The sequence below is a fragment of the Cervus canadensis genome, chromosome 16, assembly GCF_019320065.1.
Source record: "Cervus canadensis isolate Bull #8, Minnesota chromosome 16, ASM1932006v1, whole genome shotgun sequence".
NCBI lineage: Eukaryota > Metazoa > Chordata > Mammalia > Artiodactyla > Cervidae > Cervus > Cervus canadensis.
In genome coordinates this window covers 21536934-21609022 of record NC_057401.1, presented here as the reverse complement: position 1 = coordinate 21609022, position 72089 = coordinate 21536934, and the positions used below count along the sequence as shown (strand labels likewise).

At 40.8% G+C, this 72089-nt stretch overlaps 2 non-coding genes across 2 annotated transcripts; one reads left to right on the top strand and one right to left on the bottom strand.

Annotated features, from left to right (window-relative positions):
- The first annotated feature begins 19343 nt into the window (after window positions 1-19343).
- Window positions 19344-19416, top strand: TRNAG-UCC. The gene has a single exon. It is a non-coding gene; the product is annotated as a tRNA-Gly (tRNA).
- Window positions 19417-35736: 16320 nt separating this feature from the next.
- On the bottom strand, window positions 35737-35808 carry TRNAW-CCA. Its single transcript has one exon. It is a non-coding gene; the product is annotated as a tRNA-Trp (tRNA).
- Window positions 35809-72089: the final 36281 nt, after the last annotated feature.

Below are 72089 nucleotides of genomic sequence, written 5' to 3'. Positions count from 1 at the left end.
CAGTATAAGATGTTCTACACTTGCAATTTAGAATGTTGCCCTTACTTTTTTTTTTTTTTTTTTGCCCTTACTTTTAAAGCTAAATCAATCGTGGTTTTTTCCCCAGTTTTTTTTACTTCACCTATAAATTTGGTTTCTTTTACTCTTTTTATGGGCTTCCGTGGTGGCTCAGAGGACTTCCCTGGTGGCTGAGACAGTGAAGCATCTGCCTAAAAGGCGGAAGACCCGGATTCAATCCCTGGGTCGGGAAGATCCCCTGGAGAAGGAAATGGCAACCCACTCCAGTATTCTTGCCTGGAAAATCCCATGGACGGAGGAGCCTGATAGGCTACAGTCCATGGGGTCAAAAGAGGTGGACATGACTGAGCGACTGGTGGTTCAGATGGTAAGGAACCTGGTTATGAAACAGTTCAATCCATGGGTTGGGAAGATCCCCCGGAGAAGGGAATGGAAACACTCTCCAGTATTCTTGCCTGTAGAATCCCATGGACGCAGGAGCCTGGGGGGCTATGGTTCATGTGGCCCCAAAGAGTTGGACACGACTAAGTGACTAACACCCTCGTCTCTTTTTACACTATTGTTATTATTTTTATTCTGATTGGCTGAGTTATGTTTTCAGGAAATTTTCCAGGAAGAGTTCATTAATAACTCCACTCCTGAGAATATTTTGGTACTGGCCTCACATGAGAATGATGCCTCGGCTGGGTGACACTCTTTCCCCCATAACATTTTGCTGCTGTTGCTGCTGCTAAGTCACTTCAGTCATGTCTGACTCTGTGTGACCCCCACAGATGGCAGCACACCAGGCTTCCCTGTCCCTGGGATTCTCCAGGCAAGAATACTGGAGTGGGTTGCCATGTCCTTCTCCAATGCATGAAAATGAAAAGTGAAAGTGAAGTCGCTCAATCGTGTCCAACTCCTAGCAACCCCATGGACTGCAGCCCACCAGGTTCCTCTGTCCATGGGATTTTCCAGGCAAGAGTACTGGAGTAGGGTGCCATTGCCTCCTCCGCATAATCTTCTATAGATGTTATTTCATTGTCTTTCATTAGAAAATGCTCCTGAAGAATCAGAAATTAGTCTGAACTCTTTGGCTGCTTTTGTTTTTGTAGTCACAAAGTTTATGGAAATAGGGAGAGAATAGGAATAACAGTGACCCGTTTCTGTTTGTAGACATTGCAGAGTTTTTTTTTTTTTTTCCTTTAGTTAACTTCACCAGAATGTATTTTGAAATGTGGTTGCTGCTGCTGCTGCTGCTAAGTTGCTTCAGTTGTGTCCAACTCTGTGCTACCCCTTAGACGGCAGCCCACCAGGCTCTGCCGTCCCTGGGATTCTCCAGGCAAGAATACTGGAGTGGGCTGCCATTTCCTTCTCCAATGCATGAAAGTGAAAAGTGAAAGTGAAGTCACTCAGTCGTGTCCAACTCTTCACGACCCCATGGACTGCAGCCCACCAGGCTCCTCTGCCCATGGGATTTTCCAGGCAAGGGTACTGGAGTGGCTTGCCATTGCCTTCTCTGTGAAATGTGGTTATAATTTATTAATTCTTCCTGGACCACCATAAATTCTTTAAATCTGAGGACTCAGATCTTCTTTAATTTTAGGAAAGTTTTCTTCTAGTATATCTTTGAATCTTTTACTTTTTTTTTTTCTCTTTTCTTGTCCACGAATAGTTTTTTCCTGTGTCTTGGATCCCCACTGGCTATTCTTCATATCCATAATTTAATTTCTACTCTCTTGCAACTCAGGCCTTTTCCTTAGCCACTTCTGTGATTTTTCCCAATCCTATCCTTTATCTCACTGATTTTGGTGCTTCACAGTATTAATATTGTTCTTTTATTGCCTCTAATGTAATTTAAATTTCTATAACAAGACAGCAGTGCTAAATGGAAGTCATGAACGCTCTACAGCAGCAGTCCCCAATCTTTTTGGCACCAGGGACCAGACTTATTCCATGGAAGACAACTTTTCCATGGACAAGGGTCGGGGGATGGTGTTGGGGTGATTCAAGTGCATTGCATTTATTGTGCACTTTATTTCAATCATTATTACATCAGCTTCACCTCAGATCATCAGGCATTAGATCCTAGAAGTTGGGGACCTCTGCTCTATGGTATTTCAGATTTAGGATGGCCTTAATATCACAATTTCTACCAGGAGTAAAAAGAAAAAGCATAATTGACTTTATTATGAAGGAGGGAAAAGTGTACATACAAAGGGATAAATTGGCATTTGTAATGTCTTTACATGCTCTTATTTTGTCTCTTTTCTTCAAATGTACATTCCATATTGAGAAATAATTTAGGAAAACAGCCAAATATGAGTAAGTTTGGCCACACCCAGAGTGAGCTGACAAATTCCTTTTCTATTCTGCAATTCTATAACATAAACTGTACAGATAGTTTCAAAATCCCACTAATTCCTCTGACGTATTGAGGAAATATTTGTACATCCCTTTTTATTTTTTTAATGAAATAACCACTGTTTGCTATGAAAATTAAGAGTCCTTAGAATCCTGCACAAAGAATCAAAAGAAAGATGAAATAGTCATAGTGCTTTCCATCCTTAGGGTCTAAATGAAACACAAAGGAACCGAGAAAATCAGAACCTTCTGCATATGCTGAAATACCCAGACCAGATCACTTCTATCTTCCCTTTGGAATATAACAATATTTACTTTGGATATGAAATAATTTCACAGATTCTAACTTCAATTATTATGGTCTTCTTATGACTGGGAAACCTAAGATGCTATGGAAGGAGCTCTCTAAAAATAGTTCATGAACTTAAGAGTTGAATAAAGACCAGACCCATTATTTATCTCATTTTTATTTTTTAAAATGCATATAAGAATGTCTATCCAAGGAACTCCTGCCCCTTAAGAGTAGGTGGAACTACTACTGCGAAATTGTCACTTTCAAGGGAAAATTCTGTGGGCAACTTCCTTTATGTCTGGACAAATTAGAGCTGTACGGGAATTTTCTAATTAGTATGTGATGAGGGCTCCATTCAGTATCCTTGGCACAGGGCTCTGACATGGATAACACAAAAATTTTTTTAAGTCACTTCTCCAAGTATAAGAAAAGATACATGGAATTAGAATTATTTAACTTAATAAGAAGGAATTATATAACTTAAGAAGTGAATGCCAAGGGCTAAACTTACTATTTTCTAATACCTCATGAGTACAATTCTCTGTGGCCCACAAAGAAGAAAATTAGACCACAGTGGGCAAAAGAGTTGGATTATAGGGAACTTCCCAATTATAAAGATCGGAGGAGAAATAACCAAAGAAATTACAAAATATAATTACAACAACAGTAGTTATCACTTATTGAGTATATTATATATCACTTTTTGGACTTTGCTTGTTGTCCAGAGGTCAAGACTCTAAGCTCCCAATGTAGGGGGCACAGGTTTGATCCTTGGTCAGGGAACTAAAATCCTACATATCACATGGCATGGCTGAAACAAATAAGCAAAAAAAATCCTGCTGAGTATATTATATATCACTTTCCTACTTTAAGCACTTTATAGACATTATCTTATTTAATCCTCATAATGATATTCTATGACCTTACTGTTACCTCCATTGAACATCATTTATTCCACATTTTTAGAGGGCCTTAGGGTCACAAAGAGTCAGATACAACAGAAGCAATTTAGCACTTCTATGTGCCTGGCACTGTACTAGGCAGTAGGATTAGAGATTCATAAGACTAGACAAAGTACCTATACTCATGAGGCTTTTATTCCAGGCAGGAAGGGGAAGTTAACAATAAATAAACAAACAAGAGAAGTAGCTTAGAGTGAAAAGTATTATGCAGAGATTAAAAACAGGGATAGGGACTTCCATGAGGGTCCAGTGGCTGACTCCACTCTCTCAATGTAAGGGTCCTAGGTTCAACCCCTGGTTAGGGAACTAGACTCCACATACAACTAAGAGTTCACATGCTGCCACTAAAAGAACACCCCACATGCTTCAATGAAGATCGAAGATCCCATTTGCTGAGACTAAGACTCGGCACAGCTAAATAAATAAGCAAATAAATAATTTTTTAAAAAATAGAAGTATAAGGTGGCTAACAGTTCATCTTGTAAAATAGACAATCAGAGGAGGTATCTCTGAGGAAGCGAAATCTGATTGAAAGAAGGAAGCAGCTAAGAAAAGAGAGGTAGCAAGAACATTGCTGACAGAAAGAGTAGGTAGAGACAAGAACCTAAGGCAGGAACAACTTCAATCACTGGAAGGCCAGTGAGACTACAGCACAGCAGATGAGAGTAAAAAGCAGAAGAAGATGACCAAGGGGAGGTCAAACAATGGGTTATGGGGCTTTCTGGGGGTTAGGGTAAAGACTCTGGATTTTATTCTATGCCTTGTGGGTAACCCTGGGACAACTTTAAACAGGAGAGTGAAATAATCCAATATTTTATTTTTCTAAAGCCTTACTTTATCTTCTGTGGAGAGAACAGGCCATAGGAAGGTAAGAATGGAAGCAGGGAGATTTCTGCAGAGAGATCATCCAGCCTTTCCTTAGAAGTAGGAAGAAGCTTCCCCGAGGAAAAATGGATGCAGGGCACTTGGTCACTTATCTGTTCCATAATTCAGTCACAACTACAGTGTATTAAATTCCCCCACTGCACAGAAGCATGAATGGGCTTGTAAACTCCCCACATGATAGATACTGTCTTTTTCCTTTTTAAATTTTTAAGTCTTGGCAGCAATTAACTTACTTGCCAACATACCAGAATTCCTACCAAAAAGCAAATAAAGTGGAGGGGGGAGAGCATTTTTGCACTGTCTTTAGTCATGCAGAAATGCCTTCAATTAGAACTTGACTTGGACCAACTGTTATCTGTGATACAAGGCTGACTTTATCCAGAAAATGTTTTTCTTTTGTTTCTAATAGTATGCCCCACAAAAATCAATGCACAGGAATTCTTAAGAAACACTTTCTGACACTGGGGAAACTCAGCCTACCAAGTTATTAAAAAAAATTTAAAGAAAAACAAAAACACACAGGTTTTAAGGAGGTTATTCCTCAAATTTTGTTGCATAAGGGGAAATTAACAATGTGGCATATAGGATTCAATCCCTTGACTAAGGGGGAAAAAAAAATAAAAGGAATCATGAACGTCATTTCCATGCATCTCTCATTTTCTTCCTTCTTTCTTTCTTATATTCTCAAATCAAATGAATGATGTCTTAAAGTCTATGTCTTTTCAGTATATGAAATAGGTATTAGAAACACAGGTTTCCGTTCAAGATGGCAACTGAGGAGGACCTGGGCTCACATCCACTCACAGACATAATGAATTTGCAGCTAAGTATAGAACAAGTGCCTGGGGGGCGGTGGTTGGGGAGACATTAAAAACTGACTGATTCTATGCACCAGGCAAGCAATCAGAGAGAACACCCATGTGGAAGCGTTAGAAAAGTCTGGGACATAATCTCACCAAAATCCCACCAGCTGTGAGGCAACCCACAGTCAGGAGGGAACTCAAAACTCAGAGCTTCTCCCTGAGGGAAGGGTTTGAACCCCACAGCAGTCACCCCAGCTTTTAAGACAAGTACCTGAGAGACAAGCCCCCAAAACATTTAGCTTTGAAAACCAAAGGTGCCCCAAGGCCCACCAGGTAACAGAAATCTGAGAAATGACCCTGAAGGGGCTGGCTGTGGGCTCACTCACCCCAGGGCTGCGCAGCTGATCCGGAGGCGTTCACATTATTGTGAATGAGGCTCCTTTGCTGAACTTGCCTGAAGGGCAAGCATGGAATTCAGTCCACCTCAGGGACCTGCTGGCTGTGAGGCGCCATCTTCAATCCTAGTGCTAGTCAGGGAACACCAACTTTTGTTTGTTTTGTTTTGTTTTTTAATACAAGGCTTTTTTCCTTTTTGTCCTCTTTTTTTCCTGTGGGCGTTTATACACTCCCCCTCTGACTCATTCCAGTTCCAGCGGGTGGGCGCCACGTCCATGCTCCAGGTCGTGAATAGCTCTAGGAGGGGAACATTTACAATGTCTGGAGCCGAGGTTTTGCATCTGCTGGGCAGGGGACACTCCAGCTACCTGGTTTTGGTGGCCACGGTGGGCTTGCTTTTCTGGGTCAGAGGCTTGCAACAAACGGAAAGACAGTTCTTGGCAGGCTACCACCTCAGGGCACAGTTCAGGCTGCTAACTGAAACAGCAGCTCAGACTTTCTGTGAAGGAGGCCCATTTCCTCGGCCTGGAGCGTTGACCTGAGGCGCAAGCTTCCGTTTCGCCACACAACAAGAGGCCGGTAGAGCGCCTCTCAGGTGTCGCAGAGGAGAGGCTTGTGAGCGCCATCTTTGTTCTCCCTCTGCCTTCCCACAGCTTGCTGACATCTCTTTGAAGGGGGCTTATACACTCCACTGTCTGGAGCCCCCTGAAGGCACCTTCCAGATCGCCTGACTCAGATGGCCAGGGGGGCTTATGCCTGGGGGCCCACAGGACTGTATATATATTTGCATATTTTAAAAGCTGCTACCCAAGGGTCTGGATTTCAATCAGCCTGAGTCTAGGTGCGTGAATCTAGATGCTCCTGTTTTTTACACTGACAGGTTTTGGCACAACCTCAACTACTGGAAGCCATTAAAAATGAAATAACTGGCTTGGACCATCACAAAGATTTGAGAGACAACCAAGAGCTAGGGCGGTGTTGAATGATGAGGTTCATTTCCTACTCCTTCCAGACTGGGAGAGCTGCTATTTTGTCTACTACAGAGAAACCAACACAGAGAGTCAAGCAAAATGAGGAAACAGGAATATGTTCAAAATGAAAAACAAGATAAAATCTCAGGAGGAAAAAAAGCCCTAATGAAACAAAGATAATTAACTTACCAGAATTTGGAAAAACAAAGGTAAATAAAACTTTGAATTTTAGTAATTAAATAATTTATTTAATAATTTAATTTTTAAAAGTAATGCAGAAACCCTTGATCTATTTCTTGCAACAAGTAGACTGCCCAAATCACATCTACTATAGGACATCATTGTGTCCTATGTACACATCTGTGTCCACAGACACAATAATTTAGTAGTGATTTTTAAAAATCAATGTCATTAATAGTAACACTATTTGTTAAGAACCTCCTACAAGTCAGGTACTGTGTTAGTTGTTTCTAGAGCTTTCCCTATAAAAGAAAAATGCTTCTAAAGCTACTGATGACTTGTGTCTCCAAAATCTATGGAAAATTTCTATAATACTCTGTGGGGCTCACTAGAAACATTTCCCATTAGGAAATGGCATTTGGCTGTTCTGGTTTTCCACCCAAGAAAGAGTTGAACGGATTTAGTCTGGATGGAAAGAAGAGCTTCCTAATGCCTAAATTATTAAAAACAAAAATACATGTATCATTTAAATCACACAGAGTTGGCCTCTAACCAAAGACGAGAAAGGTAAGACATAAACAGAGAAAGCATTTAATTCCTTCTTTGTATATGTAAAAGGTATAAATGGTGTACTTTGAAGGTAGCAACAGGATCCAGAATTGATGAATCATGTGGTTAATGTCATTATGTAAAACAGCTATGAAAACATTTGAAGCAAAAATAGTATGCTTTATCTCATACCTGTACAAACATCAAAGGTTTTCCCATGAAGATAATCACTAAATAACAAATAATGCCATTTGTTCTAGTCCTTAGTAATGCTAAATGTCACATTTACATTATTACTTTTTTCTTTTTCTGTTTTTAAAAGTAGTATTTGCTCATTAAAAGAAAATCTGGGACATTAAGAAGATTAAGATGATAAGCAGGGAAATCACCCATAATCTCATTACTCAGAATTAATGACTTTAATTTTTTCTGGTAGATTCATTCTAGCCTTTTCCTTAAACAAACTTTTATCTTTTTTCACAGTTAAGAAACAACTGCATGTACACATTTTTTGAACTTTTTGTTTCAATTAACCTTATGCAATGAGTACTTTCCCAGGTCATTAATAATTCTTCTTACATGTTAGTAAGTACAGAATATTACATTTCTAACTAAACCTCTATTTTCAAGCATTTAGGCTGCTTCCAATAATTTCCTATTATGACAAAGCACCAAAAATATAATATTAATGACATCACAACACGGCTCTATAAAACAGTAAAAGAGCTCCTATTCCATGAATAGGCAAACAGACTTGGTACTTTCCTCCATTAAGCTGGATCATGAAATAATTAAAAGAAAGACATACTAGAGAGTTCTCTCTGATTGCAACATATTGATTAATAGGGTATTACTAACATTTTTTATTTAATCTATTATTAACATATTGATTAATAGGAAACATGAAAGATGATCAGTACCTCTTTTTGCCCATCTTTGCTATCTACTACCAATCCCTCCTCTCCAAGAAAACTAGCAGTCTGTTGACCAAAAGGTCTGTTGGCCACAGAAATGGCCCTGTGCACTTTAACCTCAAACCAAATTCCCCAAAGTACCAACATTGATCTAGAATATTTCCTCACCCAGTACCACTGGGTCCCACAACTGCATCAGTACCGTTTGTATTTTTTTATATGTAATGGTCTTCCTTGGACTTTTGTATCATTGCCCCTGACTGTTGCTTCACATTTATACAAGAGCAAAATGAACAAAACGACAGAGACTGCCTATTGAAGAAGTCTTTTTATTGGTCTCACCACAGTGCTAATGCTGGAAACTCCTTTGGCTTCAGTGTCGAAGATTTCACTTGTTAAATCAGTTTTAACATATTTTCCACATGGAAAGGTTTTTTGGTTGTTTTTTTACACCCCCCCCCCATCCCACCCCCGCCAAGGTACAGGGCTACAGGACTTCTCCAAGACAAAAACTGAACCAGGACAACAAAGAAATCGCCTGCTCCTACAACCAGGCTAACAGGCACCAAATAACAAGAAGCAGAGTCTACTCCTGGTTGAAGATCAGGAGCAGAGAGAAAAGCCTCTGAGATGTAGGAAGGCTTAAAGCTGCAGATGGAGCAAGAACATTGAAAAACTCTTCCAGTAGTTCATCCTCCACCACAAAGTAGTAGAGGAATTTGAAACTAGTGATACATTGAAGGTAACTATGTTGTTGTCCAGTCACTCAGTCATGTCCAACTCTTTGTGACCCCATGGACTGTAGCACTCCAGGCTTCCCTGTCCTTCACCATCTCCCAGAGCTTGTTGTTCAAACTCAAGTCCATTGAGTTGGTGATGCCATCCAACCATCTCATCTTCTTTTATCCCCTTGTCCTCCTGCCTTCAATCTTTCCCAGCATCAGGGTCTTTTCAAATGAGTCATTTCTTCTATCAGGAGGCCAAAGTATTAGAGGCTCAGCTTCAACATCAGTCCTTCCAATGAATACTCAGGACTGATTTCCTTTAGTATTGAGTGGTTTGATCTCCTTGCAGTCCAAAGGACTCTCAAGAGCCTTCTCCATCACCACAGTTCAAAAGCATCAGTTCTTCAGTGTTCAGCCTTCAGGACTGATTTCCTTTAGTATTGAGTGGTTTGATCTCCTTGCAGTCCAAAGGACTCTCAAGAGCCTTCTCCATCACCACAGTTCAAAAGCATCAGTTCTTCAGTGTTCAGCCTTCTTTATGGTCCAACTCGCACATCCATACATGACTACTGGGAAAAACCATAGCTTTCACTAGACGCACCTTTGTTGGCAAAGTAATGTCTTTGCTTTTTAATATGCTGTCTAGGTTTGTCATAGCTTTTCTTCCAAGGAGCAAGTGTCTTTTAATTTCATGGCTGCTGTCACCATCTACAGTGATTTTGGAGCCCAAGAAAATAAAGTCTGTCACTGTTTCCATTGTTTCCCCATGGTAACTATAGCAAAACAAAAAAACAAACACAAAATTAACTCCTGATTAGCTTGAATAGACTATCACCCTCTTCCCCCACTGATGGCCTAACAAAGGAAGTATCATGTCCATTTCTAGTCATACAAATATTTACCTCAGATCTGTTAGATCAGGCAATCAATCAATCAAAATTAGAAAATACACCAAAATATTAAGGAAAACAATTCATTTTCAAAACACAAAGCAGCCAACAGAAGAGACTTAGAGGTGAACCATATGTTGCAACTATCAGAGAAGTAATTTAAAATCACTAATTAATATCTTTAAAGGTTCTACTAGAAAAGGTGAACAGCATGAAAAACCAGATGGAAATTTTAAGCAGAGCAGTCAATGCTATAGGGGAAAAAATTGAAAATGTTAAAATAAAAAATAATAATAACAGAAAAAAGAATGCCTTTAACTGGATGATCAATAAACTCAACAAACCAAAGGAACTAAGTGAAAAAAAGATTATAAACTCACAAAAATAGTCATTAAAATTTCCCCAAATTTATAAAATGGAATATTATTAGGTCATTAAAAAAAAATGAAACTTTTCCATTTGCAAAAATTTTGTTGAACCATGAGGGCATTATGCTAAGTGAAAGAAGTCAGACAAAGACAAATACCATATGATCTCTTTTATATGTGAAATCTTGGAAAAGAAAAAAACACCCTTGTAGATATAAGACAAACAGCATGTTAGTTGTAATTGATAATACTGTTTGTAGTATGGTGCTGGCATAAAAACAGATATATAGATCATTGTAATGGGATAGAAAGGAATAAGCCCATGCCCTTATGGTCAATTATCTACAATAAAGGAGGCAAAGAATATACAATGAAGAAAAGACAGTCTCCTCAATAAGTGGTGCTGGGAAAACTGGACAGCTATTAATACACATAGAAAAGTGAAATTAGAACATTCTCTAACACCATATATAAAGGCAAACTCAAAAATGGATTTATGATCTAAACGTAAGATCAGCTACTATAAAACCCCTAGAGGAAAATATAAGCAGAACACTCTGACAAAAATTGCAGCAATATTTTTTTAGAATCATCTCCTAGGGCAGTGGAAATAAAAACAAACAAATAAAAAACCTACAAAAATAAACAAATGGGCCCTAACTAAATTTTAAAACTTTTGCATGGCAAAGGAAACCATAAACAAAAATAAAAAAACAACCTAAGGACTGGGAGAAAATATTTGCAAATGAAGCGAACAACAAGATTAATCTCAAAAATACACAAAAAGTTCATGGAGCTCAATATCAAAAACAAACACAATCAAAAAATAAGCAGAAGATCTAAATAGACATTTCTCCAAAGAAGACATTCAAATGACCAAAAAGCACATCGATAGATGCCTAACATTAGAGAAATGCTAATCAAAACTACTGTGAAGTATCTCCTTACACTTGTCAGAATGGCCATCATCAAAGTCTACAAACAATACATCCTGGAGAGGGTTTGAGGGAAAGGGTACTCTCCTACACTTGTTGGTGGAAATGTAAATTGGTACAGCCACTGTAGAGAACAGTATGGAGGTTCCTTAAAACACTAAAAAATAGAGCTACTGTATGACCCAGGAATCCCACACTGGGGCGTATATCCAGAGAAAACCACAATTCAAAAAGATACATGCATGCTCCCCAGTGTTCACTGCAGCACTGTTTATAACAGCCAAGACATAGAAGCAACCTAAATGTCCACTGGCAGATGAACAGATAAAGATGTGGTACATATATACAATGGAATATCACTCAGCCATTATAAAAGAATGAAATAATGCCATTTGCAACAATATGGATGAACCTAGAGATTATCATACTAAGTGAAGAAAATCAGACAGAGAAAGACAAATACCATATTGGTATCACTTATATATAGAATCAAAAAGTGATACAAATGAACTTATTTACGAAACAGAAATAGACTCCCAGACATAGAAAATAAACTTATAGTTACCAAAGGGGATAGTGGAGTGGGGGGAGATATAAATTAGGAGTTCCAGATTAACATATACACACTGCTATATATAAAATAAGTAAGCAACAAGGACCTACTACAGAGCACACACACTATACACAATATCTTGTAATAACTTGTAATGGGAAACAATCTGAAAAAGAATGTGTATATGCATATATATATATATATATATATATATGAAATCACTTTGCTGTATATTTGAAACTAACACATCATTGTTAATCAACTACACTTCAATTTTTTTTAAAAAAGAAAAAATAATAATACTGTTTGCATTGAAAGTTACAAAGAGAGTAGACCTAAAACTCTCATCACAAGAAAATGAAACACTATGTAACAATGTGTGGTCATTTCTAAATATATTCAAATATCAAATCATTATATTGTACACCTGAAATGAATATAATATTGTATGTCAATTATACTTAAATTTAAAAAGAAATGTTTAACCACCAAAACAAAAACAAAGAGACAAAAAGTGAGTGAAGAAAAGCAAAAATTATTGCGCTATCGGAACTATGGGTCTAACCTGTGTAAGTTATAAGAAATATTTGAAGAGATAAAGACTGAGAATTTCCCCCCAGATCATGAAATATATAAGCCACAGGTCTAAGAAGCTCAGAGGATTGCCACCAAAAAACATATTAAAATAACAAAGTAAAGAAGGAGAAAGAGAAGGAAAACCCACACCACCCACACATATCTAGACCCATCATAATCAAATGGATATATAAAGAGAAAATTTTGAAGACAGTCAAAGAAAAAGGAAACCATACATACGGAAGAGAAAAGATAAGAATGACAGCAGGCTTCTTATCTGAAACTATACAAGCCTGAAGAGAGATTCCTCTAAAATACTGGGCTGGGCCAAGGGATGGGGGTTGCAGGGTGACAACTAACCCAAAATTTATACCCAGTGAAAACTTACTTCAAAAATGAAAGAAGGCTTTTTCAAATAGGGAAAAATTAAGTTTGTTACCAGCAGACCTACACTACAGAAAATGTTTAGGGAAGTTCTAAAGACAGAGAGAAAGAAAATGATACTAACCTGAGAAACAAGCAGAACCCCAGAAATAGTTAAAATTAAGATTTTCCTAGCTTCAGGTGAATGAAATTATCTTTAAAATAAAAAGTCAATCGAGTAAACTTTGTTGGTGCTCCACCCAGACCCCATTTACTGGGCGGGTGCACCTTCTCCCACGTGCTGGAGGGGGAAAGGCTGCTATCAGCTCACGGCTGCACTCCACTCTTGAGAACTGTCCTTGGCAAATGGCAACCACTTGGACACAAATATGTGGGAGGTTATGCCTAGCCCTCCAGTGGGCTGCAGCCAACGACTCACAGATATGGGGGGCCAAAAAGACCTGCCTCCTTACCTCAACATAACTCTGTGGTGCTATTGGTGTTTCAGAGTTCCCTGTTCACGAGCTGAGGCTAGCATTAGCTGAAAGAACATCTTTGTCCAACCTTTTCCCCTGCTGATCCTGTTTCCTTCCCTTTCTGTCAAGTTTCTCCTGAAAACTCTCATTCAGGAGTCCCTATCTCAGTCTCTAATTCTGAAGACCCTAACCCAAGACACTCAGTGTTTCCCCACAAAGCATGATGTTGCCATAGTTTTTGTACATGCTGTTTAAATCAAGTTAAGGACTTCCCTTCTATTTCTAGTTTCCCGAGGAGTTTATATCAAGAATAAATGCTATTTTTTTCTGTCAATTTTCCCTACATTTATTCTTATGAACATATGGGTTTTTCTCTCTCTCTCTTTCTTTTTTTCTTTTTTTTTTGGTTAATGTGATAATTTATGTATAATATATTGGAATTCTTGGAATAAATGAAACTTGGTTATAATGTTTTAAAAAAGAATTTACTAAACTATTAATAGTTTTTAAACAGACTTGTAAAATACAAGGATTTTCTTTTTTTTGCTTGTTTTCTTTTTTTGCAAGTGTTCACCTATAAAGATGATAGGAAGGAAAATCATTGGGGCTAAGCAAGGAAGAGAAGGAGAAATTCTAAATATATTTACACCTTCTGAAGTTGCTAACTACAGAACTCCAAGTTGGCAAAAAAAAAAAAAAAATAGCCCTGCCTGCTGGCAAGGGGGCACTGAGAAGAGATGTAAGTTTCCATCAATCGTCTAACTACTAAAACCATCTTGTGCTTGAAAAGCCAATGCAAATCTACGCTGCAGCCCATGGGCAGACCTTTCTGAGCATCGGAACACACGGCTCAAAAATCTCAGGATTATAAGAGTAGAAAGTATAGGAGGAATCCAAAAACTGGCATACGGCCTTTCACAGAAAAGATTTTCAATAAATATTGGCAAATCAACAGATTTCTGTCACTTTTAGTCATAGAATCCCTTTCTCATCTTTATTTGGTCATTTTAGAAGTTGGAGGAACTTGGACCCAGTTGCTAGTCATTTCATCACTAAATATTTGTTTTCTTTTTTTTTTTTTTTTTAGATCTGGATAAGATTTATTGATCAGATTGTTTTAGAAAACCAACAGCAAAACACTGACAAGATACATAAATACAGATTGGACATTTTAGGGTAAATTCACTATATTTCCTAATGAGAAAAAATAGCCATCAACATTCTGGCTAGAATATGCATGAGTCTTTATGTATGGAATGATGTCACCAAACAACCCCACCCCTCAAATACACAAGCTCTGGAGTGATGAGTTGACTGTGACCCAACAAACCCATTCAATCTCTCCTGTGATTTCTGCTCTTGAGATGACTTATCAAGGCTGTTGATACAGTCTTTAACTGTAAGGTTAAAACTTTCCAAGTCTGTTACCCACTATAAGTGTCTTTTTGTTTTTTTGGGTTTTTTTTTTTTTGGTATTTCCTATTTATTTATTTATTTATTTATTTTATTAGTTGGAGGCTAATTACTTCACAACATTTCAGTGGGTTTTGTCATACATTGATATGAATCAGCCATAGAGTTACACGTATTCCCCATCCCGATCCCCCCTCCCACCTCCCTCTCCACCTGATTCCTATAAGTGTCTTTTTGAAGTCTCTTCTAAATTCTGCATTCCTCCAATGCTGTGAATGTATCTTGTCTTTCATTCTGTCTTCCCTGGGAAGATCCTAAGGACACAGGAGATTTAGTCAGTCCTTACTGAATAAGATATGGCTGGCCCATGGACCTCCACACTGGACCTCCGCTCCACTAAGTCCATTCTTTAGCCTGAGGTGCTACTGAAGAATGTATCCATGATGGCACTGAAGACCAAAATCCTTATATGCCCTGAAATCATTAGATTTCTCTAAATTTCTCTCTATAATCCTTCCACTTCTTCATGAGATTCAGTGCCCTTAACCTGAAGATCTAGACTGCCAAGAGTACTTTTCAAACAGTTGATCAGCCGTGAAATAAATACTCTGTGATCGTCTGATTGGTGCTGACTTATGACTTGGTTTTTCAGGGAACTCTCCCATGTCTCAGTTTAATCGTTTCACCAAAGAAGAGCTTGTGCTGTTTGTCAGCTCAAAGCACTGCTGTTAAAAGAAACTGGTCTCTCCCTTACTTTCCCAGATTTGATCTGTTCTTTTCCACCCTTTGTAAAAGTATTTCTCTGAACAATCTTATTGCTGATGCAGCTAGTATTAATTTGCCACCAATAGCTTCTGTTTCTTCTCTTTACCCTGGAATCACTTCAGTTTGAGAGGCAACAATCAATGGAAAATGGCCCCTATCCCTTACATCCTTGGCTTCTAACCTTTTACCAGAGTTCTGACCCTAAGCATTTTGTCTTAAATAACGTTATATCAAGTTGCACCAATTAATTTTACTTTAGGGATCATCAGATTATTGGAGGAGGTGGAAGAAAGCTCAATAATTCACTAGTCAACTCCATTTTACCAAAACTGAGCTCCCCATATAAATGCCTTAGACTACGCTTAGCCTTAGCTTCCATGGTGGCTCAGATGGTAAAGAATCTGCCTGAAAAGGGGAGACCCCGTTTTGATTCCTGGATTAGGAAGATCCCCTGGAGAAGGGAATGGTTACCCACTCTAGTATTCTTGCCTGGAGAATCCCATGAATTGAGGAAACTGGCAGGCTACAATCCACACGCAAAGAGTCAGACATGACTGAGCAACTAACACTTTCACGTTTAGAGACAGAACTGAGACAAAACATCAAGTGTAGCCCTTTTCTAGAAAGCGTACTGTATTACCCTATGAGCATGACCAAATCTGAGAGAATGAGCTTGCAGATTCATGCCCAGCAACACGAAAATTTCCCACCTCTCTGGAAACAGTGTAGTAATTTAGGTAAGCAAGATCTCACTATGGGTTTCTTGCCAGAAAGAGGTAGCAGGGCTGCCCTGAACAAGGACACCTCCTGCAGATTTTCCTGCTGTGCCCCAAAGACAAAGAGGGTCCGTTACAGATCTTTTTCACATTCCTGATTCACTGACAACTCATTAGGGTTCACCGGAAATGGTCTCAAACACCTTATTTCTAACAACATGCTAGAAATCTCCCTGTGCTATTATTTGTCCTCCCCACCCCAACCTCCTACCCTCTTCTCTGAGAGTGTCTCTTCAAAGAGGGGAGGGCAGAGAGCAGTCACCTCTAAATTCTGGGATTGGAGCCTGCTAAAAACTGCCCTCTTTCCAATAAGAAATTGTTTTTTCTCTGTGTGAACAGAACTTGAAAACTTGAACTTTGAGTTGTGATTTGATACCTGAAATTCCTTTCATTCCATAAGTGAAGATAAGGCTTTCAGGGTAAACATAGCAGGACTAAGCATTCTCTGGACTCATTAATTCACATAAAGGGATAAATAACTGATATGGGTCATTTCCTAGAACTGGTTTTGGAAAAAGAGGAGGGGAAAGAGAGGTCAAGGGCACTGAAGGGAGAAAAAGAAAGGCTGGAGGCAATGAAGAAAAACTCTGACCCCTTCACCGTCTGCCCTGAACAATGCTATGTCTAATTGCTTCTTGAACTGTTCTTCACATTTTTTTTCTTTAATCAACTTTAACCAAAAAGGTAACTGCTACTGGTTTTCAAATGTACAAGGCCGTCTTTAGGTGGCATCTACCTAGACAAAGATGAATGGGAAATAGTTGCTTATAAACAGACATTCTACAAACATGCATTAATAACATGCCTGCTCTACTGATTATTGTACTCAGGATGGTATTTTATAGTAGTTTGGTCCTTCAGCTGGAGAGCTCAAAGTGAAAAAGGAATCATAGATTTATAAAAAAGAGAAAAAAATCAGTTTCCCATTCACCCTCTAGAGTGTTGCATGTATTAGAAATCACAAAAAAATGAAAGATAAAATCAATGCTTATGTTAAAGGAATTTCCATATTGGTGTGATTGTTACCATAAATGGAAAAATGGAAGCAACAATGATGTTGAGAAAATGAGAGCATGCAGTCACTTTTTATTTTCTGGGGGAAAAGGAGGCAGAGAAAGAAAAGGAAAAATATAGAAGCAGATAGAGCTTCCGTTTACACACTGCCTGGGTTAAAGTGTAATTGACAAGATTAATGGCTACATAATAATTGCTGTATTGTTAACCATCTGGATGGTGGCCAGTCATCTTACTGCTCTGCCCACCAGTGGGTTTGTAAGGAAGGCAGCAAGTAGATAGGGTCTGTGTGCCAGGTGTAATCCTGCTAAAGAAGACATTCAGGAAGAACTAACTGTGCAGGGAGATCTGGTGATGTTCCTTCTGGTGGGCCGTGCCTTTCTGCACTGAGTAAATAGTCTCTCTTCAAAATTGCTATATCCACTGTGGCAGAACAGAGCCAGGTGGGCCAGCCAAACTGCTCCACCTGAGGAAGACAAAGAAAAACATTCAGGGTCCAGAGAAAGGTCTCCTTTCTGTCCTGTCCAAGATGTAAAACAAACAGCAGTGTTCCTCTTGACTGTTCTTGCACTGTCCTGGGATATGCTGGGAAGCACTCCCCTTTCATCTGCAGATTTACATGGATGTGAAGATACATCCCTCCCCACTCTTTCCTGACCCACTTTCAAAGCTCCTTCTCCTAGCACTTCTCACTGTGAGTTGAGCAAATAGACAGGACTTTCAGCCATGGATCATAGAAAGGATTTCCATGAAAAGGTACCGTGAGTCCACCTGCTCCGCTGCTGATCTTCTCTTGCCTTGCCTCTCACATGGACCAGAGTGATCTGATGGACAAAATAAGGGCTGTGTCATTTCTCTTCACGTGGCCTCATTCTAGTCTGGGTCACACATGTTCTCCTTGATTGCCTCAGCCTTCATGGGTTTGCTCATTTTCTAGCAAATCAAATTCAGATTCCAGACAACCGAGGAGCCTCTGGGATAGGGGGAGGCTAGTACTAATACTTGTCCTCCTGTCTGCTCCACCCTAACTGACACTGTCTAATTGTGTAGTTTCATACTTTCCTCCTTCTATCTCGATGTCTTCTTCAACACCCCCTCTGACTATATTCAAATCTTATTCCTTTGGTGCAAACCATGCTGTATCTCCCTATTCTTCTTTTTTCTACACCTTGTACTTTATAACATTTATCCTTACTGTCATTAAATACTTACAGTGTAGTCACTGGTGGGGTGGCTTTCCTTCTTACTAGATAATAAGCTCCCTCAAGAGGAGGACTGTATGTATTATGTTCTCTGACATATATCTAGCAGTGGGTCAGTAGTAGGTTGTGCTTAGATTAATTGTCAAGTTAATAATTACTTTAATGAATGTAAAGACTAGTTCAGATTTTTCACTTCCTTCATTGACTCAATCTTCAGCCTCTCCAGCTGAGTATACTGTTAGTCATCATTTGAAGTAATTAGTGAATCTCTTGCTTCCTGCTGGCACTATCATTTTCCATGTTTTATCATCGTTATCTAGACCTTAGATTTCTCTCCCTTGTTATTCTAAGGTTCCTTGAGAGCAGAGACTCTCATTTATTCTTTAACTTGTTCACAACTCCAAACAAAAGTTTTTCTAGCTGGGACTCAAAAACTGTTAGCTAAGTGGTAGATAATTTTTTTTTTTATTTATCTTTCTGCTTATTTATGTAATGCCCATGGCTCCACAATCTGCACACACATTACTTTTCCTACATTAGAGAAAAAGAAATAAGTAACCAGTCAACAAATCTTTTCACCATTTCAGTTTCAGCCTTGCAGCAAATGTCATTCCAGGGCATTCCATTCCATCTGGCGAAGTCTTGAATTTCAAGATATGATGGCAGGGCATGAAGGAGCTCTAAGTTTTTGCCAGAAACAACAGAGGAGGCAAAAGGCTGGAGCCGTGGGGGAAATGAAGACAGCAGGATTAAGTACTTGCAACTGATGGTTTAGATGGAAAAAACAGAGCTCTAAAAAACTCACAGGAGTGATAGACTTTGAGTTGAAGCCTTCATTCTATATAAATTTGAACTGAAGTCTTTATCCTGTATTTTCTGTGTGACCTGGGGAAGCTCACTTTTCTCTCTGGATCTGTTTCCATATGGGTAAAATGGCATGGATGATGCCTATCTTTCAGGTTGTGTATAGGATTTCCCTGATGGTCCAGTGGTTAAGACTCTGTACTTCCAATGCAGGGGGCATGGGTTTGATCCCTGGTTGGGGAACTAAGAGCCCATATGCCTCATGGTGTGGCCAAAACGTTTAAAAACAAACAACCCAACAGATTGCTTATGAGATCTTATATGAGAAATTTCTCTGCAAGTTCATGAGTGTTTTGCAAGTGGCATTACTTAAATGGTGGCTGAGGACCCAGAACTGCAGTGAGACAGCGTGAGAGGGTTTGAGAGATCATACACAGAAGCTTATGTTTCACCTGGAGATTAAGGGGCAGCATCATCAGCCTAAAGCCCGTTTGGGGCAATGGGTGATGCTACTTCCTGTTCATCTGATCTAATTAGCATAATGCCATCAGTGTGACGTTTTATAGAATGTTAAGAAAAAAAGATCAGTTCATATAGATGGAAAGGAAAGGGGTGGTGGCCAGGGGCTGGGGGGAGGGAAGAATGGAGGGGGTTATTGTTTAATGGGTACAGAGTTGTAGTTTTGCAAGATAAAAAAGTTACGAATTGTGGTGATGGTTGAATACTACAATTTAATTAGTAAATAAATACTAAATAAATAAATAAGAAAAAAAGTAAATTAAGGCAAGTTGATTATACTTTCTCCTGAGAGGACATAAGAAGAGGAACAGAAGGAATCTTTGAAGAACTGATGAGAAGAAACCCCAGAACTAAAGCAAGAGAAAGTGCCTAAGCCAGGCGCTCTAGTCAGATAACAATCCCATTTCTTTTTCCTGAACATGCAACACACTGCATTCTCTAGACTCCCTTGCAAATAGGTGTGGCCGTGTGACCAAATTGCAGCCAAACTAATGGAAAACAAAATGATGTTGGCCTTTCCTAGCCCAGGCACATGAAGACCTTCCAGCTGTGTTCCTCCATGCTATTTTCCAGTCTTGAGGATGGGTACTCAGGCTCAGTGACTTTGGAAGCCACATGTTGAAGATGGTGAAGCCACAAGACAAAGTTGCTCAAGTTCCTACATCACTGCTTGGAGTTTGCAACCTTATCAGTCAGGACATCTGTTTCAGACTTTACATCAGCAAGAGAACAAGTCTATCGGGTTTAAGCCAGTATATTTGGGGGTGAGATGATTACAGCAGCCACATTAATTAATTAATTAATTAGATGTGTGCAACAATTAATCATTACTTAATTAATAGCATGGATGAACTGGGGAGGTAACTGAGGAGCCCTCTGCCTTTTTAAATAATGAAAGTGAGAATTAAAAGAAGAGGGAGTGGAAACAGCTGAGAGAAAGAAGAGGGTGGCAGATGGTATTTATGGATAGTCTTTGAAGCCAGGGTCTCAGAATAAATATCAAATTATGGCTTTTAACAAAGCATGTACTATTGCACATCATGACCCAATCAGTCCATATCTGTCCCTGTTCAGTGACTCCCATCTACTCTGTGACCTTGGCCATGGCACTTAACATGTCCTTGACTTTCTGTTTGTAACCACAAAAGAAAAATACCAATCAAGTTTCTACAGTAGTTTCTCTAAAACTCCAAGTTCCTTCTCTTGCTTTCCCTCTCTCTCTTCCCCAACCCCCAAATAATTTTTAATTGTTTAATGTGGGAAAATGTTTTATGAGAATTGCATTCCTTTCTGAGCCACTGCCTGGGTCATTTAAAAATAAACAATAGACAAAGGGAAACATTAACCTGGGGGACTTTATAATAATACTCTCCAGGGCTGATCCATGATTGGCTAGGAAGATAAAAGGAGTTAGAAGATTTGTGGCCACCCAAGCTACATAAAAAAAATTCAGCTTTCCTCTCTTCTCCCCGACAGGTATGGTCCAAATGGAGACGATGTCAAATTAATTCTGTGGTCCTGTCAGTTCCTATTATTGCTAAAGTGTTCTCAGATGTTCAGATAAGTCATAGGCCAGTGAACAAATATAGTTACTAAAGGCTAAAGTTTGTAGAGATTCTGAAGCCCTTCAAGCAAAGACAAGGTGTAAACAGGATTTATTATAATTACTATTATTATTATTATTTTAAGCACCGAAAGTCTATCATCCAGAACATGCAAACTTAGCTTTTGAGTCTTTGTAATAAAACTTTAGGCACTTTTCTAGCCCTTATTATAGAACCAATAAGAGATTAAACTAGAAAACAAATCTCCAAATGACTAGCTATCTTTTAATTAGTAAGCACTCTTCTTCATATAAAATTCCATGCCAGTCTCTAATAGCCACAGTTAATACTTACCTAAAGCCTTTCATCTGAAAAGCTCAAAGCACTTTTTAGAAATACCAATGCCAATTCACTCAAAATTCCTGTAAGTCAAGGAACTAAAATTCCCATCCATAGGATATTTTGACCTTTGCTAAGGTCTGAGCTCTTCACTCTCCACCCAATATATCTGTGGGTGATACTCCTTCCCAGATCATAGTCTCATCCCCAATGAATGAAAGGGAGAAGTATCCTATCAGAACAAGAAATAGTGGTTTCAGTCACATGGGAGGCAATCAGATGCAAAGGAAAGCTCAGATTTGGAGTTAGACCTGACTACAAACCCTGGCTTTAAACAAATGATCTTAACCTCTCTGAGCTTCACTTTGCTCATCTATAATCACAAATGTAAGGTGATACTACAGTTCTTGGTACACAATAGATACTCAATAAATACTTCCTTACTGGGGCTTTCCTTGTGGCTCAGATGGTCAAGATTCTGCCTGCAAATGCGGGAAACCCAGGTTTGATCCCTGGGTTGGGAAGATCCCCTGGAGAAGGGCATGGCAACCCATTCCAGTATTCCGGTCTGGAGAATTCCATGGATAGAGGAGCCTGGTGGGCTACATTCCATAGGGTTGCAAAGAGTCCGGACATGACTGAGTGACTAACACTTTCACTTTATTGGTATAAAGGGGCTTCCCAGGTGGCTAACAACAACAACAACAAAAAATCCACCTGCCAATGCAGGAGATGCAAGAGATTCACATTCAATCCCTGGTTTGGGAAGATTCCCTGGAGTAGGAAATGGAAACGCACTCCAGTATTCTTGCCTGGAAAATTCCAAGACAGGGGAGTCTGGCAGGCTCCAATCCATGGGGTCACAAAGAGTCAGACACAATTGAGCACACACACACACATGCATGCGCACAGTTGGTATTAAAGTCATATCTTCCTTTATATCCTAATTTCAGTGGGTCTTTGAAACCAACATTTTATCTGATTAATACTTGCTTTATGGGGATACTGCCCATAGTAGGCACTTAGTAAATGTTAGTGTAGTTTTCCTGCTATGAAAGAAATCTATATCCAGTGCCCATGCTACCCAGGCCAACTTGGATTTTCCATAAGAACAAGTCCAATATTATCTCACATAAATGCTAATTCATGGGTATGAAAGATCTATTTAAATGCTGCTTCAGTACACTTGGGTTGATTTTCCAAATCCCATCATATCCTATATTTATAAACAAAGGAGAATATTGTCATGAAATTTGTAACTTTGTTAAATACCAAATATTAAGTTTTTAGCTACAGAGATTTATTGAAACAAAATTCTTTTAAAATTGTCTTGTTAGACACTTGAACGTATTACCATGCTTTATGGGTTTTTTAAAAATTATTTTTAGAAGGCAAATGCTTTAGTCCTTTCAACTATTTGAAAACAAAATAGTGTACCTTGAATTATAAAGTGCTGCACTCAATATGCCAGCAAGCTTGGAAAACTCAGCAGTGGCCACAGGACGGGAAAAGGTCAGTTTTCATTCCAATCCCAAAGAAAGGCAATGTCAAAGAATGCTTAAACTACCACACAATTGCACTCATCTCACACACAAGTAAAATAATGCTCAAAATTCTCCAAGTCAGGTTTCAACAGTACATGAACCAAGAACTTCCAGATGTTCAAGCTGGATTTAGAAAAGGCAGAGGAACCAGAGATCAAACTGCCAACATCCGCTGGATCATTGAAAAAGCAAGAAAGTTCCAGAAAAATATCTACTTCTGCTTTATTGACTACGCCAAGGCCTTTGACTCTGTGGACCACAACAAACTGTGGAAAATTCTTAAAGATGTGGGAATACCAGACCACCTGACCTGCCTTCTGAGAAATCTGTATGCAGGTCAGGAAGCAACAGTTAGAACTGTACATGGAACAACAGACTGGTTCCAAGTTGGGAAAGGAGTATGTCAAGGCTGTATATTGTCACCCTGCTTATTTAACTTATATGCAAAGTACATCATGAGAAATGCTGGGCTGGAGGAATCACAAGCTTTAATCAAGATTGCCAGGAGAAACATCAATAACCTCATATATGCAGATGATACCACTCTTACGGAAGAAAGCGAAGAACTATAGAGCTTCTTGATGAAAGTGAAAGAGGAAAGTGAAAAAGTTGGCTTAGAACTCAACTTTCAGAAAACTAAGATCATGGCATCTGGTCCCATCACTTTATGGCAAACAGATGGGAAAACAATGGAAACAGTGAGAGACTTTATTTCTGGGGGCTCCAAAATCACTGCAGATGGTGACTGTGGCCATGAAATTAAAAGACACTTGTTCCTTGAAAGAAAAGTTATGACCAACCTAGGCAGCATATTAAAAGCAGGGACATTACTTTGCCAACAAAGGTCCATCTGGTCAAGGCTATGGTTTTTCCAGTAGTCATATATGATTGTCACAGTTGGACTATAAAGAAAGCTGAGCACCAAAGAAGTGATGCTTTTGAACTGTGGTATTGGAGAAGACTGTTGAGAGTCCCTTGGACTGCAAGGAGATCTAACCAGTCCATCCTAAAGGAAATCAGTCCTGAATGTTCATTAGAAGGACTGATGCTGAAGCTGAAACTCCAATACTTCGGCCACCTGATGCCAAGAACTGACTCATTTGAAAAGACCCTGATGCTGGGAAAGATTGAAGGCAGGAGGAAAAGGGGACAACAAGAGGATAAGATGGTTGGATGGCATCACCAACTCAATGGACATCAGTTTGAGTAAACTCCAGGAGTTGGCAATGGACAGGGAGGCCTGCTGTGCTGCAATCCATGGTGTTGCAGAGTCAGACACGACTGAGTGACTGAATTGTACTGAACTCTACCAAAATCATAACTCAGCCAAATGATTCATTAGTCATGAGTTATAAAGTAAAAAGTAGTCCTTAGTCCATGGATTTAAAAAAATTTAATTTGATAAATTTACCTGGAAGTCCATGACAGTGACATTTATTATTTAGAACCTCGGCAGATTCAAAACATGGTGTCAACTGATAAAACACACAACCTAAAAGTTGAGAATGTTTTATTCAGGGACATTACTGAGGACTTTAGGCCAGGAGAAAGGCTTTTACATAGCTCTGAGTACCTGTTTCAAAGATGTTAAGGGAAAACTAGGATATATAGGAGTTTTTGCTGAAACAAACAAACAAACCTGTAGTCAAATATCAAAGGATGACTGCTAATCACAAAAAAGCAGACATTTCAAGTTAAAGATTTTAGTGCTTTTCTATGTATGGGAAGTTGCAAGAGTCTGCGCTCATTGAAATTATTCCTTTGATAGGCATCTTTACTATATAGGACCAGTACTCTGGTTTTTTTCCATCCTGATCTCCCCTCATGGCACGATGGTGGGAGTGGGGAGGGCTGGAAGCTGCAGTAGCTAATTTTTTTTTTTTAACTTTTGGCCACACTGTGCAGCATGTAAGATCTTACTACCCAGGCCAGGGATCAAACCCTCACCCCCTGCAATGGAAGCATGGAGTTTTAACCAGTAGATTGCTAAGGAAGTCTTTTTCTTACTCTTTTTTCTTTTTTATATCTTGATGGTTGGCAACAATCACTTTACTGGAATGTCAGGCAACATTCTTTGTCCACAATGGTAACGACCAAATAGTAGTGACAGGAGCTGAGGGAACTTGTGAGTAGAAAAAACAGATGTTAAACATTCATATCTAATAGTCAAGAATTTCATTCAGAAGAGGTATTTCAGAATATCACTCAGAGCTAAGACACCCTTTCTTTGTCCACAATTCTAATAAGCTTTTTCATTTGATTTCTCTCATTGTCAGTACATGAAAAGTGGCATGTCAGAAGTGTCCGGACACTAGAAGGAAGACGAGTTCTTACAGCTGGCAGCCAATAAGCCAGCAAATCAACAGGGTCATTTTGAATGTTAACTACTTTTCTGGCACTTTAGCAGATGTTAAGGGACAGAAAAGTAACATTATTATCCTTGCCTCCCATAACTTATACTTTGCTTGAGGGTAGAAAAGAACTCCACACAAGAAACAAAGAGAAACAAACCATGGAGCACTAACCACAAACTTTCTAAAATTCAGAGAAGGGAGAAATCAGCAAGGAAGAAAGTACAAAAGTTTCACTGAGGCCAAATCTTTTCTTAAAAAACTTATGAAAAATTAGAGCTGCCCTTTGTCACAAAGGCTGAAAGGACAGAAGTTCATGACATTGTACAGGAGGCAGTGGTGAAGACCATCCCCAAGAAAAAGAAATGCAGAAAGGCAAAATGGTTGCCTGAGGAAGCCTTACAAATACCTGAGAAAAGAAGAGAAGCTAAAAGCAAAGTAGAAAAGGAGAGATATACTCATCTGAATGCAGAGTTCCAAAGAATAGCAAGGGGAGATAAGAAAGCCTTATTCGGTGATCAGTGCAAAAAATAGAGGAAAACAATAGAATGGGAAAGACTAGAGATATCTTAAAGAAAGTTAGAGATACCAAGGGGACATTTCATGCAAAGATGGGTACAATAAAGGACAGAGACGGTATGGACCTAAGAGAAGCAGAAGATATTAAGAAAAGGTGGCAAGAATACACAGAAGTTCTATACACAAAAGATCTTAATGACCCAGATAACCATGGTGGTGTGAACACTCACCTAGAGCCAGGCATCCTGGAATGCAAAGTCAATGGGGCTGGGGCTGGGGGTGGGGTGGTTAGGAAGCATCACTACAAAAAAGTTAGTGGAGGTGATGTAATTCCAGCTGAGTTATTTCAAATCCTAAAAGAGGATGCTGTGAAATTTCCGCACTCAATATGCCAGCAAACTTGGAAAACTGAGCAATGGCTACAGTAAGGGAAAAGGTCAGTTTTCATTCCAATCCCAAAGAAAGGCAATGCCAAAGAATGTTCAAGCTACTATACAATTGCACTCATCTTACACACTAGCAAAGTAAGGTTCAAAATTCTCCAAAGGAGGCTTCAACAGTACATGAACCTAGAGCTTCCAGATGTTCAGGCTGAATTTAGAAAAGGCAGAGGAACAGAGATCAAATTGTCAACATCTGTTGGATCATAGAAAAAGCAAGAGAGTTCCAGAAAGACATCTGCTTCTGCTTTATTGACTATGCCAAAGCCTTTGACTGTGCAGATCACAACAAACTATGGAAAATTCTTAAAGAGATGGGAATACCAGACCACCTTACCTGCCTCCTGAGAAACATGTATGCAAGTCAAGAAGCAACCAGACATGGAACAATGAATTGGTTTCAAATTGGGAAAGTAGTACATCATGGTTGTATATTGTCACCTTGCTTATTTAGCCTATATGCAGAGTACATCATGCAGAATGCCAGGCTGGATGAAGCACAAGCTGGAATCAAGATTGCCAGGAGAAACATCAATAACCTCAGATATGCAGATGACACCACCCTTATGACAGAAAGCAAAGAGGAACTGAAGAGCCTCTTGATGAAAGTGAAAGGGGACAGTGAAAAAGCTGGCTTAAAACTCAACATTCAAAAAACGAAGATCATGGCATCTGGTCCCATCACTTCAAGGCAAATAGAGGGGGAAACACTGGGAACAGTGACAGATTTTATTTTCTTCGGCTCCAAAATCACTGCAGATGGTGACTGTAGCCATGAATTTAAAACACTCTTGCTCCTTGGAAGAAAAGCTATGACAAACCTAGACAGCATATTAAAAAGCAGAGACATTACTTTGCCAACAAAGGTCCATCTAGTCAAAGCTATGTTTTTTCCAATAGTCATGAATGGATGTGAGAGTTGGACTATAAACAAAGTTGAATGCCAAAGAATTGATGCTTTTGAACTGTGGTATTGGGGAAGTATCTTGAGAGTCCCTTGGACTGCAAGGAGATCAAAGCAGTCAATCCTAAAGGAAATGAATATTTATTGGAAGGACTGATGCTGAACCTGAAGCTCCAATATTTTGGCCACCTGATGCAAAGAACTGACTCATTTGAAAATTTCCCACCTGATGCTGGGAAAGATTGAAGGCAGGAGAAGGGGACGACAGAGGACGAGATGGTTGGATAGCATCACTGACTCAATGGACATGAGTTTGAGTAAGGTCGGGGAGTTGGTGATGGACAGGGAAGCATGGCATGCTGCAGTCACAAAGAGTCAGACACAATTGAGCAACTTGTCGTAAAACCAAAAACCAAATGTCTGAAAAGTGGTGCCTTGAAATCATTGTGGGAGATATTTAAAAAGTTTTTATTAAAAAAAAAAAAAAAAGTCTTACTCAGAAGAGAAGATGAATGGAGAGTTTTAGAAAGCTTCCATATCTAAAACAAAATGATTTTTTTTTTTTTTTTTGCTTATGCCTGGAAAACTGAGTAAGAAGAAATCAACTTTCAGTATAGAAGGAAAGAGTGAGATAAAGTATTGGAATGTATACTTCAACACAATTATATTTTTTTAAAGTCTTCCTTTTGTATGCTGCCCTTAAAATGGTTTCAGTGAAACAGTGTGAAGGCAGAGTTATAATTGTTCAGTTGATCAGTCATGTCCATCTCTTTGTGACCCCATGGACTGCGGCATGCCAGGTTCCCTATCCTTCACCCTCTCCCAGAGCTTGCTCAAACTCATGTCAATTGAATTGGTGATACCATCCAACCATCTCATCCTCTGTCATCCCATTCTCCTCCTGCCTTCAATCTTTCCCAGCATCAGGGTCTTTTCTAATGAGTTCGCTCTTTGCATCAGGTAGCCAAAGTATTGGAGCTTCAGGTTCAGCATCAGTCCTTCCAACAAATATTCAGGACTGATTTCCTTTAGGATTGATTGGGTTGATCTCTTAGCAGAGTAATGGGTTCAGTGACCCCTTCCCTTCAGTAGTCCTGGGTTCCTTGACCTGCATAGGATCAGCTCCCCCGCCCTGTCCTGCCTCGCCCTACCAGCTGGGACAATCTGTGGAGAACTCATACCATCCCAGCAGAAGTGCTCTCCTTCAAGGAGTTTCACAGATAATATTATCTGTAAGCAGGATTCTGAACAAGAACTTCATGAACTACTCTCCTCATGACCTAAGTTGGGAAAGAGGGCCAACAGTGATAATAAAGACTGTAGGCCAAAGGTTCTGAAGGAGAGCAAATATACACACATCAAGTTTGCTGTCTGACTCTTTGGTGGTAGATACTGGCTTGGAATTTGAGTGCCACCAACTAATACTTTTTGGGCTCCAAAATCACTGCAGATGGTGACTGCAGCCATAAAATTAAAAGATGCTTACTCCTTGGAGGGAAAGTTATGACCAACCTAGATAGCATATTAAAAAGCAGAGATATTGCTTTGCCAGCAAAGATCCATCTAGTCAAGGCTATGGTTTTCCAGTAGTCATGTGTGGATGTGAGAGATGGATCGTGAAGAAACCTGAGAGCAGAAGAATTGATGCTTTTGAACTGTGGTGTTGGAGAGGACTCTTGAGAGTCCCTTGGACTGCAAGGAGATTCAACCAGTCCATCCTGAAGGAGATCAGTCCTGGGTGTTCATTGGAAGGACTGATGCTGAGGCTGAAACTCCAGTACTTTGGCCACCTCATGCGAAGAGTTGACTCATTGGAAAAGACCCTGATGCTGGGAGGGATTGGGGGCAGGAGGAGAAGGGGATGACAGAGGATGAGATGGCTGGATGGCATCACCAACTTGACGCACATGTGTTTGGGTGAACTCCGGGAGTTGGTGATGGACAGGGAGGCCTGGCGTGCTGCGATTCATGGGGTTGCAAACAGTCAGACACGACTGAGTGACTGAACTAACACTTTCACTTTCTTTTCAAGATAACCTGCAAGTCTCTCTCTTACCAACAAGAAAAGCAATACACTTCTAAGAAAAGCATTTAGTTTTAAGAATTAAATGAGATTATTTTAAATGTTTATGGTGTAAATGAGCAAAAGTCGTGTCTCACTCTTTGCGACTCCATGGACTGTAACCTGCCAGGTTTCCCTGTCCACGGAATTCTCCAGGCAAGAATACTGGAGTGGGTTGCCATTCCCTTTTCCAGGGGATCTTCCTGACGCAAGGATCAAACCCAGGTCTCTCACATTGCAGGCAGATTCTTTACTGTCTGAGCCACCAGGGGAGCCCAAATGAGGATAAACACACATACACACACAGACACATATAATGGTGTGGTGTTATATACTTGTATAATGGTGTGATTTGAGAGGCACCAAGACAATGCAAATCTCTCTCCCACAAACAAGAAAAGCAATGTACTACAGTGGAGAGGATAATGGTTGTCTCTCCTCCAAATGAAACACAGGCAATAAAAACAAAGTTCTAGGAAATCCCTGGCTGCCCAGTGGTTACTGCTCTGCACTTCCACTGCCGGGGGCACCAGTTCAATTTCCCTGGTGGGGGAATGAAGATCCTGCATGCCTCGCAGCATGGCCAAAAAATAATAATAACAATTTTTTTTAAATTTTAAATAAATGAAAACAATGACATTCCTACCAGCTAGGCACAACTAATGATATATGTTCCAAGTAAGTGGCCATGTGCAGATCTGTCCTAAATCAAAGACCACAGAGAATAGTTTTCAAAAATGGAAGGAATTATATTCTCATTTTTTTAATGCCATTCACAATGTAACAACTACAAATGTGACTTACTGTTAAATTTAATTTGCATATCCTTCAGTCTAGATTCTAGACAAACAACAAAGCAGTAGATGAAGCCCAGATTTGTAACATTTGAGAATTTCTATGGTGCAAAGGCTTCCACCATGGCCAATTTCAAGCCTCGAACTTAACATCACAGAAAAACAGAGTTGGAAAGGGATGAGCAATAGCACACCATTCTATACTGTTTCCACCCGACACAAAGAATAGACGTAAAGAATGTCAAGAGCAGAGATAATAGCAAAGAGCAGTAAAATTATCAGGAAGTGATGAGTTTTAAGAATTTACCACCTTTTTGTTTAATTCAGTTTTTTCACAAGTTTATATAATTTAATTTTTAACAGTGGTTGTGTTCACAAAATTCCTGAAAATTGAATGATCAGCCCTTGAGAACCAGTACAGCCCTGATTTAGCACATCCCAGTTTCCATTCATTCCTGAGACCTAGCTATATTTCTGTACTTCCCTGGTAGCTCAGATGCTAAAGAATCAGCCTGCAATGCGGGAGACCTGGGTTCGATCCCAGGGTTGGGAAGATCCCCTGGAGAAGGAAATGGCAACCCACTCCAGTATTCTTGCCTGGAGAATCCCATGGACAGAGGATCCTGGTGGGCTACAGTCCATGGGGTCGCAAAGAGACACAGCTGAGCAACTTTCACATGAACTATATTTCCACTGTAATTTCAGGAGCTGGTAAATGCCCTCATCTGTCCAATCTATACTGATCACGTTGCTTTCCTGTCACCTGCAACCAAAAGAATGGAGGCATACTGAAGAGATCCCTGCCAGCTAGAGTGGATGGGGACTGCTTTAAGAGGCTACTACCTCTGAAGACCAATATTCCAGTCTACCTGTATGCTGCTGTTTTTTTCTTTATTTTTTAAACTGGGCTTTCTACTTTGTTAAATACAATCTTCAGCTATGAAAAATCTGGCCATGCCATGCAATCATCCCTTTAAATATCTGCCCCAGATGCAGACTGTTTAATCAGCTGAGTGGAGCCTGCAGACCCCACAGGAGCTTGGGAGGATGTTCACAGCTCACAACCGCTCCTGCCCTTCCCAGGAGCCCCAGCATCCCTTTGTGAAACCACACAGGGTGGAGCCCAGGCTTCTCCCTGGAGAGGAAGTGGCTGCCGGAATGCCAGATGTGCCATTCCCACAGCAGCTGGTGGGGGCCCGGCTCTCCCAGGGTGAAGAGCCGCCTCTGCAGAGACCAAGCCCCGGAAGTTCGCAAAGTTTCCACAGGCTGGGGAGAACCCAAGCCGCGCAGGGCCCCAGGCAACACAGGATGAGAAATAGAACATTATTCAGGGCTGATGCTCCCACCCACCTCCTTTGTTTCCTTCCTCCAGTGTTTGGAAAACCTGTTTAAAGAGTTATTCCAAGTGGTTTTTTTTTTTTTTCAAGCCTCTAATCTGTCTTCAAAAATATCCTCAAAGAGGAAACAAAGATTGTTTGCTAGCAGTCACCAAGGGTGGAAATGGCCAGGAAAAGTCTTTCCAGTACACCTAGGAAAGAAAGCCACAAATTAGAGCTGGGGAGGGTTGGACAGACTCCAACCAGGTCCATCGGTTAGCAGGGCTCTGTGTGTTCTGCCGTTTTTAAAATAAGGAGGAGCTGAAGTCCATGGCTCTCTGTGAAACCTGGGGGAGGGAGATGAGGGCAGAGGGGAAACAGGAGAGCAAGGGCGGAGATGCTATGGATGATGGGAAGTGGAGAGAGGGCTGGATGGGGGAATCGGTAGGGAGATCAAGTGTGCAGTTCATCTGAAATCTTGTGTAACGTACATTTTCTCAGGGGGGTTGAGCCGAGCCCTTCAGTTGTGCATCCGAAGTTTATTAAAAACCAGAAATTTCCCGTAATTGGACCTCATTAATAAATTCCTCAGGGTTCCAGGAGGCTCTGAAGAGGTAGAACAAGGGTCTGGACAGATGAGAGCAACAGGAGGTTGTAAGATCCCAGGCTGTGGATTTAATTCCATTTAATCAGCTTGGAGAAAGTCTGCATTCACAATAACCCCCAGGACGCGTGCTGAGCCCTCCACCCTGTCTTCAGCAGGGCAAGATTTTTCTCTCATTTACTTCTCCCAACTTTTTAACCCCCCTATTTCCAGCCTGGGTAACTAACTGCCCCACAGATTCTGCAAGCCAACTGTTAGGGACTAATGCCTCTCTCCTGTTAGGACTCTCACTGTTTCTACAGTAGGTGTGATTCCAGCCGCTGAGCCCAGAAGACTGTCATCTCACAGCCTCCACTGTTTATTTCTCATCCTCCACCGCCCACCACTGCCCTGCTCTGCCACACCCTGCTCCTCCCCTCCCATCTTTATTCCCATCTCTATTCTCAGTTGTTAGCTTGACCCCAAATTTACATGTAATCCCAAACCTTGAATTGAATACATTAGCACTGGCGGGTTGCCATAACAAATCTTCAGTGGTTAGTAAACGGCAAGACAGCTTGGCTTGTAATGAACCTTCTCTATTTCCTCTGGTAGAAAAGAGCCTCAGATACAAAATGTCCAGGAGTCAGATACCTGGGGGAAAAACAGAAGGGTGATGCCAAAGCTGGAAAATCAATTTCTGAATAGCAAAGGACAAAGGTCAAATGCAGGAATTTTGCCAGGGCTCCAAATAGTTCATTCTCATAGCATTCACATCTTGCAGATTTTCCTTCCTCTTCTTTGCATTTCAGCGAGAAATATCATCTAAAACCAGCTGTAAGAGGCATAGAAATATCAACCTCCATTCCCAAGGATCGTCAATTTCCATCCCCAAGGATACCAAGGCATCAGCAGAGTTGTCTCTGGTTAGAGTCCTCTTCCTGCTTCATAACTGGTAACTTCTTTCTGTGTCCTCACATGGTGGAAGGGGCTGAAGTCTCTCTTGTGTAAGAGCACTAATATAAAGGCTCTTCCCTCATGACTTAAACATCTTTCAAAGGCCCACCTCCTAATACCATCACCGTTGGGGGTTAGGATTTCGACATATAATTAGGGGTAGGGACATAAATATTCACTGGTATTGGGGGCAAGGAAAGAGAGAGGCTTTTATTTTTTTGTTTTGTCTAAAATTTTTGTCTTTTTTAAACATTCATTTTTAAATCAATAAATAAACAAACTGCACTCTGGCGATACCTTGTGTGCTGGTTGCTAATACTTTTCTGATGCCCAAGATCTCCCCTAGACAAACACAAGGTTCACCTGTTGTTATTGTTCAGTCACTAAGTTGTGTCCAACTCTTTGTGACCCCATGGACTGCAGCACACCTGGCTTCCCTGTCCTTCACTATGTCCCAGAGTTTGCTCAAACTCATGTCCATTGAACTGGTGATGCTATCTAACCACCTCATCCTCTGCTGCTGTCTTCTTTTGCCTTCAATCTTTCCCAGCATCAGGGTCTTTTCCAAGGAGCTGGCTCTTCACATCAGGTGGCCAAAGTATTGGAGCTTCAGCTCTTCAGCCCTTCCAATGAATATTCAGAGTTGATTTCCTTTGGGACTGACTGGTTTGATCTCCTTGTAATCCAAAGGACTCTAAAGAGTCTTCTCTAGCACAATTTGGAAGCGTCAGTTTTTCGGTGCTCAGCCTCTTTATGGAGCAGGGAATGGCAAACTACTGCAGTATTCTTGCCATGAGAATCCCATGAACATGAACAGTATGAAAAGATTCACCCAGCCAGTCTCAACTGGCCAGTCCTTCAAACTTAGCAAAACCTTTCATACAGAGATATATCGATATACATCAATATATCAGTATAGAGAAAACTCTGTATCAGAATAGTTGTCAAAAGACAAAAATTCGAACTTCTGATGGTCCCTTTCCCAATGACTCACTCAGAAACAGTTGAAAAAATGCTTGGTTGCCAGGCAACAAAGTGGGCTTTTGGAATAAGCAGCCACTAGCTCCACCTGCTTCCCTGAAGCAGAGGCTAGTCTGGGCGGGCCGGGAGCCGGGCAGCACGGAGGTTGATGGGCTCAGGGCCCTCTCTCTCTTGCCTGTACCACTGTGGGGAAGAGATGAGGGGGCTGAGAATCCTGCTCCAGGATAGGATTCCAACTATATGATGTTTTGGAAAAGGCAAAACTATGGAGAAAGTAAAAAGATCAGTGGTTGCTAAGGGTTGGGGGTGGAGGTAGGGATAAAAAGGTGGAGCACAGAGGATTTTTAGGGCGGTGAGAATACTCTGCATGACCCTGTAATGGTACATGTCCTTATACATTTGTATAAACCTCAGAATCTACACCACCAGGAATGAATTTAAACTATGGATTGTGGGTGACTAGGGTGTTTCGATGGAGGTTCATCTGTTGTAACAAATGTACCACCCTGGTGGGAGATGTTGATAATGGAGGAGGCTTTGAAGGTGTGGTGGGGGGGCAGGGGATATATAAGAAATCTCAGCACCTTTCTCTCAAAAAATAAACAAAAGTATTTTATGAGATAGCAAATAATGCTTCACATATGCTTCCCAGGGGGCAGTGTTAAAGCAACCCTCCCAATGCTGGAGACTCAAGAGACAAAGATTCAATCCACCTGCCAATGCAGGAGATGCAAGAGATTCATGTTCAATCCCTGGGTTCAATCCCTGGGTTGGGAAGATCTCCTGGAGTAGGAAGTGGCAACCCACTCCAGTATTCTTGCCTGGAAAATTCCATGGACAGAGGAGCCCAGAGAGTTACAGTCCATAGGTTCACAAAAAGTCAGACACAACTGAACATGCACTTTTTGACCTTTTTGATGCTTGTTGGATGCTAACTAAAAGCAAATCCTGCCATAAACATTGCTACTGCATCCTCCAGGAGGAAGAACAGAGCTGTGTGCTCATCTCTCACCTACTTCTCGCGGCCAGGGACACTTCACCCTCAGGGCTTGGCCAGCTTCCACCTGGAATTTCACTCTTAAATACTTGGTGATGAAGGTGGGGGTGCTTTCCTTTTTTTTTTTTTTAACTCCACATATATTTATAACTTAGATTTTACAAGAATACTTTCCTGCATTGCTTCTTTAAAAATAAAATAAAATACTAGTCTCTCAATTCATCCCACCAGCACTGAAATATATACCTTTCCACATGTAAAATGTATAGCTGATGGGAAGTTGCTGTATATATAACACAGGGAGCTCAACCTGGTTCTCTGTGACCACCTAGAGGGGTGGGATGGGGGTGGGGGTGGGAGGGAATGTCAAGAGGGAGGCGACATATGTATACTTAGGATTGATTCAAGTTGTCGCCTGACAGAAACCAACACAACATTGTAAAGTGATTATCCTCCAACTAAAAATAAACTTTAAAAACTAAAATAAATAGAACTTTGCAGTATTATATTAGTTAAGCCTTTTACTTCAATTATAAACCAGATGTCTGCTCAAGCCTTTCTGCTCTCTTAGACTTATTGAAGTAAAGTGAAGTCACTCAGTCGTGTCCGACTCTTTGCGACCCCGTGGACGGTAGCCTATGAGGCTCCTCCGTCCGCGGGATTCTCCAGGCAAGAATACTGGAGTGGGTTACCATTTCCTTCTCCAGGCGATCTTCCCAACCCAGGGATCGAACCCGGGTCTCCAGCATTGGAGGCAGACGCTTTAACCTCTGAGCCACCAAGGAAGCCCTATAGACTTATTAACCTTGGCTTAAACCTTCCTTCTGAGACTTGAAATAGGCCCATCCCTTCCCCACAACTGTCCTGCCTCCATCCCTCATTCTCCTCTTTGCCTGGGCCCCACCACCTCCCCGTGCAGTGTCTCAATGGAACACCACACCAGGATGTTCTCAGACCCCACTGTCTTCTCTGGTCTCATGATAAAGCCAGGCATTTCACAAGGTTAGTAACTCTCTCAGGCACGATGAGAAGGCATAGCTGGTCTCTCCACCATTTTCAGCCCCTGAGGCAGCGGAGTCCACCGTCTCTCACTGTCTGCCTTTCTCAACTCTCTCAGGAACTCTGATGAATCCATTTCTTCCCATTTGAACAGAAACTAACTCCAGCTAGCTTAAACCAAGAGAAGTATGTCATGACAGTACTGGGAGCCTCAGGAAATTTAGATGGATTGTAAGAGGAACTGGGAAGTCTGGGGAGGACCATCTCTGTGTCTCCTCTCTGCTTATACATCTGTATTCTTCTCTCTTTACTGCCCATTTTCTTTGCTTCTCCATCACATAAGGAGATGTGGCTCCACCTTAGTAAACCAAGTGTCCAGCTACATAGAAAGACAAACTGGCTGCCTCAGAATCCCAATCCCAAATTCCTGGGAAAGAGTGTCAGCTAGTCCCTTGTCTATCACCAGCCAGAAGAAAGAGGGTCTTATACCAGCAGGTCATGTGAAAGGGGAATTGTTCACAGCTAGGCACCCTAGACGAGTAATATTCTTTTTTTTTTTTTTTTGACAAGTAATATTCTTTTTGGATTTGAGATTTGATTATGTTTTCAAGAAAGCCATTTTTTTCTATTTTTACTGAAATGGAACAGAGCACAGACTTTGACATGAGATGCATTTTCTTTTGAGTCTTTGCTTAGTCACTTAATAACTGGACAATGTTGAAACAATCACTTAACCTCTCTGGTCCTCAATGCCCTTGATTATAATGACACTCATTCAGAGGGTGATTGTGAGAGGGGGATGATACCACTTTTCTGAAGCACCCGCTTCACTGTGGGTTCTCAGTAGAGGTTGATTCTCTCCTTTTATTTAGGCTCTTAATAGTGAGAGTAATCCTTATATAATGTCATCTGTCCACGTCACTTCCTTGCTTAAAGTCTTGCTGGGGCTTCCCATACCCTCAGAATAAAGTTCTGTCTCCTCAAGATAATATAAAAAGCTCTGAAAGATCTGCAGTCCACACTATTCACTCCCAATCACACCTATGCTAGCTACACTTGCAGTTCCCAGCCCCCATCCTGCTCTCTCTCCTTCCTGGTTTCTCTTCCCACCCAGACCCCCAACTGGGTCTGCCTAATGTCTACTTCTTGCGGACTTTCCCTGGGAAAGTCTTCTTTGGCTATCACTTCCACCCACAAGACTATACTAAGAATCCCTCCCAAATGCTACCAGTCAGGAACTTTCCTCAGCTTCCCTGGGAACCAGCCTGCCCAACTTTAAAGTTCTAGCAAGTTTGCACTGGAAGATAGCCCAGTCCACTGCTAATTTCCAGAAGGTTCCACCACTCTCATCCCAACTGACAACAGAGCTGAAAATTACTCCCCAGGACTTCCAGTAGTCTTAGCATTTACCGTGGTGGTTGTTGTTCAGTCACTCAATCATGTCAGACTCTTTGCAACCCCATGAACTGCAGCATGCCAGGCATTCCTGTTCTTCACCATCTCCCAGAGCTTGCTCAAGTTCATGTCCATTGAGTCAGTGATGCCATCCAATTATTTCATCCTCTGTTGCCCCCTTCTTCTCCTGCTCTCAATCTTTCCCATCATCAGGGTCTCTTCCAATGAGTTGGCTCTTTGCATCAGGTGGCCAAAGTATTGAAGCTTCAGGTTTAGCATCAGTCCTTTCAATGAGTATTCAAGGTTGAATTCCTTTAGGATGGACCAGTTTGATCTCCTTACTGTCCAAGGGACTGTCAAGAGTTTTCTCCAGGACCACAGTTCAAAAGTATCAATTCTTCCATGTTCAGCCTTCTTTATGGTCCAACTCTCACATCTATCTACTGGAAAACCCATAGCTTTGACTATACTAACCTTTGTTGGCAAAGTGATGTCTCTGCTTTTTTAATATGCTGACTAGGTTTATCATAGCTTTTCTTCCAAGTAACAAGCATCTTTTAACCTGGAACAACCCTCAAATTACTGGAAGCTTGAGTCAATTACCCTCTCCCTCACTTCCCCAAATCTATCTCTCCGTCCCTTTACTGGACCTCAGGATATACTGTTCAGAGAACATTCATCATCCCATTCATACTCTAGCTTGTCCCTATTCTTCTCAAAGCCTGGTGCTCAAACTACCACCTCCCTATTACGGATCCTACAAACCTACTCAGCTTTGGACTGAGTCACTCTGGTGAGCAATCTACCTATGTCCTTTGGAGCTTCTGGTCAATCACACCCCCTCCAAACCCTTATCATATAACCTGCTGTCATGCCAAGTCCTGTCTCTCCCCACCCCTGGACTTAACAAGTGACTGAAGTTACACAACAAGCCAAGGGCCAAGACCAGAAGTCATTCCAAGATTTATGATCTGTAATCTATCAAGGTTCAGCAGTTCGTCTCTCCACAGTTCTCTGAACTGATACCATTCCACATGTTGATAATAACTGTTTAAGTGTGACTGATGTTTACTAAGGGTCTACTCCATGTCAGGTTTTGGGCTAAACAATATTTTCTTATTTAACTTTACAAGAAGGACTTTACAGATGAAGAAACTGAAGTTTAGAGAGATTAAGAAATGTAATCAATAGCCCAATAGAATGGCGGGTTAGCTTAAATAGCAAAGCAAAGTCTCAGAACATACCAAATATGGCAGCTTTGGATGCCCTTATTTCTTCCCTATAATTAGGAGTTTCCTAATTTTAAACCATTAGTATACAAACTTGACTTCATTTAAACATAGGAAAGAGAGAATTCACACCAGTCAAACAAAGTCTGAGGGTCCAGAGAAACAGCCCAGCCCTCAGCTAATCATCTTCTCAAGTGTTCAGGTGCCTTTTTAGAAGATGTAGAGAACACACAGCTTTTGCTTCACTCATCGACTTCTTTTGTTAACCTGAATGTGGTATAAGAACAGGTTTTGCAACCTTGAAAATCTTCTATAGACATTTGCTGTCTCTCTTATACAACAACTGCATCTCTGATTAACTTGATTATTCCCAGTCAATCTGATGTCTGGACTACAAATTATTGTAAACTCTTGCTTGTTTACTTAACACAATCCCAAAATTTCCCTATATTCCATTTTTGAAAGGCAATAGTTACTTATTGTTATAGCTAAACCATGAAATGAGAAACTTGTGTTAGCTGTGTTGCTTCCCATGTAAAGAAGAGCTCATAAACCTTGTGACCTTCTAATGACACTGACCAGTTTGACTGGCAGGTAGAGAAGTTGTCAATTATATCACTGTCCTTGTAATCACTGTAAGATGAATAGATATCTGTCCACCAAACCTTTCACCCGCTTCTGGAACTCAGGGGGACCAGAGGCTGTTAGCCAACATGCTGGGCAAAAGCTTCCAATGGAAATTTCTGCTGGTTGAACACGAGCTTGTTCTGAAGCGGGATCAGACATCTGACTGCTCAATGTGTGGCTTCCCAGAAGATTCAGAAATATGCTTGATGTGGGTATGGGATAGGGACAGGGGAATTCTTGTGGTCTACAGGGCAGAGAAGTGCTCCAAACACAACATTAGGGTTTGGCAAAACCCAGGAACATCATGCCAAGACCTTTTCCCTTCACTTTTAACCCCATATACATTTCAAAGGGAACTTAATCCTCATTTCAGGAGCAAGTACACATTAGTCATCAGTGTATAGTGATATTAGCAGTAAGGACTCATTCTAAAATGCCCCACTTTTTTTTTCCTATCCAATTTCTACTTATCCCTCAAAATCCAATCTCTTCATGTTAGGACTTCTCCATCGAATCTTCCCTGGAGGAGGACGCGACAAACCACTCCAGGGCTCTTGCCTGTAGAAATCCATGGATGGGAGCCTGGCAGGCTGTAGTCCATAGGGTCGCACAGAGTTGGACAACTGAAGCAACTTAGCACGCATCGAATCTTCCATGGACACTGTAGGCCAGAATAACCACTAGTCTATGACAATATAACACTCATTACTGAAAAGGTGGCTCTTGACCATATAAAGCTTTATGGCATATTTTGAATTATTTAACTATATGTATATGTGTATGTATGTCCACATTCATCTCATAACTTTCAATGCACTTAGTCAAAAACTGGGAACCTGCTACTGCCGGATCTGTGCTTGCTGTTAGGGATGCAGTGGAGCATAAGAAAAGTGGATCTTGGCCCTTCCCGACCTCACCGTGGGGAATCGCATCAGTCAGAGTCCAGACAACGGAACACATTCACGATGTTATTTCCAACTGAAAGGGATTTAGTGAAGGGAATGGAGTGCTTACAAAACTGTTGGGAGGACTGACAAGGAAGTCAAGGAACCATCACTGGACCATTTATCTCAACGATATACAGTTTTAACTCTGATCTTGAAAATGGGGAGATGCTGTTACTACTGACACTGCTGTCTCTTCACAACTGACTCAAAACTGGAGACCAGAATTGGGATGCCATGTGTACCCACCACAACTAACTCTAACAGCTCTATGGCCTTGCTCACCAGCAAGAGAAATTTACATGTATTTTCTGAATTTTGGAAAGGAAAGAAGGAGGGGATGAGTATGGCCAAAGACTTCTGAGTTCTTCACAGCACAATACAGCAGTCAGCATGTGCTAAACACAGATGACTGAACTGCCTTCTCTTTCTTGCACCTGGTAGATTTTTTTTTATTTTTTTTTTAATTGAAGGATAATTGCTTTACAGGATTTTGTTGTTTTCTGTCAAACCTCAACATGAATCAGCCATGGGTATATATATATATCCCCTCCCTTTTGAACCTCCCTCCCACACCCTCCCATCCCACCCCTCTAGGTTGATACAGGACCCCTGTTTGAGTTTCCTGAGCCACACAGCAAATTCCTGTTGGCTATGTATTTTGCATATGGTAATGTAAGTTTCCATGTTCCTCTTTCCATACATCTCACCCTCTCCTCCCCTCTCCCCATGTCCATAAGTCTATTCTCCATGTCTGTTTCTCCATTGCTGCCCTGTAAATAAATTCTTCAGTACCATTTTTCTAGATTCTGTATATATGTGTTAGAACACCATATTTATCTTTCTCTTTCTGACTTACTTCACTCTGTATAATAGGTTCTAGGTTCATCCACCTCATCAGAACTAACTCAAGTATGTTCCTTTTTATGGCTGAGTAATATTCCATTGTGTTTACATACCACTGCTTCTTTATCCATTCATCTGTCGGTGAACATCTAGGTTGCTTCCATGTTCTAGCTGTTGTAAATACTGCTGCAATGAACATTAGGATATATGTGTCTTTTTCAATTTTGGTTTCTCAGGGTATATGCCTAGGAGTGGTATTGCTGGGTCATATGGTGGTTTTACTCTTAGTTTTTAAAGGAATCTCCATACCATCCTCCATAGTGGCTGTATCAATTTACATTCCCACCAACAGTGCAAGAGTGTTCCCTTTTCTCCACACCCTCTCCAGCATTTATCGTTTGTAGACTTTTTGATGATGGCCATTCTGACTGGTGTGAGGTGATATCTCATTCTGGTTTTGATTTGCATTTCCCTAATAACGAGCGATATGGAGCATCTTTTCATGTGTTTGATAGCAATCTGTATGTCTACTTTGGAAAAATGTCTGTTTAGGTCTCTTTCCCACTTTTTGATTGGGTTGTTTGTTTTTCTGGCATTGAGTTGTATGAGCTGCTTGTATATTTTGGAAATTAATCCTTTGTCAGTTGTTTCATTTGCTATTATTTTCTCCCATTCTGAGGCTTGTCTTTTCATATTGCTTATAGCTTCCTTTGCTGTGCAAACGTTTTTAAGTTTAATCAGGTCCCACTTGCTTACTTTGGTTTTTATTTCTATTATTCTAGGAGGTGGGTCATAGAGGATCTTGTTTTGATTTATGTTATCGAGTGTTCTGCCTATGTTTTCCTTTAAGAGTTTTATGGTCTCTGGTCTTACATCTAGGTCTTTAATCCATTTTGAGTTCATCTTTGTGTATGGTGTTAGGAAGTGTTCTAATTCATTCTTTTACATGTAGCTGTCCAGTTTTCTCAGCACCACTTATTGAAGAGGCTGCCTTTGCCCCATTATATATTCTTGCCTCCTTTGTCAAAAACAAAGTACCCATAAGTGCATGGGTTTATTTCTGGGCTTTCTCTCTTGTTCCATTGGTCTATTTTTGTACCAGTACCATACTGTCTTGATGACTGTAGCTTTGTAGTATAATCTGAAGTCAGGAAGGTTGATTCCTCCAGCTCCATTCTTCTTTCTCAAGATCACTTTGGCTATTTGGGGTCTTTTGTGTTTCCATATGAGTTGTGGATTTTTTTTGTCCTAGTTCTGTGAAAAATGCCATTGGTGATTTGATAGGGATCACATTAAATCTGTACATTGCATTTGGTAGTATAGTTGTTTTCACAATATTAATTCTTCCAACCCAGGAACATGGAATATCTCTCCATCTGTTTATGTCATCTTTGATTTCTTTCATTAGTGTCTTATAGTTGTCGGTGTACAGTTCTTTTGTCTCCTTAGGTAAGTTTATTCCTAGATATTTAATTTTCTTTTTGTTGCAATGGTGAATGGGATTGATTCCTTAATTTCTATTTCTGATTTTTCATTGTTAATATATAGAAATGCAAGTGATTTCTGTGTATTGATTTTGTATCTTGCAACTTTGCTAAATTCACTGATTAGCTGTAGTAACTTTCTGATACTATCTTTAGGGTTTTCTATAAACAGTATCATGTCATCTGCAAACAGTGAGGGCTTAACTTCTTTTCTGATCTGTATTCCTTTTATTTCTTTTTCTTCTCTGATTGCTTTAGCTAGGACTTCCAGAACTATGTTGAATAATAGTGGTGAAAGTGGACACCCTTGTCTTGTTCCTGATCTTAGGATTTCAGAAAGCTTTCAGGTTTTCACCATTGAGAATAATGTTTTCTGTAGACTTATCATATATGGCTTTTACTATGTTGAGGTAGGTTCCTTCTATGCCCATTTTTTGAAGAGTTTTAATCATAAATGGGTGCTGAATTTTGTCAAAGTCTTTTTCTGCATCTATTGAGATTATCATATGGTTTTAATCTTTTAATTTGTTAATATGGTGTATCACATTGATTGATTTGTGTATATTGAAGAATCCTTGCATCCTTGGAATAAACCCAACTTGAACCATGGCGTATGAGCTTTTTGACGTGTTGCTAAATTCTGTTTGCTAAAATTATGTTGAGGATTTTTACACCTATGTTCGTCAGTGATATTGGCCTGTAGTTTTCTTTTTTTGTGTTGTCTTTGTCTGGTTTTGGTATCAGGGTGATGGTGGCCTCATAGAATGAGCTTGGAAGTGTTCCTTCCTCTGCAATTTTTTGAAAGAGTTTTAGAAAGATAGGCATTAGCTCTTCTCTAAATGTTTGATAGAATTCTCCCATGAAGCAGTCTGGTCCTGGGCTTTTGTTTCTTGGGAGATTTTTGATCACAGCTTCAATTTCAGTGCTTGTAATTGGGTTGTTCACAATTTCTTTTTCCTCCTGGTTTAGTCTTGGAAGATTGAACTTTTCTAAGAATCTGTCCATTTCTTCCAGGTTATCCATTTTATTGCAATACAGTTGTTCATAATAGTCTCTTATAATCTTTTGTATTTCTAATAATCCCTTTTCATTTCTGATTTTATTGATTTGATTCTTCTCTCTTTTTTTCTTGATGAGTCTGGCTAAAGGTTTGTCAATTTTGTTTATCTTCTTAAAGAACCAGCTTTTAGTTTTATTAATCTTTACTATTGTTTCTTTCATTTCTTTTTCATTTATCTCTGCCCAGATCTCTGATTTTGATTTCTTTCCTTCCACTAATTTGGGGGGGGGGGGGTTTGTTCTTCTTTTTCCAGTTGTTTTAGGTGTAAAGTTAGGTTGTCTATTCAATGTTTTTCTTGAGGTAGGATTGTATTACTATAAACTTCCCTCTTAGAACTGCTTTTGCTGCATCTCCTAGGTTTTGCATTGTCATGTTTTCATTGTCATTTGTTTCAAGGATTTTTTGATTTCCCTTTTCATTTCTTCAGTAACTTGTTGGTTATTTAGAAACATGTTGTTTAATCTCCATGTGTTTGTGTTTCTTACCATTTTTTCCTTGTAACTGATATCTAGTCTCATAGCATTGTGGTCAGAGAAGATGCTTGATATGATTTCAATTTTCTTAAATTTACTGAGGTTTGATTTGTGACCCAAAATGTGCTCTATTCTGAAAAATGTTCCATGTGCACTTGAGAAGAATGTGTATTCTTCTGAATTTGGATGGAATGTCCTGAAGATATCAATGAGATTTATCTCATCTAATGTATCATTTAAGACTTGTGTTTCTTTATTAATTTTCTATTTTGATGATCTGTCCATTGGTGCAAGTGGGGTTTTAAAGTCTCATACTATTATTGTATTCCTGTAAATTTCTCCTTTTATGTCTGTTATGGTGACTGCAGCCATGAAATAAAAAGACACTTACTCCTTGGAAGAAAAGTTATGACCAACCTAGACAGCATATTAAAAAGCAGAGACATTACTTTGCCAACAAAGTACTAGTCAGGTACTCCTGTCTGCTCTCAGCTGCTGTTCTGTATGCACGTCTATGTCTGAAGGTGTATTCCTGATGTATTCATGGAGAGAGATGTACTCCACATCCACCTACTCCTCCACCACCTTGTCCTCTCTTGTGGTAGATTTTTAAGTCAAGTAACAGTTTACACTTGACATTTCTCTTTTGGACTGGATTGGTCTTCCTCTCCCTTACCTTTTTTTTTACTTAAGCTAAAAAATCTCTATTCATCTTTGAAAATACAGCTCAAGCATGACCTGTTCCTTGAAGTCTTTCTTCCTCTTGCTAACATAAGAACTGACAATGCTCTCCTTAGGTTCCCCATGTAAGCAAGTGTAGATTCTCATCATGAAGCCTACGCTACTTCTTTGCGCTCAAACCACCTGTCTCTCTACTTGACTGTAAAGTGTTTAAAGCAGTTCTGTGGCATGTGGTAGTGAAAGAATTAATGATTGCTGAATGAATGGGCAAAGCTGGGGTTTTTACCACAGGCCCAAAACATAGGTGGGGATTCCAGTAGTACCTATCACTCCATCTAGTCAAAGAAGAACTAAATAAATGAGTCTTCCTGTTTTCTTCTAGACTGAAATTTGGACCGTTTTTGTATATCTTAGCACTGGAATGTGCATACCATGTGCTAAGTCACTTGTCATATCTGACTCTGTGCAACCCTATGGACTATAGCCCACCAGGCTCCTCTGTCCATGGGATGCTCCAGGCAAGAATATTGGAGTGGGTTGCCATGCCCTCCTCCTGGGGCTCTTCCCACCCAGGGATCGAATCCATGTCTCTTACCTCTCCTGCATCTGCAGGCAGGCGGGCTCTTTACCACTGGTGCCACCTGGGAAGCCCTGGTGGTACAGTGCTTGGGGAAACTGCAAATGGTAGTAAAGAACTGAATAAGGGTAGCCTGGGCAAGGAATCAGTTCAGTTCAGCTGTTCAGTCGTGTCTGACTCTTTGCAACCCCACGGACTGCAGCATGCCGGCCTCCCTGTACATCACCAACTCCCAGAGTTTACCCAAACTCATGTCCATTGAGTTGGTGATTCCATCCAGCCATCTCATCCTTTGTCATCCCCTTCTCCCCTCACCCTCAATCTTTCCCAGGATCAGGGTCTTTTCAAATGAGTCAGCTCTTCTTATCAGGTGGTCAAAGTGTTGGAGTTTCAGCATCAACATAAGTCCTTCCAATGAATATTCAGGACTGATTTTCTTTAGGATGGACTGGTTGGATCTCCTTGCAGTCCAAGGGACTCTCAAGAGTCTTCTCCAACACCACAGTTCAAAAGCGTCAGTTCTTCAGTGCTCAGCTTTCTTTGTAGTCCAACTCTCACATCCATACATGACTACTGAAAAAAACCATAGCTTTGACTAAACAGACCTTTGTTGGTAAAGTAATGTCTCTGCTTTTAATATGCTGTCTAGGTTGGTCATAACTTTCCTTCCAAGGAGTAAGCATCTTTTAATTTCATGGCTGCAGTCACCATCTGCAGTGATTTTGGAGCCCCCAAAAAAATAAAGTCTGCCACTGTTTCCACTGTCTCCCCATCTATTTGCCATGAAGTGATGGGATCAGAGGCCATGATCTTAGTTTTCTGAATGCTGAGTTTTAAGCCAGCTTTTTCTCTCTCCTCTTTCACTTTCATCAAGAGGCTCTTTAGTTCTTCACTTTCTGCCATAAGGATGACATCATCTGCATATCTAAGGTTATCAATATTTCTCCTGGCAATCTTGAATCCAGCGTGTGCTTCATTCAGTCCAGCATTTCTCATGATGTTATAACTGCATATAAGCTAAACAAGCAGGGCGAAAATAGACAGCCTTGATGTACTCTTTTTCCTATTTGGAACCAGTCTGTTGTTCCATGTCCAGTTCTAACTGGTGCTTCCTGACCTGCATACAGATTTCTCAAGAGGCAGGTCAGGTGGTCTGGTATTCCCATCTCTTGAAGAATTTTCCACAGTTTGTTGTGGTCCACACAGTCAAAGGTTTTGGCATAGTTGATAAAGCAGGAATAGATGCTTTTCTGGAACTCTCTTGCTTTTTTGATGATCCAATGGATGTTGGGAATTTGATCTCTGATTCCTCTGCCTTTTCTAAATCCAGCTTGAGCATCTGGAAGTTCATGGTGCATGTATTGTTGAAGCCTGGCTTGGAGAATTTTGAGCATTACTTTGCCAGTGTGTGAGATGAGTGCAATTGTGTCGTAGTTTGAGCATTCTTTGGCATTGCCTTTCTTATGGATTGGAATAAAAACTGACCTTTTCCAGTCCTGTGACCACTGCTGAGTTTTCCAGATTTGCTGGCATATTGAGTGCAGCACTTTCACAGCATCATCTTTTAGGATTTGAAATAGCTCAACTGGAATTCCATCACCTCCACTAGCTTTGTTTGTAGTGATGCTTCCTAAGGCCCACTTGACTTCACATTCCAGGTGTCTGGCTTTAGATGAGTGATCACATCATTGTGATTATCTGGGTCATGAAGATCTTTTTTTGTACAGTTCTTCTGTGTATTCTTGCCACCTCTTCTTAATATCTTCTGCTTCTGTTAGGTCCATACCAGTTCTGTCTTTTATTGAGCCCATCTTTGCATGAAATATTCTCTTACTATCTCTAATTTTCTTGAAGAGATCTCTACTCTTTCCCATTCTATTGTCTTCCTCTATTTCTTTGCATTGACAACGGAAGAAGGCTTTCTTATCTCTTCTTGCTATTCTTTGGAACTCTGCATTCAAATGGGAATATCTTTCCTTTTCTCCTTTGCTTTTCACTTCTCTTCTTTTCACAGCTATTTGTAAGGTCTCCTTAGACAGCCATTTTGCTTTTTTGAATTTCTTTTTCTTGGGGACAGTCTTGATTCCTGTCTCCTGTATAATGTCACGAACCTCTGTCCATAGTTCATCAGGCACTCTGTCTATCAGATCTAGTCCCTTAAATCAACACCAAAATCAGACTGACTATATTCTTTGCAGCCAAAGATGAAGAAGCTCTATACAGTCAGCAAAAACAAGATCTGGAGCTGACTGTGGCTCAGATCATGAACACCTTATTGCCAAATTCAGACTTAAATTGAAGAAAGTAGGGAAAACCACTAGACCATTCAGGTATGACCTAAATCAAACCCCTTATGATTATACAGTCGAAGTGAGAAATAGATTTAAGAGCAAGGAATAGGAAGCAGAAAAAAATTAGCATTTGTTAGGACTCTTTTAGTTGCAACTAAATGAGTTGAGCTAACAGAAACTAGTTTACAGAAACTCAGCTCAAATGAGACAAAGGAATAAAAGTAAATGTTCTGATCAGCATAACTGACAGGTCAACAAACTGACTTCAGGCACAGCTGGATCCAGTCTACACTCCATGTTAGCCGGGGTCTGTCACTCTGGTCCAGTTTTCCTCTGTGGCTTATGGATTTCTCACAGTGACTCTTCTCATATGAAAGCAAAGGTGATCACCACAGCTCCAAACTTGGACTCTACATAGCCAGCACCTCAGTGGAAATGGAGAGTCTCTTTTCCGATACTTCTCCCAAATCTTTCTGCTCAGGACTGACTCTGCTGTGGCCCAGTGTGGGTTCCAACTATCCCCACACAAAGCCAGGAGGATAGAAAGATCAATTAGGCCAGGGTGCTGTGCCCACCCTGGAAACCAGGGAAGCTCATGGTCAAATCAATCCCATCAACATCCATGGGCTGAGTGTGGCTCTCAAAGGAAAATTGAGGTGGTGTTTTAAAACAGAGAAATGGAGATGGTGGGCTGGGAAAACAACACATTTCCTTCGGTGGACATCTAGGACTTTGCTATCTCCAAAGCTACACTCTTTATTTTGAAAGAGACTTTGAGCTATTCTGGGGCTCAAGAGCAAAAGCCAAACTGGAGACATTCTGGGGGTGCTTCCCTGATGGGCTACCCAGGGAGACTGGTATAAAACAGAGAAACTTTTTACATCATTTCTAAGTTTCAGTTGAGACTAGGGGGGAGAAGGGGAAAAGCCATCAGTGTGGGGTCTTGAGTAATAAAACAGAGAGTAAGAAGGAAGAGGAAAAATGCTTGAGATGTAAATGTAATGAACAACAGAAAATAATTGAAAAGGAAGTGGCTTCCTCTCATGTGTCAGTCCAGCCTCGGGAAGAACAAGAGAAGTACCTTTTCTGGAGCCTCAGCTGCTCCGCTGCCTTTCCAGCCGCCTCCTTGGAAAGAATGAGGCTTTAACAACCAGCGTGGTATCGGCACTGGCTTCCACCCAAGCCTGAACAGTGCCCCCATTGAGGGACCCCAGGGCCAGGCCTGGATGCCTCTTCTTTCTCCTGCACCCCCTCAATGGGCCATTTGTGGGGCTAACAAGGACCGGGAGACACACTGCCCATCTTCTGCGAGCCCCCAGCAGCTGCAGGATTCCTCTACAGGACCCCTGCACATCTCTGCTAAGAGACCAGCAGGATGGATGCTGGGTTCAGAAAGAGGTCCCCAGGAGCCTCCTAGATAGAAGAGAAAAATACTCCTCAGTTCTCCTCTCCCTTCCAGGCCTTTGTCCCATCTCCTGGGATGGTGTCTCTTCACCCTGCAAATATTTGGTATCTTGCCTTCTTGCAGGGTAGACACCCTCCCTATTCCACTCTCCTTGGTGGCTGGGAGAGAGAAGAGAGACAAGGAATGAGCTGAGAGTTTATGATTGCAGCTATGTTCAAATAATCCATCTTTATAGTCCTGTTCGAAGGCGAGATAAAGATGACCTAGAGGGAAAAGATGGCTAAAAAATTTCTATCAAACAACAAGATCACAGCTACTGTTTGTACTGATCTTATTGATCCCATAACAAGGCAAAGGAATGGTAGAGAGCAATCTATGTCTCCAGCACCCGTTAGGTAATGACTGCTATTGTCCTGAGGAAACAGACCAGCATGCTGTCCAGAGTAGGCAGATGAGGATACATCATCTGCAATTTCCTACCTCCATGGAGTAGAAGGATGTGATTTTATATTTTCATTTAGGAGGTGCAAGTTGACCTCTGCCTAGATGTCTCCCTCCAGGAGCTCCTTCTTGCACGTAAAAAATCTCCCATTCTTGTAACACTGCATTTGTTTGTAGGCTAAAGCAAGTGTCCATCTTTCCTAAGTTGCTTCCTGTCATGTCCGACTCTTTGTGACCCTCAGGACCGTAGCCCACCAGTCTGCTCTGTCCATGGGATTCTCCAGGCAAGAATACTAGAGTGGGTTGCCATTTTCTTCTTCAGGAGATCTTTCCAACCCAGGGATCAAACCCGAATCTCTTACATCTCCTGCACTGGCAGGCGGGTTCTTTACCACTAGCACCACCTGGGAAGCCAAAAAGCAAGTGTGGTCAGCATGAAAAGAAGTGTTCCACACTATTTGGTGGAAATTTATTGAAGTATCAATTTCTCAAGACCTCAAGTCTTATAAGTCATCAATATTATGGTGGGATGCAGGTGATCCTGTCATTCCCAAAGTAACAGCTGGGATAAACAGCTCCAGAGACAAACTTTGCCTACTTAGTAATGGACGGACTCTGAAAGGCAACCTAGTGCATCCTCACATTTCTATCTCCCCACAACCTCCTTGCCAGAAGGTTGACCTCTGGCCTCATTCTGCAGGACCAGGGAACTGCCCTCCTTCCATGCCAGGGCATTTCACTTTTGAATAAATCTTATTCATCAGAGAATTTTCTTTTATTTTAACCCCCAAAGGATTTACCTTGCAATCTTCAGACATCGATCCCAGTCTTAGCTCAGTGCCAGACTGTCAAATTCCAGAAAACCCTCACCCTTTCTGATAAATATTTCCAGACAGCCATCATTCAGGACTCCTCCCGAGTTTTTCCTCTTTGGGTTAAATCATGACTCCTGAAATTCCTGCAACAGTTTCCCACAGGATAGAGTCACTCGATTTTTGTGTTGGACCCTTTTAAAGACAAGGAATTCAGGCGAGGTTTGGCCAGGGTTAAAATAAAGGCCCACCCTTGATAGGAGAATTCTAACTCCGTGAATGCACTCTAAGAGTTGAGTGCTTGTCATGTGATACTGCAAGTTCCCACTGAACTTCCTGGGGACAAAACTCATGAGACTTTTCCCATGGACATCTGTTAAGTCAGTCATCTCCAGTCAACTGAACTATTTTAACCTAAGATCTGGGATTCCCTGATGACTCAGATGGTAAAGAATCCACCTGCAATGCAGGAGACCCTGGTTCGATCCCTGGTTTGTGAATATCCCCTGAAGGAGGCCATGGCAATCTACTCAAGTATTTTTGCCTGGAGAATCCCCATGGACATAAAAGCCTGGTGGGCTGCAGTCCATGGGGTGGCAAAGATTTGGACACAACTGAGTGACTAAGCACAAACAGAAGTACAACCTAAGATCTAATGTTCATTTCTTATAAAATTTTATCCTTTTGGTCTCAGTCCATCAATCTAACATGTGGACTTCTTTTAGGAATATTGATTCAGATTATAGAATTTATGGAAGAGTAGTAGAATTTATCCTTAAATTTATGTAATCCACATACACGCAAATGGGTGTCCTCTATTTGCAATCAAACTAATAAGAAAAGAAAAGGCAACATTGACAAGCTCAGATGAATAGTGTGGAACTCAATGTTAGAGATCTTTCAATGTATTAATACAAGAAAAATAGATTCCAGGATGCTGAGAACTCACTCCTGCTTTCCAGCCCAGAGACAACTCGCATAAAAGAGTACTGTACTGTTAGACAGAAGGAAGTATTTTTATGTTTTTCTTTAGTTGATTTTGGATAGGGGTGGTCAGTACTGGTTTCATACTATGCAAACATAAGATTCTAGGGATGTAGCAGAAGCAATGGCCCTTTAACCTAGCTTAGGCATTAAGTAATGGGTCTCTGAGCTTTAAAGATTATGTTTTATTAAAACAGTCTTCTTGCCAAAATCCGATATGCTTCTTTCTAAGACAGATTCCCAAACCAAAGCTTATCTGATCGATATGACAATAAAAGGCTCATCGAAACATTATGCCTGTATTTTCCCAGAATTCTCCAAGCCTTTCCCTAAGAGCTGCTATGTTTTCATTTCCCAAGGAAAAAGAGAACCACTCTATAAATTATTTTCAGAAACTATTATGAATTCCACATCCAAGTTCTTGCAATCGTATTTGAATGTTCAGTTAAGGCAGTTCTCAGGGTGGAAGCCTCCCAGGCTGAATGCAGAAACCCCTTCTGGCAAAGTCGTGTGAAAAACGTCTCAATCAGGTGCTTTTTCTAAGCCATTCCCAAGCTTCACGTCAAACAGAGGCTGAGTGTGAGTTGAAAGATGGGCAGGATAATAGCATGAGAATAAATAAGTCACTTATTTCAGGTTTCTAATGGAAAAGAATTTTCACTGAAAAAGAAATGCACAGATAATTTCAGGTTTTGAATGAGTCTAATCATGGGATGAACACCCAAAGGGAAATAAACCCAAGTAATTTTGTTATTTTGGCAGGTCAAGTCCATTGGAATATTAATCCCTTTCCCATAAGCACCTATTGCAAATAATAAGTCGGATCATAGCTTACCTTGCCACATTTCAGTTTTATAAAGGGAAGTTTACTCCTTGCTACACAGAGCTTCCCTGGTGGCTCTGAGGTTAAAGCATCTGCCTCTGATGTGGGAGACCCAGGTTTGATCCCTGGGTTGGGAAAATCCCCTGGGGAAGGAAATGGTAACCCAATTCAGTATTCTTGCCTGGAGAATACCATAGATGGAAGAGCCTGGTAGGCTACAGTCCACGGGGTTGCAAAGAGTCAGACACAGCTGAGCAACTTCACCTCACACAGAGCTTATCTTTTTCCCTTTCTAAATCCTGTTCAATTTATCAATTGATACTGACACTCTTATTGATACTGATATTGATACTGATACTCTTAATCATTTTGTAGCAACTCTTCTGGTAAAATATTACTTCCCTCATCTAGTTCTAATACCCAGGGTCTTCCCACACAATGTCACCAAATCCATTCCTCACACTATCTCCTCATCCATCCCCTCCTTTGTTTCCCTATTACTTTCTATTGGGCTTCCCTGATGCAGAATATGCCTGCAACGACACAGAAGACACAGGTTTGATCCCTGGGTCGGGAAGATCCCCAGAGGAGGGCATGGCAACCCACTCCAGTATTCTTGCCTGGAGAATCCCAGGGACAGGGGAGTCTGGCAGGCTACAGTGCAAAGGGTCACAAAGAGTCAGACATGACTGAACAACTAAGTGCATCCTATTGGAATGACATATAACGAGTCCAGCGTTATATTGGGGTTGCTCTTTCTTTTGATATCCAGACATAATTCTTAGAACTGCAGAAGGGCCAGCCCAATATTTCAGAAAATCAGCCACAAGATGGTTCCCTTGGGGGAGAGCCAGTCACCTCTCTCTTCAAACCGCTGGTCCAGGATCATCCCAATCAGCCCTGACCCTCTTGTCCACTCTTTACAACCCTTTACCCTTTGTATACTTGCTGTTCTTGGCTCTTCCCTCTATCAGTCACTGTCAATAGAAGTCCATGTTGCATGGACTAATGCTGAAGGTGTGGAAAATTTGGAAAGGAATTATAGAGTGCATCATAAAGTCTAACGTGGGCATCACTGCTGCTAATGTCCATTCATAAGGAATTCTTACCTGGCCAAGTTCCTAGGCCTACCCTCAGAATGGAGTCCCAGGTACCACGTCCTCTCTTTTTCACCCACCAAAAGAAAACTCAATCTTCCTCAATATTATGAAAAAGAAAACAACCCACCAAAACGCTACAGTAATTCAGCCATCTTAAAGTACAGGTATGTTTTTAGTCAGGTTTTTTAGTATCAATTTTTTTTTTAATTTAGTAAAAAAATTTAATGACATAAAAATGCAAAAAAAAGATATAAAAATGCAATATTACTGGAGCATTATTTATTAAAAGTCACAGTATGTCTATATGATGTAATAGTGTTCAGTTCCTTAAGGTTATTGTGCTATCTCTAAAAGGAGCGGCCTCTGAGCAGATATTTGCAGCACCTTTCAGTTGTGGGAAAATTGCTTATTATGCAATGTTAGAGAAAACTAGGATTCAAAATGGTATACAGAGTGTGATTTTAACTCTGTAAAAAATCTGGAAGAAAGCATGCCAGACTATCAATAGGAATTATAGGAATATGGGTGATTGCTATTTTATTGCTTCAGCTTTCTGTGCTTTTTAAGCCCACTGGATAATCACTGTCTTTTAAGACCATGCAGACTATCGAGATTTGCATACACCAACACCTGCCTGACAGATGTAAGACTGTTTTCAGGCTGCGGTTTAACCTAATCCAGAGGAAATGTCTCTTCCCATAAGACTGGGCTCAGACATCACCTATGAAGCCCACCTGTCTTCCTCCCACTGGGCAATTGGTTGCTTCCTCCACCTCCAAACTATAATGGGCTGTACAACCCTTTTTAATACTTCTCACATCTGTATCAGTCAGGGTCTGTATCAGCTGATTACAAAGAAGCAGTATGGAAGGAAATCACAAAAGATGGTACATCCGCAGGCAGTAGGAGGGGCTGGTACCAACTGTAGACTGAAAGGGTGACAGGAAGGAGTGGTTCTCAGAGCCTGGCAAAGGAATGAGAGGGATGCTTGGCAGGAATTGGAACCAGCCTATGGCAAACCCTCAGGAAAGGAGCAAATTCACTCTCCTGGCTTCTCCAAAAGTCTACTGGTGCTTGTCAAGGGCCAAATCCAGCTGGAAGCCAAAGAGCAAGAAAGCCCTGTAACATGATCTGTAGAGGGCAGCCTCCCAGGAAGAAAGCCAAGAGAAGGATGGTGAGTGGACCTGGGTGAGGTAAACCAAAGATCCAGTACAGTCACACAATTTTTGATTTACAGGTACAGCTCCAGTGTCTGTTACCTGAGGGTCTCTCTTTCCCTTAATATTGCAAAACATGCCGTATTTCAGTGCATGGGCTGAATCTGCAAAGTCCAGATGCCTTCCATTTTCTCTCCAGTGGATTTCAGGGGATGAAGCTTCTCCTGAGCTGGGCCTCACTTCATCCTGCCTGGTTCCTCCATCTGCCCTCCTCTCACTAGACCACTTCCTCCCGTGCTGGACACCACCCTTCTTCCTTCCTCTTTCTCAAAGCAGTGTGAATCCATGGATTATTGTATGTATCAGACATCTAACTGAGGGGTAGGGGACAGAGCGAGTAGTGGCAGCACAGTGTAAGGAATAACGTCAAACCCTTTTCGAACCATTCTTTCATAAATATTTATCAACCATTCTCTGCTATGAAGAATTCCTCATTTGTGCTCACCACCATCTTCCAGGGACCCCATGCCCTCAAGGGCCTTCTTCTTCTAATGAAAAACCTCCAAAACCCTAAACTCAGTCACACTCTTGTCTAAATCTTGAGATATTTTACTGCAATGGTTTTAAAAAGTCAAATTGGAATACTTTCTAAATAAAGTTTTATTGGAACCAGGACCAGAATTAGGGTGAGGTAAGTGAGATAAGATTATACACTTGCAGGATGAGATTCTCTCTTCCTTTAAAATTTGCATCCTTTGTTCATCATGGACTTTTTTAGTTTTTATTTTTTAAGTGTTACATTCTACTAGTATTTATCTTGATCACTAAGTTTTCTGGCATCCCCTTCTTTCTGCATCTAAGGCAAATGCTTCACATCACCTTAGTCCTGACCTTGCCAATTAAGGAGGAGAGGGAAGGGCTCATCTTTCCACATTAAACATGCCCATTAAAGTGCTTTTCCAAACCAAAAGGTAACTCTTTTGCATGAAAACTGCCAATCTGTGTTTGTGTGTGTGTGTGTGTGTGTGTGTGTGTTTTGGCCACGCCGTGCAGCATGCGAGATCTCAGTTCCCCACCAAGGACCGAACTTGTAAAACAGGTTTGCATTAGAAGCTCGATGTCTTAACCACTAGACCACCAGGGAAGTCCCCAAACTCCTGCCAATATTGAGAATAATTTCTTCCTGCTATCTCTCCCCATTAGACCATGAGATCCTCCATGATAGAAAATGCTGCTTTCCCATTTCTATATCCCAAGTGCCTATATTTAGTAGATGAATTATAAATATTTACTAAATATAGGATCTAGGGCAAAAATTTGTAAGTAAGGTCAGTTTGTTACTTGTTGAATCTATTCAGGGCTTTTCTTTTCCATGCCGAAATGAAAAATCTTAGGAAACTAGCTGGCAAAGTTTTAAAGAGACTTCAATCTAATCTTTTCATTTCACACATTAGGAGACAGAGGCTTATTTCCATGGTTATATTTGCAAGCAATTTGCTCATGATTTACCAATAGTCATTAGCATTTCCTACTGTCAGAGTGCCGTCCTACCTGAATAATTTTGATAGCCTCCCAGTGGGAAGATAAGAGTAAAAATTTCCAGGAGTTCAGGAAGCCCCCCCATCACCATCATAACACTATTATTTCTCCTAACAGGAACCTAAGGGCACAGAAAGTGAAGCTCATCATGTGAGCACACACACGAGATGGGAAGTGGGAAAATTCCTGACACAACCTAATGACCTGAGTCAGAACCAGAGTTTGAGACACAGAAATACAAACATTAAACTAAACTTTTCTATCCAAGCCAGAATATGTGTTTGCCCGAAGTAAAGGCATGCCTGCAAGAGCTACAGAGAGAAGGACACCCGTGCTAAGGAAAGTTTGTTTCTTTACAATGAACTCATTGTGTCAAATTGCTGAGGCACCCAGCAGGCTGACAAGGGTCCCTTCACCCCTGTGCCCAGAACAGGCTGGCCAAAGGACATCTAGGGTGACAAGCCGCAAACAGTCAGCACTAATCTCTTATCCCGGAATAGCCCAAAGAACCCGTCCAACCTGACTGGCTGCCCTTCAGAAACGCCTTTGGAAATCTTTGTTCAGTCCTGCTTGGTTTACACTGGACTGTCTCTCCTGGGACTTCTCTGGTGACCCCATCTCCGGCCACGACAACATCCCCCAAGAGATCCGCCAGCCCCCAGATTTGCCCAGCAGGCGACACTAATAAGATCCAACGAGAAGCAGTGCATTCAAAACAGACGAGAAATGCGTTCACACACAAGTCAGAGTTGCCACGAAGTCTCCTCTTCCTCACCACATTCCCCAGGCAGAAAAGAGGTCAAACCGACCTTGAAGGGGAAATGTCCTTTTTTGATCAGTTACCATGGCAACACCGGCCTTGTCTCCCTAGGGCATCTGCCCCTGGGGCTTGCACCTGCCAGCTGGTAGCCAGAGTGGCCCAGCAGCCTCAGTTCCCTGACATTGGGCTCATTTCACCAACAAAAGGTGGCAGAGGTGCCAGTTGGCTTCGTGATATGGATACCTGCCCACTAAGCATTGGCCTGGACATCGGGGACTTTCACAAAGGCCAGCCAACAGCTGGCAGGCAGGCACCACCAGGTCATTGTCATTCTGGGCTGAATTGGAGACAAAGGCTCTGTCTGTAACATGGTATCACCCCCCCGCCAACCCCCAACCCCCAGTGTTTTATTTTCAGCTCCACGTCCCTTCCTGTGGGAGGACAATGTGGCTGAAGATGCCTTCCTTGGCTTTTTGTTCCTTTAGCATTAACCTGCCTGTGTATGCTGCTGAGGAAAAGCTCCCCTGTCTCACGTCTCATTTTACTGCAAATCAGAAAGTCACCCTCAGCCAGTGGTTCAGATCTGAAGCTGGTAACCCGAAGCCGCGTCAGACTTCCCCACCCTGGCTCCACACCAAGGCCTCGGAGGATTTCTTGTCACATGAGGTTAGTGGAGTTTCACATCCTCTAAAGCAAATCTCTGTTGAAACTCTTGCGTCTCGCATGGCTTCAGCTCAAAACAACCATCCCACTCAGCTGCTCCCGAACTGTTTCAAGCATCGAGTGGAGAGACCCAGGTTGTTCAGCTTAGTCTACATAACCCTGAGCAATCACTGGTCCTTTATGACTTCATATGGAAAATTAAGGGCCAACCCAGCTGTCATTTGGGTCCCTTTCAAGTCTTCCTTAAAAAAAAACCTTCATTTTCCCTTTTTCCCTACTACTTTCTAAATACATTGCTAACCTGATTCTCTGAAAATGAGAAAATGAATAGAGATTGTTTTAGTTTAAAAAATAAATGGATATGACCCAGCAATCCCACTTCTGGGCATACACACCGAGGAAACCAGGTCTGAAAGAGACACGTGTACCCCAATGTTCATCGCAGCACCATTTATAATAGTCAGGACATGGAAGCAACCTAGATGCCCATCAGCAGACGAATGAATAAGGAAGCTGTGGTACATATACACCATGGAATATTACTCAGCCATTAAAAATAATTCATTTGAATCAGTTCTAATGAGATGGATGAAACTGGAGCCCATTATACAGAGTGAAGTAAGCCAGAAAGATAAACACCAATACAGTATACTAACGCATATATATGGAATTTAGAAAGATGGTAACGATAACCCCATATGCAAAACAGAAAAAGAGACACAGATGTACAGAACAGAATTTTGGACTCTGTGGGAGAAGGCAAGGGTGGGATGTTTCGAGAGAACAGCATCGAAACATGTATGTTATCTATGGTGAAACAGATCACCAGCCCAGGCTGGATGCATGAGACAAGTGCTCAGGCCTGGTGCACTGGGAAGACCCAGAGGGAGCGGGTGGAGAGGGAGGTGGGAGGGGGATCGGGATGGGGAATACATGTAAATCCATGGCTGATTCATGTCAATGTATGACAAAAACCACTACAATATTGTAATTAGCCTCCAACTAATAAAAATAAATGAAAAAAAAAAGATAATCAGCAAAAAACAAAAAATGGATATACATAACAATATGGATGAATTTCAAAATTTGAATGAAACAAGGCTCACAAAAAGTTCTAGAATAAACAAAACTAATTTACAGTGAAAATAAATATAGGAAAGTGGTAACCTCTGGGAGTGAGGTGGGAGCAGGGACCCCCTGGAGAGAGGCATGAAGGAACTTTCTGAGGTGAAGGCTGTATTTTATATCTGGATAAGGGTTTGGGTCACACAGGTGAAAGCCTTTGTCAAAACTCATAGAATGCTCTTCTTGAGACAGATTGATAGAGGGATGAAGAGATAGGTAATAAAATAATTCTAACAAAATGTTCGTTGTAGAATCTAAGTGGGCATATAGGTGTTCACTGTGTAATTCATTCACTTTTCTGTCTATTTCAGAATCTTCACAATAAAATATTGGGGGTAGGGGAATATGCTATAATAAACTACAAAATTCCCTTCCCACCCACTCTTTCCCTCTTTCTTGACTGTCATCTTTTTTTCCCCACAAAATGAGTCAGTGGAAATGGCAGTATTTATTGACCTGAGTGGACAAGTTAACAGAGTTCTGTGATGAGTAATTCCTTTCTCACTGCCATGGCCTTCGAGGAAGAAGCACACAAGTCCTGCACATCCAGAGCCCTTCCTTCCACCCCACCTTCCACAGCACAGTGATCAGAAATGGGTTTCCTGTGAGGCTGGCTACCCGCACACATCAGGGGTTGGTCTCTCCACACCGCATGAATCTCTGTTCTGATCTTTAACATCCTAACAGCCTTAGAATGAGTACATGCCAATTAAGACATTTAATTCCAAATGAAATGGGAACATACATTTTTAGAATCACTCTGGAGGTATGTCAATTACCAAGGGACAAATCACAAGCACATCTTTTACTAGACTCACCATGCTGTTACCCTACCATAAATAGAAATATCATAAATATGTTCCTGAAACATTGACTTTCTTGACCACTTCCCTTTAAGACTCTCAAAACACATTCTTCTTTGTTCCTTCTCAACTTGATTTCTTCTCCCTGAAAATCTTTAAGCCAGACCCACACAAAAGAGCTTATGTTACTAATATGTTTGTGGACACCATGGGAGACCTAATTCACAGCTAATTTCTTTGGGGGGAAAGAAATGAAGGGAAAAAAAAACTACTAAGAAGGCAGAGTAAATCTATTTCCTCAGGGTAGAATTCATGATTTTTGTCTGTTATTCCCATTGGCAAGTTAATAAAATCTGATAGAAATACACATTTATTGAGTACCAGATATGGTCAAGGCCTTGAGTTACCCAAGGGATTAGTTTCTTCACTCCAAACCAGTATATAGTCTAATCCAGTGGAGGATTTCAAATATAAGCTTATACAAAGTTGAACAGTCAAATATTCAGATACTTATTCCCTGCAGCAGTGGAAAAGGTGTCCAAACTGCATGAACAATGAACCAAGGACTGGATGGTGGGAACCCTGGGAATTTAAGAAAGGACCTAAAACCTCTGAAGAAGTAGAGGTCAGAGGTCTTACTTACAAGAATGGGATTTCAGCTATGTCCGGAAGAATAGGTAGGATTTGGGGAATGCAAGAAGGGGAAAGACCACCTTGGGAAGGTAAGATTGGAAATTAAAGGGGCACTTATGTTCTCAATACTTGAACACCAAAGTGTTATTCCAAGCACCATTCCATTTATTTATTTTAAATAAACAAGTAAAGCCATAATATGGCATATGTTGATAAGTGCCATGGACAGGAGTTGTCGACTGAAGGGGTAAAGAGGGTGGTTGCTATGTTTTGTATTTAAGATGGTCTTGCTGATAAACTGGGATGAAAGAAATGAGAAGGCAAGTTTTGTGTGTATCTGGAGGAAGCACTTTTCAAGCAGAGAGTCAATAGTGCAAAGACCTGAAGCAGGAAGAGGATCTGCTTGAAACAGCAAGAAAACTAGTGTGGCTACAGCAGAATGGGTGCAGGTACAGTGGAAGGGGACGGTGTCTGAAAGGTGGTTGATGCCAATCATGTGAGGTCTTTTAGAGCAATGGAAGGGCTCTGCTTTGTATGTAAGGTGAGATGGCAAGATGTGGAAGGTGTGGAACAGAGGAGTGACAGGGTCTGATTTCCATTTAAAAGAATCGCACAGCCTACATGCTGAAAAACAATTGTAGTCTCTTATTGGCTATGACAGTAGTCCAGGTGAGAGATGATCACGGCTTGAACATGATGGTAGTGGTAGAGAGGGTAAGAAGGAGTAAGATTCTTGGAGGTTCAAGCCATGGGACTTCTTGGTGAATTGGACGTGGGGTACGAGGGAAAGAGAATCCATGACTTCGAGCTTTTCCTCTTGAGCAGCTCTTGGGATGAATTGCATTTTGCTAAAATGAGAAAGACTATGGGAGCAGTGGATGTGGTTTGCAGGGGAAGGGATCATGAATCAGGAGTTTAACACCAACTTGTTGGAGTGGAGATGCTTTTTAGGTACCCAATTAATAGACACATCATATTACAGACATCCTATTAGAGATGTGTCTCAAGTATGCAGTTGAATATACAATAGAATTCAGAGCTAAAATCCAGCCTGGAGATCCAAATGTTGGTGTTGTTAGCATCTGGATGATATTGAAAGCCATGAGACCAAACGAGATCATAGTGAAAGTGGATAAAAAAACAAAAGAGGAGCCTTGAGACACTTCAGTGTTTGGAGGTCCGTGAGATGAGGAGGAACCAGCAAAGAAAGGGGAGAAAGGGACCAACAGAGATACAAAGATCAGAGACCAGTACCCCAAGTTAGGTGCGCTATCAGCAGTATCCAAAGCTGCTGGCTCCAGATGCAAAATGAATTATAATGGGCAAAGCAAAAAGTAACTGCCTGTGTTTCCTGCTGTGACATCTAAACGCATGCGTGCTCAGTAGTTCAGTTGTGGCTGACTCTTTGCAGCCCCATGGACTCTAGCCCTGCAGGCTCCTCTGTCCCTGGGATTCTCCAGGCAAGAATACTGGCCTGGGTTGCCATTTCCTCCTCCAGGGGATCTTCCCAACCCAGGGATCAAACCCACATCTTCTGCATCCCTATTACATCCACAGCCTCCTGTTAATAGTAATAACAGAAGAATAGTAATAATTAAGAACTACCGCCTATTGAACATCAATCAAATGCCAAGGATTGTGCTTTGGCAAATCTTGCATGCCAACTCTGATAGATAGATAGTGGCTACCTAGGTCATTGTGTTGAGGAGTCTGAGACTGCTTCTTAGCTTAAAGAGAAGGGTTGAGTTGCAGGACTTCTCTGGTGGTCCAGAGGTTAAGAATCCACCTTGTCATGCAGGGTTCAAGGGTTCAATCCCTGGTCAGGGAGATAAGATCCTGCATGCCACAGAGCAACTAAGCCTGTGTGCCACAACTCCTGAACCCGTGCACTCTGGAGCCTGTGTGCTGCAACTAGAGAACCTGTGTGCTGCGATGAAAGATCCCACATGACATTAAAAACGAAAAAGATTTAGTTGTGATTCCTGCCATGGACATTGAGGAACTGGCCTCCTATTTTCAGTTATTCATGATCCCTGTAATAGGACTCTACCTCCATTTTCTATAGGGTTCACAACCCTTCAGTGGTGGTGTAATGAACACCATTTTAGAAACGCAGGAACTTAGTTCAGGAAAGTTTATTGATTGCCCTGAGTTGGCACAGCTAGATATGGCAAAAGGGAGACCTGGCCCAGGTCAACTGGCCTTTGTCCCACACTGCACAGTTTCCCTCTCCATCCCATCAGAAAAGTGCACAGAATTTCAGATTCCCCAGGGTACACCCCTTCTAACTGAAACCTATGACACAGAAAGCATATAATGAAAGGTATAAACTTCAAAAGTAATGGTTCCTTCATGCTTATATAGAATATGGTCCAGCTGGATCCATGAACTGGTTTAGAGAGATATGTTTGCAAATTTAAGTACAGGAGAAAAAGGAACAAAACATGACACAAGAGTAGTCAAAGTGATTTTAGCAGAAGTTTTTTTCAACCTATGGCAGTTGAAGATGACACAAGAGCAATCATTAAAAATATGACTATTATTTTGTCTTCATCATTCCCATAGCAACCTAGTAGTACTGCCTGCCAAAAAATAACTCAGTAGGCACCAAGAATTCTCAGCTTCTCTTTTAGCACCAAGCCCTTCCCACAGTCATTTATATTAACATTTGCAAAAGATTTATTTCTCTTTGATTCAAATAATTCCACATTCCCAAGAATATCTGGACTGGAGCATGGCCAGTTGCCTGCAGGGCCTGCAGCCGTCTCCCTGGTCCTGGGTAGCTCCCCGGGTGCGCATGAATGGCTCATTGTTAAAGACAAACCCACTGCAGAAAACACAAAACACAGAAGAGGAATCAGTCTCCTGTTCTAAGGACTAGTCTGGATTTTGAGCAATGAAACTGAGTGGGCGTGGCAAGCACCTAAGGCTTTTGTGAGTCAGTGATAGATGCCTCTCAGCAGGCCTAGGGCTTCTCTGAGATGCTGCCCCAGGTCACCATCAACAACTCATCCAGGAGATTCTGAAGCCAGATCCTTCCATGTAGCCATGCAGAAGGCTAGAGCAGACACAAAACTGAAAATCATCTTCATCACCCCTTGGAATCTGTTAAGCACCAACTGTAAGCAGGAGGAAACACTATTCAGAGAAAAATGGAATGGAGGTCATCTTCCAACGGTGTATATGGCTTGACCCACTGACCAAAAATCCAAGCAAAGTGTGACCTTTAAACTCTTAAATGATGGAGACTGGGAACCCATATTTTGCTCTGATTTTTGCTACTGGCTTTCTGCATATAGTGTTTTCTCTCTCCCAGCTAATAGCACACTTTGGGGAAAGATCCAACTGCCCACCTCAAAGTCCCTTAAAATCAAAGACTAAAAAGTACTGTAATTTTAGCATTTCTTGGAATTGATCAACCTTTCACTAAATTCAATTACAGACTGGATTAACTGCTTTCCTGGTATAGACTTTCTACATTTAAATCATGCTTATTATTTCAGAGATATATTGATAAACCCCACAATTAATGCTTGATGAGTATAATTTAGTAACCACATGCCTATAGTTCAGATATTGCTATTTTCAAAAAGTTACACCTTCTGCTACTTATTTAGACTTTTTACTGCCTTTATTTGAGCTATATCTTTTTAAAATTCACTTATTTTTAATTGTAGGATAATTGCTTTACAATATTGTGTTAGTTTCTGCCATACATCAACATGAATCCAGCCATGAATCCTCTCCTGCCCCTGCTGTGTCTGTAAGTCTGTTCTCTATGTCTGAGTCTCTATTCTTGACTTGCAAATATGTTCATCAGTTCCATTTTTCTAAATTCCACATATATGCATTAATATACTATATTTGTTTTTCTTTTTCTGACTTACCTCACTCTATAATAGGCTCTAGATTCATCCACCTCATTGGAAATGAAGACTATCATATTTCAAGATAAAATTTTCATATCACATTACTTCTCCCAGCTCTCAAAAACCCACCAAAACATATCAGGGAAAAGCAATGAAGTGATCCAGAAACAATAGACTAATTCAGTTATGGTCATAATTCATTTATCTGCAAAAACAATAGCTATATCTGCTCAAGTGAAAAATATATCTGACTTTATGCCTTGGAGGAAAATAAACCTAACTTGTTAAAACATGCCTCTCTCTTTCAACTGCGCTACTTAACATTTTGCAAATAGGGCAAAAAAAAAAAAAAAAAAACAAGCAATATGGAGTCTAAACTTCTATCCTGTGGACATATCTCCATCTTCATTGAGGCCATTAATATATTTAAAACACTGATGAAGGGCTAGTTGTTGGGTAAAGTCATTTTTCCCTTGACATTTATTATCAGTAGAAAAGTTTTTCTGTTTTAATACCCACATTCTGGCATATAATTACTGTAATAAAGTCTATTTCACTCTGGGTGACTGCTGCCAGTATTATGAAATCATGGCAATGGTTGTAAAAATAAGGGAGGTCACAACCTTTCCACACACACACACACCCACTCTGCAGCTGATATTAAATAGCTTTGGTGGGAAAATGCAGACCTTTAAACTTTCTCTACCAAACTCAATGCATTCTGTATTTAACTTTTTCTTTAAAATGGTTTGTGTTATAAGAATTCAAAAACTGTGTTATGGCCATGAGGGGAGAAAAAGAAGAAGAATAAGAAACTTATACTTAATTAGTTACTAAGTCCGACTTGGATATAGAACAATAACAAGCATTTCTTTGTGCTAACTATTTTTAATGATATGCATTACATGCATTGGCCTGTCTATTGCCCAGACTATTCCAGTCTCAATCCAGGTTTACTAGTAAGTTGTTGGCAAAGGACAGTATTGGGAAAAGTCTCCATTTCGATGTTTTGCATTTTGATAGGGATAATAATGCCTAACAGCATAAATTCCCTCTAAATCCTTAAACCACCACCATGGCTTCCTGACAACAAGACAGTCAACCTCGAAGTACATCAGACACTGTACAAACATCGTCCTTACACCCCCAGAAGTACTCAATATTTTGATTCACCTTCTCTGGGCTTAACCTGCTCAAATATTTTAATCCAGTTGCTTTCAAATGTTCTCTTACATAACTGTTGGATGTAATTTTTCTCAATTCAAGTCAAGCTAATTCAGGATCATAATAAGGGCAGATAGGCCCAGAAGGAGTATCTTGTGCATTTTTAAAAAAGTTTCCATATGGAATAGGAATTTCTTTAGGAAGGATCTAAGAAAACACTGACTTTAAAAGTAGAATTTTGGCTTTCCAAATTAAAATAACCTTGAGTAAATACACTGCTTGCGAGATCAGAAGATCAGGATCTCTCTTTGCCCTTGGAATGGGAAATCCCTAGAATCGATTGTCTGTCAAAGCAACAAAGAGAATATGGATGCAAACAGAATGTTGGAGAATAGGTGTGTTGGACCGACAAGAGAGTACCAACAGAGCACCATACAGAGAAAGCCAGCCCTGGGACTGTCCCTTACCCCTGCTTCAATCAGAGTTCCGCTGTCATCTACGTTATTTTCTGGCCTTATGCATCAGGTTTTGTTTGGGAAGGAAAAGACCTATGATAACCATGTTGGAAAACAATTTGGGTCATGCACACCCTTTGACCAGCAATTCTGCTCCTAGATAAGTCTCCTGGAGAAATCTGTACCTATGTGCCCAGACTGCATGTCTAGGAATGTTCACAGCACTATTGGAACATTCACAGCACATATGGAGTCATAATGGCTCCAAACCAGAAGCAACTCATGTCCATCCTTAGGACAATGGATTAATACATTGTAGTGAATTCATACAATGGAAAACTATACAGCAGCAGAAATTAATAAACTAGAGATTTGTGCCAAAACATGGATGAAACTTGCAAACATAAGGCTGTATGAAAAAGGCAACACACACAAAAAAACACATAGAATTATTCCATTTATGTAAAAATTTTAAACCAGCAATATTAATCTATACTGTTTAAAGATGTACATATAGGCAATAACACTTAGGAAGAAGCAAATAAATGATTTTCACAGAAGTCTGAAGGCTATTTCCTTTGTGGGATGAGATAAGGTTGTAATCACAACTCAAGATGGGAACTACAGGAAACTTCTGGGATGATGATAATGCTTTGTTCCTCATCCCTCAAAATTTTCCTATATGGATATTTTATCTTTTACTTTAAAATTGAAAAAAAAAAAAAAAAACACAACACCACCACCACTCCTAAAAAAGAGAAGTTTGAAAATTCACTTCCTCATGGCAAGATAAAGACCTGGAGGTCCGGGAGATTAAGTCAATTTGCCCATTTTTTCTGACACCTAACCCGTGCAGCTCAGTCACGGAGCTTCTTCTCCAGTGCTTTGGGTAGGGGAATACACATTCTAAAGGCCCAGAGGGCCTGTCATTGCCGCATTTGTTTCTTTAGTCCAGTTTGCAAACTGGCCCACTCCTTTCCCTCCCTCAGCATCTCTCCTTGTGGGTCCACAGCCAAAGTCCACCTCTGAGCCCACCAGAGAGATATATACACGATACATGAATTCACAGATAGATACACACACCCACTGTACCTTGTACCCTCTCTTAGGTCTACCAGGCGTGACAATATTTCATATTTAATCTATAACCTAAAACCTATCATACTTTGCATGTCACAGATTTCTAAAACCAAAATAAAGCTTGTTAACTACTAATATTAAATCTAATGTATCTATAGATACTTTTCAAATTGTTAGTCATTCAGTTATGTCTGACTCTGTGGGACCCCATAGACTGTAGCCTGCTAGATTCCTCTGTGCATGGAATTCTCCAAGCAAGAAAACTGGAGTGGATTGCCATTTCCTTTTCCAGGGGATCTTCCCAACCCAGGGATCGAACTTGGGTCTCCTGCACTGCAGGCATATTCTTTACCATCCAAGCCACTGCTTTTCAAGCATGCCTCCAATAAACTGTGGGAGGAACAGTGAAAGTTGTAGACTTGCCATTTGAGGATTCTCTTCCTGAACTACTTCAGAGCAGTACAGAATATACTGCTTTTATAATGGAGTTTTAAAAGAACCTTTATTATCCCTTCTTTCTAAAAAACAATCCATTGCTGAAAAAACATTTAGCCAGAAATTTTTTAGAAAGTAAAATTATGAGTTAAGAAATTCTAGGGAATGCATTGCATACAGATACAAATAATATGATTTAAAAGCTTACACAGGAGTCTATTACTAAATTTCTCCAAGTCAGTGGTATTATTGGATGTTTTTTCATATTTAAAGATTTATTTTCTTACAGCAGTGGGAGTAGTTCTAGGCTTACAGCAAAACTGAGAGGAAGATGCAGAGATTTCCCATATACTTCCTGTTCCTACAAAAGCATATCCTCCCCCATTATCAACACCCCCCCACACACACACACAAGAGTGTTCTGTTTGTTACAACCGATAAACCTCCATTCGCACATTATCACCCAAAGCCCATAGTTTATATTAGGGTCCACTCTTGGTATTGTACAGTCTGTGGGTTTGGACAAGTGTGTAATGACATGTGTTCATCATTATAGCATCACACAGTCTTTGCAGTGCCCCAAATATCCTTTGTGATCCACCCATCTATCCCTCCCCTTTCCTTTAACCCCTGGTAATTACTGACCTTTTTATAGTCTTCTTAGTTTTACCTTTTCTAGAACAGTATATAGTTGGAATCAAACAGTACACAGCTCTTTTCAGATTGGTTTCTTTCACTTAGTTATATTCATTTCAATTTCTTTCATGTTTTTTCATGGCTTGATAGCTCGTTTCTTTTTAGCACTGAATAATATTCAGTTGACTGGATGTACTTCGGTTTATTCATTCATTTACTGAAGGACATCTTAGTTGCTTCTAAGTTCTGGCAGTTATGAATAAAGCTGCTATAAACACCCATATGTAGGTTTTTGTGAGGACATATGTTTTCAAATCATGGAGTTAATGCCAAATAGCACAACTGCTGAATTGTATGGGAAGAGCATGTTTGGCTCAAAAAAGAAAAAAAACAAAACACCAAACTGTCTTCCAAAGTGACTACCATTTTGCATTGAACCAAAAACTTCAGATTTGACAAGGTAAATGTAGTAAAGCGAAGCTTTATCTCATACATGAGAAATTCTAAGATAATTCTCCTAAATACCAGAACTACAGAAGAAGCTAAAAATCCAAGATAGACAATCCCACCAAGCAGAGCAAAAGTACAGAAGGGAAGAACAGGTGAAAACATAGGCAACAAAAGAAAAATATTACATAAGAAAAACCAAATAAAGGGGTTGAGTTCTTAGCTCATGAATGACTTTCCTCCAAATAAACTTGCTGTCATTCTCAAAGAAGCTCGTCGCAAGTCAGAGTTTTCCAGTCATAGTAAATAAGAAGGAACCATCATTTCAAGAAGAATTGGCCATAGGGGAAAAAATGCATTTGTCAGAAGAAAGGCAGTATTTCCAATCTCACACCTTATCAGTAGAAGGACAATGTAACTAAAGACATCTGAAGAAGTCAAAATCCTCTGTGTGTCATGCTGGCACCATGCCAGTAGCAGATAAAGCAAAACAAGAGGGGTGATTGTTGTTTTTTTTTTTCTTTGAAACAACCCCATGCACAAAGATTTGGTTTCCACCTTCAGTAGGATGAACTTATTTAGTTAAGATTCCAGACCATACATACTACTTCTAGAAAAGTAATTCTCAGGGAATTTGCCCTCTGGTTCTCCAGTCTGCGCCTGACAGTACAATCCCCATCCTCTACCATGCTGCTCCAGCCCAGCAGCCCATGGCGAGAGCCTCTTGGCTTTGAATTCCTAGGACCCGGCACTCGTTTGAACTCATTGTCACAGAGTACTGCCTAGGGGCTTCACCAATCCCCAAGCAGGCGTGGTTTGTCTCCCCACCCAGATTCAAATGTCATGGGAGACAGACTTCTTGTGCTTCCTTGTGCATCCCCTACCACAGTGCTGAGCTCGCAACAGGGGCTCAAACCTTCCCCAGTGGTTCAACATTCCATGCAGGCTTCCCATCTGTAGCTCAAAATCACCAGAATGAAATTCCCTTACAGCACCACCCATCATGGTAGTCACGGCTGCCCCGACCTCTGCTCCTTCAGGGCCTTCTCTTTCTCTGTTTTACTTTAAAAGCAGATGGTGGACAGAAACAAAAATCACATCCAGGTCTGCGAGTGTGCGTTTTAGGAAGACAACTGCTCTCAACACTAGGATACAGAGCAAGTCACCACTAAACGTTAACATACTCTGATGGTAACATAGCTCATAAATGGTGATAAACACCTGGGCAGGATCACTGTGAACAACAATGCAAATCAAGGAATGGATTGAAGCTTTCATAGTAATTTGTAATTAGACTCTCAAAGCTTTCAGTAGTACTGTTTATTCTGCTATAATGGGATATGTAGATTCCTAAAAATAACCTGGTTTGTCAAAAACAGTGATATTAAAAAAACTGACTTTGTGGAAGGGGAAGATATGGAGATTAGGATCAAAGTTTCAGTTACAACAACCAACAGTAGAGAAATTTTACAATTACAAGTAAATATTATTATCTTAACCTAAAATGTATATATCTATTGATCAAAGATGACAACCCACACCCAAATGTTTCATTCCACATACTCAGGAATTTCTCAGTCTTCTCCATGTCCTTTAACTTTTATTTTGAATTCTGTGTGTTGAGCTCCTAGTCTTCAATCAAAGAACAAAGGAATATAAACCAAATGGCAGAACAACTCAACAAGGATCTTCCCAGACTTTGCAGGACCATAACTTTTCTCCCCCTTCTTGGGGTCCTAGTACCTCAATCACCCACTATAACCAAAGGTAGTTGCATAATGCAACAATGCTCCTTGATTAATAAAATACCTCATATCTAATTTCCATTATGAAAACTCCTAATGTAGGAAAAATGGTCGGACTCCAGGTTCAAAATTAAATTGGAGCTTTTCACATCAATCACTGGCTTCCTGGGGCCATATCCATGATGTTTCAGCAAGGAGTCTATGGCCATAAAGAGAGCCTTGCATGCATGCGTGCGCAGTCTCTTCAGTCATGTCTGACTCCTTGCAACCCTATGGACTGTAGCCCACCAGGCTCCTCTGTCCATGGGATTCTCCAGGGAAGAATACTAGAGTGGGTTGCCATGCCCTCCTCCAGGGGATCTTTCCAGCCTGGGGATCAAACTTACATCTGCCTGCATCTCCTGAAATGCAGGCGGATTCTTTACCCTCCCAGCCACCTGGGAACCCTGACATTAGCCTTACCCATTCTTAATGAGCCCCTCCAGATTCACTTTCCCCTGGCAATGCAGGAAAAATGTTTATTGCACAATAAACAAAATCCAAAAATCTAGTAGAAAAGGCCAGGTGTGTCTCCTTAAGATATAGGCACTTCTCCACAACAAGAATGATTTTGAAGGTAAGACTGAAGGGCCTATAGCCACAACTCCAGGGTAACTCTTCACGTCCTATGTCTCACTGGGGTATGGTGTTTCAAAAGAATGTCATCAACAGTGAAAACTAGCAGATTCCTGAGGAAGGTGGAAATAAATATGTATTAGGGAAAAAAAAAGTCATCTGGATTGCCTTCTACAGAATCCACCAAATCCATCCTAGATGAATGGGTGAAGAGTCTCACTTTCATGTCATCTAATTAAGTCCATTAATCCCATCTGGTACTAACATATCAGTCTGAGCTTATTTTGGGATTTTGACTAAAAAGCTTATATAAATTTTTGATTAACTCATGCTAAGTTATTGTGAGACCCTGGGAAAGTCAAACCTGACTGCTAAATGCTCTATCTGGATAATATAATCCATGCCCACACTTTTAAGGAAGAGTTCAAAAGCCCCATTTCACAGATGAAGAAACCAAGACTTTGCTCAAGAACATGTGCCTGGTAAACTTAATGGAATCAGGATCAAACCCAGACCCTCTGATACACCCATATAGGCTTAACCACTACCCTACTCTGCCTTTCCTGGATAAGCCACAAGAACAAAGGGTAGAAAAGATGACTGGTGATTTGCTGGTGCCCATATCACATCCCCAGGGGCTGAGGGACTACAGTCCATAGGTTAGCAAAGAGTCAGACATGACTGAAACCACTCAGCACACACACAGCCTTCTTTAAGATCCAGATCTCACATTCATGCGTGACTACTGGAAAAAACTATAGCTTTGACCATATGGACCTTTGTCAGCAAAGTGATGTCTTTGCTTTTTAATACACTGTCTAGTTTTATCATAGCTTTCCTTCCAAGGAGGAGGGAATGGCAAACCACTCCAATATTCTTGCCGTGAGAACCCCTTGAACAGTATGATAAGCCAAAAAAGTTTTGTATTAAATTATCCAAAAAGCAGTTCTGATCCTCCTGTTGTCATATGCTGCCCTTTTATACAATCTAGACAAGTCTTGAAGCTTAACTGACAAGTTCTCTTCATCCAAGTAAAACTTTTTAAGGCCAAGCCCTTTCTGATTATGTGACTTTAAGGGGCATATCTATGACCCTATTGGTGACAGTCCCCCTAAATTCCTGAGGGTATGTCTATAGAAGGAGCAGTGACAGGATGAGAAGAGACACAATGTTCATCTAATCCACCCCTATGTTTTCACAAATAAGAAAAGCAAATTGCTCAGAGAGTTGTTGGGCTGTGCACCATGCCCCTCAGGCACTCAGAACTGGAAGAACAGCCCAGCTGCCCACACTGCACTGCCTTCTCCACAAAAAGCCAACCACTGACAAAACCCAGCCTGAAAAATCCTTCATGGTCCCTGTCTCCTGTGGCTCTAGAATCAATAGGAGATACTGCCTTGTGCAAATATCATAAAGACTCCCATCCTGCCTGTATGAACAGTAATGAAAAAGCCATAGTCCCTCAGAAACATACCATACAGTCAATGGTGTAATCATATATAGTAACCACAGGTTTGCAGAGTTTTAGAGCTGAAAGAGGACTGGTGGATAGTTATACACTGCTAGGTGTCATCAAATTGGAAAAACTATATATTTCTCAAAATAACTAGCAAATTGTTTCTTTTTTTCATTTCTTCAAATGTTTCATCTTTCCAGAGAGCAATAAAAATAATTAAGATTTACTGTGTGATTACTATGCTAGCTGCCTTAAATGTATTATATATTCCCTACATTGTAGGTACAATTATCACCCCCTTTAATCCTGATAA